Raw genomic sequence first — 71168 nt, forward strand, 5'->3', positions numbered from 1 at the left:
AATACGGCCCAATGATCTAGAGGAGGGCCCAATGTTAATTATTATTCCTAAAATTATTAGGATTAATTATAACTTTCTAGAAGTTTCTTTTTTTTTTGACACAAACTTTCTAGAAGTTTCTAGAAGATTCCTTTTAATTCTAATATTATTAGATTTAATAATTATTTATTTTAAGGTGGACTTTTATTTGGAATAAAATATTATTATTTTTTAAATATTATTATCATTATTATTATTATTATTATTATTATTATTATTATTATTATTATTATTATCTTCAGAAAACACGTTTTATCTTCTGTACGGATTCCGTAGATCAAGTTGATTAAATATCGGATTCCGCGTGGAAAAGCGCGTCTAAGTCAGACTGTCGCCAAACGACAAGTCTGTCGCCTCGCGACAGACCCAATTCCTGGCGACAGCGTGTAGTTTTATTCCTTATCAAATTCCATACTTTTCCGAACTATTTTCTTATAAATAGGGTCCTCAACCTCCGTTTTTAAGCATCAACTCTCATCAAGGATTACTTGATTTTTCTCTCTCTTTTTCTAAACCAACCTTTTTACAAACAATATTCCGCATTCACAAGACTTAGAATCATCTAGCCAAGTTCGAAGTTGTCTTCGCCCTAGACGTGCAAGGTTGATATTTTCTGAGGGTTTGGTCCAAATCTAGTCAAAACTTTATTTTGATTTCAATTTAATTATTTAATTGTTCCTTATTAATTCCCTTGAAGTTTACTAACTTGTGTATTTTGTTATTAGAAAGAGGTACGAGGCTTCAAAGTAAGTAGAATAGCTTACTCCCTATTTCTTTCACAATGTAGAAAGCATGTTTATTATTGTTTAATGCTTCCTAGTATCATGTTAGGATGTATATAATTTCTAGTATCATGTTAGGATGTTTTTTTTATGCTTTCTAGTGTCATGTTTAGGGTGCTTTTTATTATTTCAAATATCATGTTATCATGTTAGTACCATGTTAGGTTTAGAGCTTTGATCTTTAATGCTTAGTGACATGCTAGGATTTGTTATTAATCTTGTTAGTATTATGCCTAGGATCTTGCTATTATATTTAAGCTTTATTATGCCTTAACATGGTTATAATTATAATTATATTTATGATTATTATTATGTTGCTTGATATATTTTATTGTTATTGCTTGATCACACCTTTTATGCGTGTTTAAAGGGAATTTGTACTTGAAATCACGCTTAATAAGATAATTAATAATTTGGTTTAGGCTAATGTGATTTTAATTCAAGTGACCGCCAATAATAGCTTTATTTGTGCATTAATATTCAACCAACATAGATTAAACAGGTTAGGTTTAATATAATGTTTGCATGTTAGTCGAAAAGCGCACATGAATACGAGCAGAACAAAGTAGAGGCCTATTTTATAGGGCGGGTCCTTTCTTTTGTAGATTGGATTCGTACCCTCATCCCCGAACCCTCATCCCCGAACCCTATTTGGTTCAAGACCTTATGGAGTTGATGGTCCTTTGGATCGTCTTTTGGGTTTACAAGTTCCTAAAACTTGTTGGCGACTCTTTTGCTCTCTTTTCTTTCCCTTTGGAACGCCACCATACTTTAGTGTATGATCACAGTGGGGTTCAAGCTTGGGATTATAGTGCTTGAAATATTCCCTACAATTTGACAAAAAATATTATATAAGTATTGAAAGATATATATAATTAACCGAGTATAAACTTATATTTTATTTGAAAAAATATATTCTATAAATGAGTATTGTAGTTTTAAAATATTATATCAGTATTGAAAGATATTATTAGCTGATTATAAAACTTATTTTTAGTTTTATTTGACAAAAATATTCTTTAATTGAGTGTTGCAATATCACGGGTTTTAGAGTTCTATATAGGATCAATAAATTATCTATATTTTATATGATAATATAAGATCAATTATTAATTTTCTAGTTTAAACTTTCCAATTTATGCATTATATTTATAAGATCAAAATATAATACACAAATTTTGGTATTCTCTGATATTATGCGTAGTATGTATAGGAAAGTAAAGATTTTAATAAATTTAGTGAATAATTGCTTTAATTAGAATGACGGAAATGAGCGGGAAAACTTTTAATGTCAAGGTGACACGTGTAGCTTCTGTGTTGAGTGCCCTCTATTTTAGTATAGTTATAAATTTAAAAACAAGAAGATAGAATTAGGAAACTAAATATATCATATTGTTTCCTAATGGGATTCGTATAAGCTAAGGTCAAGGAAACTAACATTATATTGTTTATATAATTATATAGGTTACGGCTAAATGAGTAGGCAAAGGTTGAGTTCTAATTTCTTATAACATCAGATTGAATTAAAGATCTTCCCCAATTTCATAAACAGGTAATTCAGATTAAATTAAAACTTTTTTTTGTTGTAATGGTTTCTGAAGCCGATTATAATAGAATTACTAGTAATTGTTAATTCTAAAAAATTATTTGCAGGTTGTTACTTTATAACAATTTGCAGCTTGATAAATTTATAAATAAAATGGATTAACTGTTAATTATTGAATTACATTACTTAGTAGTAATAGTTTTTGAGTAATTCTACATAAATTAAAGACGGTTATAGTGAGAAATAAAACTAAAACTAGGTTAATTCCCATGCCATGCACTGTAATGTTTAATAACTAACTATTACTAAAATATAATTATAATTGTTTGTTTATGATAAAAAAAATCGAAAAATTTAATTAACAAATTTTGATCAAACGAAAGATATGTTAGATATAAAATGATGTAGAAAATTATCAGAGATGACATGTGTCATTGTTGGTGTGTCTTTTAGTATATAGTTACTAGCTTAGGCCCTGTGCCACACTGCCATGCACAATAATTCTAATTTTGGTCATAAAAAAAAGTGTATCTAACAAATAAAAGTGATATTTAAAAGTAATTTCTTTAATATATATTTTTTTTTTGAATGATGAAAAAAAAACATTACAGCGTATTACTCTTTGTTTATTACAGCGTATATATGGAAAGGAGTTGGAATAATATTTTAGGAAATATATATATATGGAAGAATTATGAATACCAAATAAAAAAAAATATTTGTCATAATGATAATATAAAAGAATTTGAATGATATTGTTATAGTTGTATCAAATATTAAAAAAAAAAAAAGGTTAAAAAAGGGAATTAGAAGGGGAGTTTTGGAGGTAAAAAACAGCACCAGGATGTGACACATGTCACTACCGGTGTCTGTTTTAGTATTAAGTTATTGATTGATTGACTAATTTTGTATTCGTGCGATGCCTCGGGTTGTTTATTGTAAATTTTTAATCTATATATCAAATTTTAAAATATATACAAAATTAGTTATGAATTGATGTGCTTTTGTGACGATTTGCTAGCTAGTAGGCATGTAATGACTAATGACTAATAATAATATTAATGGAAATGTTCGTTTTAATACAATAGCAAAAAATAAATTAAATAAACTACATGTTTAAAGCCCATTGGGTTGACTCGAACCCAAAACTTTGGGCAATGATTGAACATTTATTGACTCGTAACCTGAAATGACCCAATCCGAGATGACTCATGACCCGACCCTAATTGACCGAATGACAGGTCTACTTAGTAATAAAATTCAATTAGATTGTGAAGTATATTATTTTAACCGATTAGTATATATTACTTCGCTCCAAAAAATATTATGATATAAAAAATAATTTATCCTAAAATTCTATTCAAATAGAATTCTAAACTAACTTTTTTTTATCTTATGAAGTCTATTTAATTCTATCTAACGTGGCACAACACTTGGCGAAAAGTTAGAACGCCAAGTGTGCGGCCTCATGACCTGGCTAAAAGTTTAGTTTTATATATTAGTTATATGATTAAGACAATTATAGTTAGTGGTGGATCTTGGCCGAAAATATTGAGGGGTTGAGATTTGAATATTTTACCTCACTCAAAACTAATCAATATGCCCCTTAAGAAAAATAATACATGGGGCATAGGCCCCTAATGGCCCCGGTGGAAGGTCCTCCTCCGATATAGTGAGAAAAAGAGCTAAAAAAATGTTTTGATTTTTACAAATAGAATTACTAGTAATTGTTAATTTTTTTTAAAAAAAAATTCAGGGTTGTTAATTCTATAAATAAAAAGGATCATTTGTTTTTTTAAATTACCTTGTAACACCGATTGACTAACCCCTATAATATTGATGAGGTAAGCCTATAACAATAGCTAAGTAACCCTGACGTGACCCCTATATCACTAACAAACACATATAAGAATTTGTGATAGTTTATGGGTACTTATGCATGAATTCAAAATGATTTTTAAAAATAAAAAAAAAGAGTCCATCAATTAATGATGATTAAAAAAAAAGTTCATGAATTAAGGAGATGTGATTTGATTGTAAAAGTATAGTAATATTGAATTGATGAATCAAGAAGATGTTAATTTGATATTAAAGGCTATTTTCAATATATAGGAACTTAGATCTAGTAATTTGCAAGAGCCTGTTAGATCTATGTTGATTAATAAATTGCGAAAGCCTGTTAATAATCATGTTATATGTGCAATGTTAATTGTTGATTGTTGTGTTTTATTAATTATTGGTGAACATGTGACCCTAGGCCTTTTATTCATTGTTTCTCCCTAATTATTCTCCTTAATTAGTCTATTAATTTCCTTCACAACAATATTTTGGTTACTTAATAGTTTAGATTACCATTAATTAATTAGGAATAGAAAGATTTGTTTCATTGTGGATTCGACCCTACTTCCCTATCTACGTTAGTTAAAGGACATTGGTAATACTTTTGATTAGGTGATACGACTTTAGCCTATCAGTTATATTGACAAGGGAGAAAGAATTGATTAAGATAATTTCCACCCAATACTCCTCAATGGAAGAAATTAAGTATACTATGGTGGGCATAAAAGCGTTATTTGTAGGGCTAACAAAAGATGACCCGACCTGACAACCTGACCCGAATCCAACCCGCAATAAATGGGTTTTGAGAGAGATTTTCAACCCGTTTATGTAATTGGCGCAACCCGAACCCGACCTGAAATTAAACGAGTCGGGTTTTGGTTGAAAATCGCAACTCGAAACCAACACGCCTAAACCCGTTTAATAAATTTGGTCGGTGATTGAAGCTCTTGAATCTTCATCACAACATTCTTAAAGGTAATTTACTTGTTAATTCATTCTCTTTACTTAATTTTGTTTTGTTTTTATGCGTTTTAATTCTTCAATTTCATCTCGATTTCGTTTTGTTTTTATGCGTTATTGTGTTTACTTATTTGCGATTTCTACTTCTTTTAATCTGATTTAAGTTCGTTTATATGAGTGCATTTTGTTTTCATGCATGAGTTATGAGTTCATAGTCTAATTAATATGATTTTATTTGATATTTTCATGCGAATTTAAGTCTGCTTATGACTGAGATTATGCGGTTCTAAGTCTGATTATGAGTGAGATGATTACTTGGCTTTTGCTAGTTTCTTTCAAAATGTTGATCTATTATATATTTAATCATTTTTATAAGTTTGTATCTACATGTTTTTGAATTTATTGTCGTATTTATATGAAAATTTCGTACTTATTCTCTTGTATAAAATGTTGATACTTCATCTGTTATTTTCATAAGTTTCTTTCTACATTTTTATGGATTTATATCTAGATTGTGAAGCTCTTATGATTATTATGCATATGCTTATTAATGAGTTATTCTCATGCATTTTTTTTTTTTTCAGTTATTCATGTACTGCTGATGAAGTCGAGACACCAGAAAGTGCCCCTCAAAGTTTAGCAGTCATAGCCATTGCCAAACTTAATTATCTTGTTAATGAAGTTTAGAATATTATTCTATTCAACTGTAAATGTAGCCACTTACTTAGACTTATAGGGCTTGTTCTCATAAGTTTATTTTCAGTTCAGTTCAATTCAGCTCCTAATTTCCTTCTCTTATAAAATATTCATTTCAGTTCAGTTCAGTTCAATTCAGCTCTAATAAGTTCTGTTCTGTTTAGTTTAGTTCAGTCAATGAGAACAAGCCCTTAATCTTTCTAATATATTTTTTAATTTTAAGTAATAATGTGATGTGTGTAACTTGTGACCGCAACCATATAATTTATGTGACATGTCATATTTGATTTTTATATTATTATGCTTGAATATTGATAGATTATTCCTAAAAAAACAAAAAATCGCACCTCATCAAAAATAAAACACATTTTTGTTAAAACAAAAAAAAAAAAAAAAACAAAAAAATAAAAAAACAAAAAAAAAAACAAAAAATGCTTAGAGTATGGCCAGCAGGTGACCAATACTTTGGTCATGAGGAGAGAGAATAATATATTAGCATTATAATATTGAAAATAAACAAAAAAAATGGGGTTTTTAGGTGATGACCAAGGCTTCCCCATGACCAAAACTAAATTGTTGGGCAAAGCATGAAAGAGTGCCACGTGGTATTTATTAGGGTGAGATTGAAGAGAGAGAATGTATAGTGGGGTATGATAAAAGTAGGAGAGAGAAAGTTCATGACCAAACTTTCTTGAGCAATCATTGAGGTATTAAAATATGGGTGGTTATGAATTTTGGTCATTGGTAAAATATAATAGAGAATAAAAATAAATAATTTCATGACCAAAAGTTTTTGGTCATCCATTGGCCTTGCTCTTAAAGAGACGTCAAAATCTCATTTCATTCCGCTCCAATCCTTCATCTTTAAAAGCGAACCTCTCTAATAACAATTACAACTTCTCTCTGAAATCCTCAATTTTTTATGTTACTTATGTTAAAAGTGTTACTTTAAAATGATACCAATTTAAAAAGTGTTACTTTGAAATGTTACTTATGTTAAAAGTGTTACTTATAAATATAATATTTTGCATTTCAAGAAGTGTTACCTATTACGTGTTACATAAACTCAATTATGTACTAGTGAAGACATGAGGATAAGATAAGGTTGTTTGGAAATTATAAATTCATAATTAATAGTCGTCAAATCTAATATTTTATATAAATTAGTTCAAATTAAATCAAATTTAAATAAATTAAATTTTAATTATTTTAAAATTAACAAATTACATGAAATATATATATATATATATATATATATATATATATATATATATATATATATATATATATATATATTATATTGCTCATTATTAACCCATATAATAATTTCTTTATCATTGGCATAAATACTCAAAGAGATTTCAAAATCCCATTTCATTCCGCTCCAATCTTTTATCTATAAAAGCGATCCTCACTAATAACAATTATAGTACTTCTCTCTCTAAAATACTCAATTTCTTATGTTACTTATGTTAAAAGTGTTACTTTGAAATGATACCAATTTAAAAAGTGTTACTTATGTTAAAAGTGTTACTTATAAATCTAATATTTTGTTATTGTTTTATTCTTGGTATCTTTGTATTCTGTTTCCCTATAATCTCATAAATATATTATTCTTTTTTTATAAACAGGGGAGTGCTTAAAAACACAAAAGAGATTTGATAAGTATGTAAAAACAGTAAAGCAATATTTTGATTGGAAGTCCTATATGGAAGACAGAGAGATGATTTTTGAAGAGATGAAAGAAGATTGGAGGAAGAACTATCTTTATGGGTGAAATTTCCAAACAAAGACACAATGGATAACAACAGTCTTTTACAAGATATCAACAAAGAAAGAGCTTTGACTAAATCGTGTTTGAATATTCTTAAGGAGAATATGAGGTGGAAATGGAGTTGGTTAATCATGATGATTATGACTTTGTTGTACAATGAGGAGGGTATTATTGCTGCCAAACTGTTACAAGACAAGGAGAAATGGAATGGGAACATGTTGAAGATTGCCCATGGCACAGCCTCCTCCTTTAAGGAAAAAATGAAGCTATTCGCAGATGAAAAGAAACTGAAGCTGACACATTGGGTGTGCATTTGAGCAAATTATGGAGCAATTCTGATAAACTACAGTCCTTGCCTTAATTCTGCTGGCTTTTTGTATGGTTTAACTGTTTTTCTTATATGTCCTTGTTCATCCTGGGGGCAACTTGTCCTCTGACTAAAACTTCTTTCATGTCATTTAAATAATACCGATTTTCCTACCTGAAAAACTCGTGCATTGAAAGACATTCTCTATCATAAGAAATCCTTGGTCAAAGAAAGTCCTGATGTCTATAAGACTACAGCCACCATCACTCTAGTTGATCTTACAATTTAATGAATACTGGCATGGGCTACTGGTAGAGGAACCAAAAGACATCTTTACTAGACAAGGTGGACACATCAAACTAGGTCATTGTAGATCTTTTAAATAGGAAAGTGTAGTCTCTTCTCTCAATTTGTGATTTTGTTTGTATAGTATAGGAAAGCGTTTCTTAATGTGATATTGTTTCTTAATGTGATTCGTATAAGGTTAAGGGAACTAAAATAATTTATATAGGTTACGCCTCAATGAGGGCCTATCCTCATACGTTGAAATTCAGTTCAGTTCAGTTCAGCTCCTAATTTCCTTCTCTTATAAAATATTCATTTCAATTCAGTTCAGTTCAGCTGAGTTTAGTCAATGAGAACAGGCCCTGAGAAGGTTGAGTTCTAATTTGTTATAACATCAGAGTGAATTGAAGAGCATCCCCCAATTTCATTAACAGGTATATCAGATTTTGTATGGTTTTTTTAATTTTGTCTGTGTTTTCATGAAGTCATTCATTTAAACATATATTAAAAGTTTTTTTTTTTTTGTTGTTGTAATGGTTTCTGAAGAAGATTATAATAGAATTACTAGTAATTGTTAATTCTAAAAAAATATTTGCAGATTGTTAATTCTATAAAACAATTTGCAGCTTGATAAATATATAAATTAAATGGATTAATTGTTAATTATTAAATTACATTACTTAGTAAGTTGTTAGTAATAGTTAATGAGTAATTCTACTTAAAATAAAGATGATTATAGTGAGAAACAGAACTAAAATTCCAATCAAACGACAATTATAGACTATAGTGAGAAAAAGAGCTGAAATTTTTTTTTTTGATTTTTACTAATAGAATTATTAGTCATTGTTAATTTTTTACAAAAAAAAATCAAGGATGTTAATTCTAAAAATAAAAATTCAAGGTTGATGATTTAAAAAAAAAAAAAAAAAGAGTGCATAAATTAAAGATGATTAAAATAGAGTTTTATAGTTTAGGTCATTTTTGTAAGTTAATATTGAGCAAGACTATCAATATAATTTAAGAAATAAATGTTGTTCGAAATACTCCGCCCCTTGCTTCATCTGCCCAAAATAATCACACATTTTGAATTATTTTTTATTATCAAACCCTTAATGTCAATTGGTTTAAAATAGTTCACTTAATTTTTTTTTTAAATAAAATTGATTCATAAATAAGTCATACGACATCTACAAAGATATTTAAATCTAACAAATACATAATAATTGAATCAAATAAAAATATTCCGTAAGCAAAGCTACGATCGTTGTTTCAAATTGTACATTCTTCATACCCTCTCTCATATCGCTGTGATCTACAGCCTTTTTCGGTGGGGGTCTATCAATCTGTTGTAGCCGTGCAGAAAATTTTCGTCTTTTTTATTCGATTGTTGTCGAAATATTAATCTCTTTTTCAATTCAATCCCGCACAAAGTTTTACCCATGAAACAACTCTATAGCAATCCATGAAATAAAAAAGCAAATCCTCCCTCAAAAGAGAGAAGAAAAACCCGGTCTTTCAAAGGAGCCAAATTCTCCTAAAGAGGAAGAAAAACCCTGTCTTTCGAGGGAGAAATGTTCCTCCTAGAAGAGGAAGAATTATCATAAACCTAAAGCAAGAGAAAAAGCACAAAAGAAACAACTATTGGGGCTTTCCAACGGTAAATTCGATGGAAGCCCCTTTAAAATTCAACAATGGAGGCTAGGGTTTTAGAGAGAGAAGAAATAGTTCACTTAATTTATTATACTCCCCCCGTGTTTTTTAAGTGTTACACTTTTCATTTCCGGCCTTATTTTTTTTAAGTTATACACTTTTTTTTTTTGGCAAAAACCTACATTAAAATATTATATCTCTCTCCTCTTATGGTCCCCACCCAAACCCAATACTACTTTTTTATTATATCTTTTCTCTCACATTCTAAATAAATAAATAAAAACAAAACTTAAATATGTAAAAAAATTTAAGGTTAGGTTAGTACCGACTACCGAGACATATCACTTCGTTTTGCAATCGGATTATTACTCACTTTTTTGGCTATCAATTTAAGGAATTTAATTTCTTATTTTGCAAATTGCTTCATTCTTAAAATTTGGGGTTTGAACAAGCCAAGTTTTTGAAGTCAAATTACTCGCTATTTTGTCCAGATTAAATCATAATGGTTAGTCTTCTGCAAATTTTCTCTCATTCTTTGCAATTTTTGAATTTTTGTGTTAAGATTGTGATTTTCTTTTGTTATCTGCTTCGTTGAACTATATACAACATTGTAATTAAATCATCTCATAATCATGTTTAATTATTATTGAGAAACCTAATTCCACTTATTGTAGTTATTTTTGATCAATTATTTGAGTGTAGCTTGTTACTCATTACTCATTAGTGTTTGGTTGGTTGATTAAATAATTATGTTAATATTGTATATTTGGAAAGTTTATCTTGTTTAGGAGTTTTAGACAAGTTAGGTATTCTATTGTATTGACTATATATATATGTATATGTATATACTACGTATATGTGATTAATATCAAATACAAAGGCTAAGCTGTTTTCCGTTTTCTCCGTATTTCCTTAGTTTAACATGTATCACAGTCTTTCTAATTTCTAGAGATTTTCGATCGTTGTTTGTTTTAATTAATTCCGCAAATTAATTTATTTGTGAGATTAGGCTTTGATTTTTTTATAATTTAATTTCCACAGATTTCAAATTTTTTTAGACGAAATTAGGGTTTCTTAATCCCTAATCTTTGTTAGATTTTTGGTGCATTCCTACAAGTGTGCTGCTTGCGTGGTTGTGTGTGGTGCGCAGTTGCGTTCTAGAAACATTACCTATTGTCAATCTATTTACTAGTATAAATCTTTGTTACTCCGTAATAGTTATACCTTTTACGCAATTTTTCTCGAAAACGAGGTATTATTTACCATTAATCATGTATCGAGTTAGAGGGAAGTTGTATGGATGAAACCCTGTATCGAATTTGAGGTTATAATGTATTATAATGGAGCAACTAATTTAAATACTACCTTGTGCTGCAAAAAATATGAAACGGAAGGTAGTATTTGATAATATATATTGAGCAGTTATCTGAAGTTTGGTCGCTCTTATCATAAACCGTGTTAACTGCAGCTATATTGCCTCTTTTGCTTACTGGCTGAGTTTTCTTCTTTTTGTTCCAGGCAACTCCTGCCGATTCGTTCTTGGCCAATCTCAATGAGTTATCAGAGAATGAAGCTGATGTTGTGGTAAGTTTATGAATTTTGGTTTTATTGTTTTTCTACTCTATGTTACTTGTACTTGTGTTGGGCATGTTCCAAGTGTCGACTTGATTATTTTGTGAAAAAATTTCATGATCTTGGCTCAATATGAACTTTCTAATTGTCTACCATGTCCATGTTGGAGTGTTAAGGATTTGATGAGGGTACTTGAGGTTGAATGAAGAGTCGAATTGACATAGTCTACAAATATTCTTGTTTGAGCTTAGTGTTTGTGTGTGAATAATATGCAGTTAATTGGTTTTTGCAAGTACAATATGATTTGTTTTTATGATTTGTTAAATTACAATGCAAAGATAGTAGGAAGAATGGTTACAAGTCAGTTTAGCTTAGGATCCGATGAGGGTATTTGAGGTGAAATGAGGAGTCCAATTAACATAGTCTACAATTATCGTTGTTTGAGCTCAGTGTGTGTGAATAGTACGTAGTTACTTGGTTTTGCAAGTAGAGGTAGTAGGGAGATTGATTACAAGCTAAGTCATTTTTACAGTTTGCAATTTTAATTTTTTTTTTTTTTTTTTCTGGAAGTTGGAAGAAGGTGCTGATGCAGAAAATATGGAGGATATTGATGGAGAATTGGCTGATACAGAGTCCTTAAATTATGATGATCTTGATACTGTTTTGAAACTGGAGAAGTCTCAACGTTACGCTGACATCGTGCAGGTTAGCTCATAAACATTACGCACTTTACCTTTGAGTCTTGTCGTCTTGACAGACTGTATGAATTCCCAAGACTGTTATGTTGATTTGTATCTGATTCTTTGTTCCAAGCCTTTTTAACTATGTGCTGTCTGAAGTCATGTGTTCTTTTTGTAACTTTTTCTAGGTGTAACACATGATTTATTAGTTAAACAGTTACCAAAATATGTTCTTGAACTTGCAGAAAGTTGAAGATGCATTGCAAAAAGGTTCTGAGATTCCCGAGCATGGAATATTTTCAGAAGATGATCCAGAGTATCAATTGATTGTTGACTGTAATGCATTGTCAGTGGATATTGAGAATGAAATCATAATTATCCACAATTTTATTCGTGACAAGTACCGTCTAAAACTTCCTGAGCTTGAATCTCTTGTTCATCACCCAATTGATTATGCCCGGGTTGTGAAGAAGATAAGAAATGAAATTGACTTGACTCTAGTTGATCTGGAAGGGCTTCTGCCTTCTGCGATCATTACAGTAGTTTCAGTCACTGCTTCAACCACCAGTAGTAAGCCACTTCCAGAAAAAGTTTTACAGAAGACTGTTGAGGCTTGTGATCGTGCAATTGACCTTGATTCAGCAAGGAAAAAGGTCCTTGATTTTGTTGAAAGCAGAATGGTATATATTGCACCAAATCTTTCAGCTATTGTTGGAAATGCTGTTGCAGCAAAACTTATGGGGACTGCTGGAAGTTTGGCCGCATTAGCTAAGATGCCGGCGTGCAATGTTCAGCTTCTTGGAGCCAAAAGGAAGAACTTGGCAGGTTTTTCAACTCAATACCGCGTTGGGTATATTGAGCAGACAGAGATATTTCAGAGTACGCCCGCTCCTTTGAGGATGCGTTCATGTCGTCTTTTGGCTGCAAAGTTAACCCTTGCAGCTCGAGTAGATTACACTAGAAGAGATTTAACTGGAAAGACTGGAAGGACATTACGTGAAGAGATTTGCAACAAGATTGAGAAGTGGCAAGAGTCTTGTTAATTAGACTCAATTTTTTTAAAAAAGGTCAAATAGGACAGTTAATATTGTTTTCATGGCAGATCAATTTTCTTCTAATCATAATATAATTGAACCAGTCGAATCAAAGTTTAAAAATTTTGATCATAAATTCTTATTATTTAAGAGGTAATATAGTTATGTGGAATCTTGTTTGATTTGTCTTATTTTATATTTTATTAATAGCAACTATTTATAATTTTTACGCATATGGAAATGGAGATATAAAAAATTTAACACGTGCGAAGACTTGTGAAAAGTCAATTGGGGCAAAAAATTAAGGACATGGGAGTATAAGTTTAGAAATGTTCATAAGGAAGTAAACTTAATTGATCACAAATAATTTGCATTATTGTTGTAACAAAGTAAGATTGGGGTGATTTTCTCTTTTGTTTTTAGGATCTCATACTTAATTCGCCTCCTATATATGAGAGCTTTATGAGTCACATGGTGCAAAAAAAAAGGGACAGATTGAGTACTAAATTTGAAAAACTTCCTCCAAAATGTATTTCATACAGACAATGGAGACAAATTGAGTACGGAGTATCATTTATCCAAACAATTTCCAATATTAATTAATACAGAACTCCCATGATATATACCTCTTCAATTTTTTTAGTTGATTCTATTATCACGCTTGTCAATGCATATTTTTAATGATTAATATCTCTAATTATGTCATTATAAATTATAAAAAGTGAATATTAATTAAAATATACATCGAGACAATTCAAACAAAATCCCACATAATTATACCTTATCGTATTTATAAATCGCAAAAGCCTTAAAAGAGTGAAAACATTTTAGCAAGTCTTCCAGAGGTAGACTGGACTTGTAGTCAAAAATAGCATCTGACTGTATACTAAATTTCTAACCCACTTGATAATGCAAGAGCCAATAGTTAATTACAAGTAGGTAGCAAGTCAACTAGTCAAGTCTCCTCACTCTACAAATTTTTTTATATCTTTGAAAATGAAAACATGAGTTTTATCAAAAAAAAAACTGCAAAAATGGGGGAAATTAACCATTCCATTGATAACCAATTAGAAAAACTCTTCACCCTACTGAAACAAACTCTGAAAATTTCCATGAAAAACACCCTTATCACTAGCTATATCATTCTTAGCTCTCTCCCTTTTCTCTTCCTTATGATTTACTTCGAAATACTTTTTGAAAAATCATTAACAAAATCTTTCAACTTCAAAACTCCTCTCCCATATTCCCAAAAGTTTAGGAAAATTTCTCAGGAGTTGATAGATAATCCATTTGCAGCTTTAATCTACCTCTTCTTCCTGCGCGTACTAGATTTTCTTGCTGCTATCCTGACCATTGTTCTGTCATCGAAAATGTACGAAGACGGTCCAATGTATGAAACCATCAGGCTCAAAGAATTGATCTTAAGACAATCCATCATGAGCAGCAGAGAAAGGTTGAAAGGCTCATTTGTTACATGTTTGTATGCTTTGTTTCTTTCCACTTGTCTTTCACTTGGATTCATTCTGCTAGTATTGAGCTACTACAGCTTTGATTCAAAGTGTTATTACCTGATTTTATCACTAGTCTATGTGCCTGCTTTTCTTGGAATGTTGCCTAAGTACTTGGCATTGAATGCTGTTTGGAATACGAGTGTGGTGGTTTCGGTCTTGGAAGAGGTTCATGGGATTGATGCGTTAAACCTTTCGTTTTACCTTTGCAAAGGGAATGAGAAGCTCGGAGGAAAATTGATGCTGGTTTTCCTTGTATGGGGTTTTGGTCTAAGGATTTCTTGCATGTTTTTTGATGATGGGAAGATTGGAGTTATAGGGAGAAGTAGCTTGCTTTGGTTGGCGATTTTGATCAAGTGGATGGCGTGTGTTATGTATTATCATCACTGTAAGGGGAGTAAGGCTTTAGGAAGATTGGTCACTTCTACCAATCGCTTTGATGACAATCACCCTCATGAAGAAGCTAGATTAACCACAATCATGGTTTCAAACGGCGGATTACAGACAATAAGAGCAGACGCCAATATTGCTGATGACCAAGATGAGGAAATCCCTCCAATAAGTTGCTAATTTAGTGTATATTGTGTCCCTTAATTACCTGTCTAAAACTGAAATGAATTACATATTATCTGTGGTGTACATTATATCTTCTGGTATTATCTGTGGTATTAACAAGTGTCTTAGAGATTATGAAAAGCTATATGGAAAATATATATATATATATATATATATATATATAGAGAGAGAGAGAGAGAGAGAGAGAGAGAGAGAGACAAGGGGAGTATAAGTTTAAACATGTTCATAGGGAAGCAAACCTGATAACCAGGTGGTTTAGACAGATTTGATGTCGCCATTATAGACAGATATAGAGATTATTAAGAAAGATAACAATCAGGAAAAATGAGTTAAGTTGCTAGTTTGCTTCTAAAGAGAGGTCCAATTTGTGTAAAAATTTAGGGAAAAAAAGGTATAGACAAGATATGCGAAATTTTAGACATATAAATGTATCTTTTATTTAAAGGAAACTCTAATTTGGTCAATTCGATTTGAGACTGTTGTATGTAGTTACCACTAGCTTCCAAGAAAAAGTTCATGTAAGATGGACAGCAGAAGTTATGTTATGGCAACATGCACTCCAAACACCATTCTTGGCAGCCACTACTTTCGAACACGCATGCTGCAAAAGTTCAGAATCCATCACAACCAACCATAATCTCAAATCCAGTCTCTGAGATTTTAACTCAAATGATGGGCCGATGCCTAAAGCTGTCTAGGATCACCATTTTGCTATACTAGGTCACTAAGCAACAGGGATGCTGCAAGTCTACAACTCAAGAGAAAATGACAGAAACCCAAGGAGAAGCTCACCAACTATAAAGTATGGTATTATAACAAGTAAACATGAACACCAGAAAAAACATCCTTGTCCAGGTAGCAACCAAAAATGAGAACATATAATGAGAAAAATAAAGAAGATAACACTAGCAGTAATGACAGTCCTCAGCCTATACTCCAGCCTCTTTTCTGAGAACAGCTAACGTTACTCGTTTCGTTTCTTCTAAGCCTGCAAAGATAAGGACATTATTAGAAAAAATGAACCCAAATAACAAATTTACATACAAAAAGATAGCATATAGCAAAGCTTCAGTGATCAAAAGAGCATTTCACTCCAGGATACCAGAGTTCCAAAACAGTCGATAATATTGATTTAAGGTAAACAGCTTGAACAGCCACAAACACAGTTTCAACATGCTAGAAATGCATCAGGCCCTAGGCTAAAGACACTGGTGGAAGCAGGAGGGTGAAGCGACTACAAGTGAGACGTAAGATCAAACACATAATAAAGTGGTGGACACCTATGACCTATCCACCAAGTAAGAACACACGTGCGTGCGTAAAGCCATGTATAGTGAAAGTTGAAACCCACCTTGCTAGCGATGTTGTTTGAGAGCCAGTCCAGACCCTCGTAAAGTCCTTCTCCAGAGGTGGCACATGTGCTCTGTATGTACCTATAATCACAGGAACAGATGGAGATCAGTCAATACAGAGGTAGCAGGGCGTCTGTCAACATAGTGACAAGGTAACTAGAAAGAAGAAGCAGAGAAATGCATGCAAGTCAACTGAAGATAGAAGAAACCAAAGAGGCATAGCTTACCAGTGACGTTGACGTAGAGAATGGAGGCCAAGCTTATCAGTAATCTCAGCAGCATTCATTGCATTTGGAAGATCTTGCTTGTTAGCAAACACCAATAAAACTGCATCCCGCAATTCATCCTACAAATATTCAAATGTGTAAGAAAGACCAATGTAGTCAGGATTCACACTCATCAAAATTATTTCAGTGCGACTAACTTAATAAAAACTCCCATTTGTACAGCTACAGAAAAACCAAGAAAGCCAGAGAATGAAAATCCACCTCGTTTAACATCCTATGCAGCTCGTCCCTAGCCTCAACAACACGGTCACGATCATTACTGTCAACCACAAAGATGAGCCCTTGGGTGTTTTGGAAGTAATGTCTCCACAATGGACGAATCTGAAATCATCAATAAAAAATTAGATTGGGAACCAAAAAAGGGCATAATCCAATCATACAAGATACATAAACAAAAAGAAAACAATTTCAATCTTTTTCTTGTGCTGCATACAAGTAGACATGGACTAAAATGCAATTTTTTGGGTTTAGGGAAGTACACAAAACATCAACAGAGTGAATGTATACTGTAGGCCACATGGGATCAATAACCCACACAGAAATTGAGGATGCCACAGTCTAACAATCAACAAATCAGTAAGCACTAGTATTTTCCCGAGCTCCTTAATCCTGATGGTGGAGGCGAATGGGAAAGTAAGGGAAAGAGTGATAATTTGACCAGAAGATCCTTATGCTCTCATATTTTACACGACAGATTCAGGCTGTCCAATACGAAAACACCATCTTTGAACAATCAAGACTACATCCCCCCCCCCCCCCTATTCCCCTGCCTCATAACTCTAGCTAGCTTACTGGAAATTTGAGCCAATGTAATCCTACAACTTAACAAATAATCATTCACTGTAAACTTAGCATCCATTCTTCTGCATGGCTAAAATTGTGATGTAATACATGCGTCTCCACAAATGATCAGTTGATCACAGACAAAAAGATGCACGTAAGCAAAGATTACTAGGGGTGGAAGAAAGGGGGGGAAAGGGAAATGACAGAAGAGGGCCAGCAGTCATATTATCTCTAATATCTATTATTGGGCTTAACACCAGCTAGCATGTCAAAAGTGCATTTGGGTTCAAAAATAAGAATCAGCACATGAACAAGATAAAAAGGGAGAGAGAGATGAGTTAGGGTCAATAGTTTCAAATAAGGACCAATATTCAGATAGAGGCTACAGACAATAGTTTTCCAGGTGAAATTTAGCCGCTGTTGATCAATCAGATACTAACATGTGTTTGCTAAACAATGTATAAGGATGCTTTTTATGAAAATTTACACTCCCACTTCACCGAAGTCAAAGCGATCAGTTCAAAAAGCTTTTACATTTCTTCATAAGAGGCAGGAAGAGCAAAAACCATGAAATTGCTAATCTATCCCAGGCAACACTCATATCCTAGCCAATGTAAATTAGAAAATAACTAAAAAAGAAATGACAAGGTGGATAACCAGTCTTATTTGTATAATCACATATTTTATTTGGCAATAATGAGTAAAACACTAAATATGAGGTTGCCTTTTCTAACACAGAACAATGGTAATAAAGTTAATCCTGTTCAGTCTCTTCCCTCAACTAATGTAAATGATCGACAACATAAGCAAAAACATGCAGTCAAAATCATGTCATTGAGGAACAGCTGCTATACCATTTGAGCCTAACTTCAAAAGGTAATATTTAGGCCTAAAGGAAAATTAAATTATAGATATGTCTATGCCATGCAAGAATCAATATAAGACTTAAAAAATAGCAACACATGATAATATCAAATAAATAAAGTAGACAGGACTTGCCTTGTCTTGACCTCCGACATCCCACACGGTGAAGCTGATGTTCTTGTATTCCACAGTCTCCACATTAAATCCTGTCAACACATAAGAACAAGTTCCAAACACATTATACACAACCCAGTATATGCAAAAAGCATCAATCAGTCCAAGACATAGGATCAGACCAATACCAAGAAACTAAACAAGATATGCCAGGAAAGTTCTTTTTAGGGAATGTTACAAGGAGAACAAACAAAGGATAAATCGTCACTTCTCTTTGGTCACAAAAAATAAAGGGCATTATTTCCTTGCTCGAAATTTAGAAAAGTTATACATTTCAAATGTAAAAGATATGATCCTGAATCAAAATAAAATACAAAACTTGTACACAATAAGGGTCAACAAAAATGAGCAGTGTTTTGAAGGCAAATAGTTACACTAGTGTGGTGCTGGTAATTTAGCATTCCAGATGCCATTTACCAGGCAAAGTCATTCAAGCACAATAGATGACTCAAAAATCCAAAAAAGTGGAAAATCGTCAATAAATTGCACTGCTGCAGTGATTTGGATACAATTCAACGCGAGAAATACACTAGCCAATGAAAGGCAAACCAGGAAAATCTCTAGATCGGTTTACCTTGTCTAAACATACATATCGAATATAGGCCAATATAAAGGGGAGACAATGACTAAAAACAAACACACTAGTCTTCTCATGGCAGGTAAGTATTTTATGAGCATAGTACTACTGAATCATCATTATAATACCGAAGGAGAATGACTGAACGAACGACAAACAAATTCGATATGAACAGAATCCACGATATAATCATCGAAAGTTCGAAATTAAAGAAACTAGAGACATACCGATGGTGGGAATGGTGGTGACAATCTCTCCGAGCTTAAGCTTGTAAAGAATTGTAGTTTTACCAGCCGCATCGAGACCCACCATAAGGATTCGCATTTCCTTCTTGGCAAATAACCGGCTGAACAATTTCGTAAATGATAGCCCCATTTTTCACCTAACAGATCCAATCAAACACATTTTTTCATCAAATCGAAACTCCATTAATCAAATCAATCACAATTCTCTTCAAATTAAATCAATTACAAGTAAAAACAGATTCAATTCATGATTGCGATTACAACAATTGAAATCAACAAAGTCAGCGATTAACCTAAGCAACAAAATTCAATCAATCAAACCACAATTCAAATGCAAATTACACCGAGAAATCATGAATCTAAACCGAAATCTCCAATCACAAATCATTCAGAAATGAAAAATAGAAATCAAAAACAGACAACAAATCGCGATTCCATAAACAAAAATCACAAAAAAGCGATGAAAACATAGATCGACAAAAAGATGAAGAATCGAAAAAAGATGATGAGATCTGAAGAAAGGGAACTTACGAAGAGGAGAGAGAAAGGAGAAGGAAGAAGAGAGGAGGATCTGAGAAAGCTGAAGCGTCCACGATCACGAAGGTGAGGAGAGAGAGAGAGAAAAATAAAGGAGGGGAGATGAGAGGAGTATATAAATTATAAATGCTACTCTGTCGTAAAAGACGGACGTTTTTCATTTAGATCTGTCATTTCGTGTGTACGCTCTTCAGTCGCTATTACTTGGACGGAATGTTTGATTCTAACTTGCTACTTGCTTTTGCCGTTACCTTTTAATCCCGTGTGATGCATGATTTTTTATTTTTCCGTTTATTGTAGTGGATCTTTACATCAAAGGAGAATGAAATTAAGGATGTGATTATGTAGAGTGAAATCAAAAGAGGTAATGTAATAAATGAAAATTATTCGATTTAAAGGAGTTTGATCACTTAGGATTTCGAATCATAAATGAAAAACTTATGTAAAAAAAACATACTCCCTCCGTCCTCTTTTGATAGTTCCTTATGGGCAAATTTTAGTCCCAAAATGTTCATCCCTTTTGTTTTTTTCAACAACCATTAATATTAATTTTTTACCAAAATTCCCTCCAATTTGCAACAATGCTTGTGCAAATTTAAATTTTCTATGTATATTTTGTTTTCCCATGTACTTTTATTACTTTCTCTCTCTATTTTTTTGCATACCCAATGTCAATTTACTTTTTTAATGTACATTTATTATTCTTATTTGTGTGTATTAATTCCCGTGAAAAATGCCCATAAGGGACTATCAAAAGGGGACGGAGGGAGTAGTAAAAAAGATATAAATGTCAACAACATCTCATGCAACCCTTGATCACACCAAACGTTCATAAATAGACTTTGGTCATACTCATCACGAGTGTTCCTCTGTAATTCAAGGAGATTACACCTTAAAACCCTATGACAATGGTCCTTTAGCCTTATAAAGTAGACACAACTTTCTTATTTGTTCAATGTGAGATACACTCCTTAACATTTTTACACTCTTCCAATATGAGACAACACTTTCACTCACATGTGAGTTTGTTCATGGACTGAACACTCTCCATTACGTTAATCTCATGATTGGTGTCTTAAGGAGAATAATAGTCGAAATTTGAAAAAGATTAAATCAACTTATTTATTGTGATTTTTCATTGATGATAAAAGCAAGCCAATTTTATATCCTTTGAACTTGTGTTTTGTTGGAGGTTAACCTATGGGAGTTTGAATTGCTACAATGATGGAGATAGTAAGTGAAGGGTTAACTAGAGAAAATTCAAGTTTATCAAGCTTCAAAGCAAAACAAGTGGCAAGCTCGTACATTCATCACTTAATTAACTTAACATTATTTTGGGATAAAACTGTTAACTCCAAAGGGACTATTCGCTATTACCTGTAGTTTTTTGTATTTTAGTCACTCCGTTTTTATTTATATAAGTGTCCCAGTTTGACTCTGGCACTATTTACATGCACAGCTTTGACTAATGTTTAAGCTTTATGAATAAGATTAAATATAATCATGTACATACTTATTAAAATCGTCTTAATGCATAATTTTCAAATATCAATTTTGAATCTATCTATTAACTAATACTAAAAGAGAGAGTTTAAAAACATTTTTTGCTAGTATTTATAAAAAAAAAAAAAAAAAGAAAAAAAAACTAAAATCAAAAACCGAAAACAATCTTATTTACAACTTTCCAATATTAACATCTCTGCAACTTTCCAATATTATCCTTTGTCAAAAAAGGAAAAAAAAAATCCAATATTATCTTTATCAAAAAAGAAAAAAAAAAAAAAAAAAAAAAAAAATCCAATATTATCTTTGTCAAAAATAACAAAAGCCAATGCCTATATAAACCCACAAGTCTCAAACCCTTGTTTCCTTGAATCTCTTTCAAACGTCTTAAGATAGTTCTTCAAGACTTCAACGAACCCTAGACAGGGTGATAAAAGATGGGCGGCAAGAAGCACAAGAAGAAGACATTCACAACCCCAAAGAAAACCCACCATGAGAAGAAGAAAGACCCTCTTTCCATTCTCAAGCTCTACAAAATTGATGATGATTCTGGAAACCTCCAGAAGCTGCGAAAGGAGTGCCCTTCTCCTCAGTGTGGTGCTGGTTCTTTCATGGCGGCTCACTCGGACCGCCTTTCTTGTGGCAAGTGCGGCTTAACTTTTATTCCTAATGCAAATTCGGAGCAGCTTCTTGGAGTTTAAGATCAATTTCTTACAATAGATTTTTTAAGACTATAATTCAGGCTGTTAAGTCTTCGAGGAATGTAGGCAATGAATTACGAATTGAGTTGTATTTTAATGTTGATGACTATATACTTCAATTATATTTTTACAAAGATTGATACTGCGTTAAATGTTTATGTTAGTTTACATTATGCAAATCTTTAGATTAGTTCATCTGTTAAAAATTTCAATAGTTCAATATCACATTCATTGCATCGGATCGGATCTTAGAGGTTTGAAGTTCGAGAGTGTTTGGGGATGGGATTCCCTTACCATAAAGCAATTGCCATAGTAATAGAGTGCGTAATTAAATCAAACAACCTATCTTCAAAAGTGACGAAAGGGTATACAAATTCAAAACTATATATTGATCCTAGTTCATACACTGCTTATAATATATGCAACAGGTTGCATATGAGCTTATCCAAGCTTGGTAATCGAATCACTCAAGGGTACAGCACGCAAATAAAATAATGAAAAGAATCGATTGAAAAATATGGCTTGCAATAAAAGCTCTCCTCTACACATTTTGGCTCTAATTATGCACACAAGAGTAAGTTATATCAGTCAAATTAAATTACTGGCTGAACCCTGTGAATTCTGGAAACAAGCTTCGCAAGCTTGAAATAAGTTGTGGAGACAGAGCCTGATTTTGTACAAGAGTTTGATGGTATCTTTCCAGCAGAGATTGCAGAAATATCTGTGGATCAAGCTCTTCAAGTGAACCTGTATAAATCACAAAAAACAGAACTGATCAATAGGTTGATAGCATCAGGATGTCTGTTAGCTTGTTCAGGGCAGCATGAATGCTTGATCAGCTTAATGAATTTGTTCGAAAAAAGATAACATGTGTTATTGGACTCAGCCCTCAGGTATAGTTGTATATGGATACAAAGTCAAGTGTGGGACTTGCCATAACTCAATATTAGGACATGGGGGGAATGTGGGGATACTATCTTAAATTCAGACACAGGTGATAGGATTATACAGTCTTTGAGTAATTCTTTTATTAAGAATATCTAAATTGAGGACCATACATCTAATTTCATCAGCAAAATAGGGGCAAAATGCAATTATTACTCCGTAATATGGTTTGATGTCAACTAATTTTTAAAAAACTTTTGGATGCACCCATCTAAATACTAACTCAAGACTGTTTTCTCAAAAAAAAAAAAAAAAAAAATACTAACTCAAGACTGCAATTCCCAAAAACAGAGAGATTGACACTGTATTAACCTAATAGTAGATATGCATCTACACCATGTAGGTTAATTGCATCAAGATATAGTGATTTGATGTCCTACTGTAATTTCAAGAGTTAATCAGGATTTCGTAAATGATTTATTGTCCTAATGAAATCAAGAGTCAATTATGAATTCCACATCTATATCCTTCTCATTCAGCATGAGTGTGTCAACAAAAATGCCAAGTTGGAGCAACATCTTAAATTGATTATGCTGAAAAGGCATCAAACAACAAAATTTGATGTCAACTTTGTATACTCCAACTTGTGAGACATATAGGAAATTTCCTCCTACTGTCTTGCATTTGTAGCATGCATATGAATTGGGGTGCTAAGGTCTCATCTTTGCATAGTTGCATCTAAAAGACTTTGCCCTTCCATGAGCCACTGCACAGTGCACACTATATCTCCACGTCTGTATGCACCTGTTCGGCTGTTTTTATCTTTGTTTAGCCCATAAGTGTCATTCTAACTACTTGTCTGATGACCTTTTGCACTAATTTTGAGAATTGGTCAAGTTAGCATTGATTACACTATAGAATAAGTGGGGAAAGGCCGAAAGGGGAAAATGAATGTTAAACCCTAAAGTATGCATTATCTTAACAGTAAAATTCTTGTAAACATTTTAGTAAACATTTTGTCAATATTTTGTGCTCAAGTGGCTATGTTTCTCTAAATGGTAAAGTGATTTAATAGAATAAAGAGTAGATGCCTAACCCAATTCAAGTTCTTCATCAAAATCCTCCGAGTCCCCTTCTTCAGCAAGATCTCCATTTTCCAAAGCCGCAGCAGCCTCAGCATATCTTTCCAGAAACTCTTCTTCAGTTTCTTCTTGTACATCATCATCAGAGTCCTAATTTTACCAATTAGGGACAGTATTAAACAAAGAAGTTAAAAGCTGGATAACATATACTTGCAGTTGAACTCTTATCAAAATTCCAAATTAAGCACCCATTTGCCAGTATAGCTATTTCATTTTCAAAGATGCAAAATGCAATGCAATGTAATTTTACTCCTCTGAATCTTAAGTGAGCAACAAGGATGAGCTGGACAACTAAAGTTAGAAAGAAAAGAGAAGCAACATAAGTCAAACCTCATCATCATCATCATCATCTTCATCATCATCAGATTCCTCTTCCTCTTCATTTTCCATTTCATCTTCAATTTCTTCATCCAAGTGATTTGCTTCCTGAATTTCTTTCAATCGTGCAAACGCTGACAAGAGCGAACTAAAGCATTCCCATAACAAGCCACTAGTTGGGCTTCCCACAGTTAAAAGCTGTTCAACCACCTTGCCAAGAGTGATAACTGAAATGAAGCATGCAATAGATAAGCACGGGGTAGAATAAAAAGAAAACAAATTTGCAGATTGAGATATACTATGGACAGCTGGCATATTTCAAGTGTCCACCCTTGGGAGGTAAGAGAGGCGGAGGGGGAAGAGGTGGGGGGGGGGTGTAAGTATGACATTCCAAGCTCAAGCATGTAGCTTGTATTGTACAAAAGAGGATAAACCCAAAAACTATACAGGATATGAAGAAAACTATCCTAAAATTATTGGTACTCTAACCCATCTATTAGAAACTGTATTGCTCCTTACGAAGTTATGAATCTTATAAGATCTAATTGACTAAATCCATTGTTAACATTTGAGCTGGAATTGGAGATACATTGTTGCCTGCATGTTGATTGGTCCCAGCTGTATGAACAAAATAAATTTGTGTCTAGCAGGCTAGCAGCTATGTAACTCCTGACTCTTCAAACATCATTTCACCTCAAGTAGCTGTGTCGTGTACTCAGACATGAATATGACACTTGATGACTTGAAGACTTCATTTAAGATCAAAATCATGCAAAAAAATTTATAAGATGATCATGTATGAACCTGTGTGTGTCTGAAAATTTTGGCCAAGTTCGAGTAAAATAGTCCAGCATCAAGAAAAAACTTTGTGGTACTTCAACAAAAAGCTAAGATTGCATCCAAACTTCTAGCTAATGATGGAATCGTACAGGCCTAGGTTGGTTCATGTGTTGGTGGTGGTTTTACTGTTGTGTAGAATGATGATTCCCTTATTATTATGAGATTTTGAGACCAACCCATTATGTGCAACTTCAAGCCAATAACCAGTGTAGCTGGAATAAATCCCTTCCCCACTTAATCTATCCAAAACTGAACTATGGACAATGAGATAATAGTACTTCTCTGTTAGAATAATAGAAGAGAAGGAAAGGCTTGGTAATTTACAAGAATCAGAGCCGTCAAATTATCAATAGCACCAAGAAAATCCATGCACAAGACACACAGGTACTGTTGATGATCAGTTCAGTATTATAAATGACCATATTCCAGTGCTACTAAACACAATGGAAAATAACAAACAGAGAGCTGAAGTGAAAAGAAACCCACCAACTAATTTAATTTCCGACTCTGTTGTAGTGTTTGGTGTGAATGAGATGGAGGAGATGGAGTTCACAGAAGATACCCAGACCATGAAACCACCTTTTTCAACCTTTTCTAGAACTGACTGGACAGCATCTGGATAATACAAATAACATGATGATACCGCAAGCAACAATGGTATCCAAAGTGGACAGGGTTTACTTTGAATATCTTTGAATCTAGATGCTGCAGCCTGACTAAAAGCAATTACCAATGAACGCTTGACTTCCTCTGTATCAGAAGAATAACATGACAGATGAAGAAGGATATGTACACATGCACAAGCCCTTGATGCTGCAGAAGGATACTGTGAAATGGCTTCACAGACAAATGCTGCAATATTTTCAATGAGAGATTTTTCTGGTACAGGAGGAGCTGGTGGTGGAGGCATCTTAGCGATGAAAAAATTCGGCAGGCCAAGGTTCTTCTCTAGATTAACAACCTCCTTTATGCAGTCAAAGACAGCCAAGTCCTCTACTTCTTCCCAGGAATGCCAATCTGCCATAATTTCAGTCCAAGCTAACAAAAGTTCTGATACTTTGAGTTCCAGAAGAGCATCATTGTTGGTACTGGACCGGATGATGAACCAAAGGATTGTTGATGCATCATCAATGCATGAATGTGGTGAAGTATCATCATCGTCATCCTGACCATTGTCACCACTATCAAAATGTATAAACCTTTTCTACAATTAAATTAAGACACGCAAACTTTTAAGTCGAATGAACTCCCCTATCTTGTTGATAAAAAGTAAAAGGAAACAAAGAATAAAGGAAGATTTAAACTAAATGACTCATTAAGAAAAGCAACCAATTAAACACTTAATGGACTACTCAGACGCGCTATAGAGGTAAAACATGGGTATGTTTCTAACTGTCGTTCTCAGCCAGCTTTGATTTTACTCTAACTACCAAAGAATATTATGAAAAGACTGGTCAGACAAAATAGACAACAAAAAAGTACATTCTATACAAGTTGATACAACTAAGTCTACTCTTACTTGGTCTGTCCAAGTCAAGGAATTTGCTAACTGAACTTCTTAAACAAATTATTCTTCTGAATTACTCAGCATGTGGAGGAGCTTAAGGAAAAGACATGAAGCTAATAAAAAATAATCATGTTGTTCTAGTAATTAGAATTTTACTTGGGCAAATTGCAGAAAGTGGCCTATGCATGTTGATCATATACTTTGTACATTGTCTATAGAGTAGAGAAGAGACATTGTTGTTACCACATCGTATGATATCAACATTAGGAGATCATATTGAGAGAGGCATATACAACATTGACAAGGCAAAAAAAGGGTGGATAGAGCATTAGAACAGATAAGCACTTGCATGTAGATAATGCACAGAAGGCGAACATGAAAAGATTTGTACACGTCATATGAAGGCCATTAATGCAAATAGTTGACTGAATCGATGAGGTACACAAAACAAGTGCTTATATTGCAATTTGACCCTCACCGATATTTCCTTGTTTACAAGCCATGCCTGTTGCAAGAGGGCAGAAAAGGCTCTAGCCATAGTTCTCTGATCAGATTCCCACTTTGCACTTATGTGGTTCTGTTCCTCTTCTTCAGGTATCGCGTCTTGCCAAGATTTAGCCATTACAGATAGTGCTGCAAAGCCCTTTATAACTGCCTGCCATAGGTAAGAAAGGATTATTTCTAAGATCCCAAAGGATACTAACAGAAAAAAAAAAGAAAAAAAAAAAAAAGAAAAGAAAGAAATCAGCATTTTTAAATAGAGAAAAATGAGAGACCAAAAAAAAAAACAAGAGGCAAGCGGCAACCAATGTTATTAGGATTGGGATCCTAATTTGGATCAGAAGGGGTTACTGGGATCGGATCATAAGATTGGATAATTAGATTGTACAATCCTACAAATTTAATTGCTTACTCACAAAACTCTAAAACTTAGTATTAGCTTTTTGATTCCTGATTAGTAATTGATTTGCTTGTATGTGAGTGTTGATCTTCTTCTGCAATTTGCTTTTGTGAGCATTCTGTGAGTTCCGAGGAAGAAGCAACAGAGAGACTAAATAAATATCTTTAGGAGTAAATGACAGATCTCTTGTAAGTGCTTACAAAATTCTAACAGTTCGAAAATTGCATTTTCATTCCCATCAAGCAGTATTCTAAGGGAATGTTAAGTTCATTAGAAAATAGTGATGACCCTTATGAGCCAAAACAATCATATGGGCAATTCCAACGATCTAATTGGCAATCCTAAATGTGTGCAATTTTGAAAATTATGCAAGTCATTTTGCTGAAGGACCAAATGAGAATTCAATATCAATTCTACTTGGAAGGCACATTTAATGCTCATATGGCGAGTCGGTGACAACTACACTAAAAAATAGCCAAATATAGTAGTGATGATTCAGATGAATTGTCAACAAATTTGCCTAATCTTTTTTTAAAAAAAAAAAATCCCCCTGCTGTCGACAACAACCCTCCCCCAAAACCAACCAGTAATATAAAAAGCTTTCACAGAACCACTTAAGGAATGGCTTCCAAAAACTCTCCATTAAGACTATAATTTGGATTTTCTAAGCCTACAATAGAAACTGAATCAATAAATCCTGCTCAATTACATTATCTTGGTATAATTTTTGTAAACGTCTTAAACACTAATAGACCAAAAAAAATAATGCATTACTAGAGGAGGTCAGTACTTACTTGAGGCCATGGCTCTATATTGGAAGGCATATACTTGGCAATTGTATCAGCCAACTGTGATACAACTAAAGGTATATGAACTGCTACCTCTTTCTCTCCAGCCTCAACCACAGAGCTAAGTAGTTGAAATAGCATGGAAATCTCCTCTTCTTCATGACCAATTCTACCAACTACTACTTGGAGAATAGGTAGCCAGTCAGGTGGCAAGTATTCACTCTGCAAAGTGTTGTATATATATTTAAGAATGAAGGCTCAGAATAGAGGGAAAAGAAAAAAACAATAAGTCAAGTTTACTTCTTCAGAAAGGGAATTACTTCAAGAATCTTGACCACTGCCCCAGCAGCACTTGCTCGCACAGGGTAACAAGACACGTCTTCGCAATCGGATATCGTCAGTGCTTTAAGCAATGCAGAATATACATCAGCTGCCATATCCTGTAAACCATAGTCGTAGATTGGATATTTGAGAGTTGAGAAAGAACACATTCAGTTGAGCGCTGTGACCATGTAATGAAAATTTCATAAAATTATAACTAGAATACTAACTTCAGGTAGAGAGGATGCTAGCTCTCCAAGTATCCAGTTTGCAGCAGCAAGCAAATAAGGGCGGGTTATGGAGACCTTGTAAAGTGGTAGCACCCGATGTCTAATTAAGGTTGCTGTGCGTTCAGGTTTTTGCTCCCCTAAGAACTGTCGATAAAAATGATAAAACCACCATAAATAACTGTTTTACATCAGAACAGATTAGGAAAAGAAAGGAGATGTTCTTACATCCTGTAGAGCTCCATACCCCATGAGAACACCATAATAACTGTCATTATCATGGGAACACCATAAGAAAACAAATGTAGGGTGACTACGAAAGTTTTATACAATACAGACAATCTTTACAAATTATTAAGGAATTGCTGTCAGAAGTTTCATCAGAATAACACCAAGGAAACACCCTACCAAGTCATAATAGAACTCCAAATTAACAGAGCGTTGGAAAGTGATAGAAATATATAATTAGTAGGTAGACTGCCAACTTGCCAAACAACAATGGTACTCAGAAACTTACTTATTTGATATACTAACGTCAGATGCATTTGCATCACTAGGAATTGGAAACTTTGACAGAAAAGGAAGAACTAGCAATTCTCCAACTGAACAGAGTTGGTCTTTTCCCTTCTTCTTATCACCCTTTTTGCGTTTTAAAGATGACAAAGAACTCTGACTGTTAGCCACCACCGGAGGCCCCTGCAAAACTTAAAAGATAAGAAGCTGTTTCTGGTTTTTGATCTTGAACAAGCCATCACACTACATTTTTACTTTCAGAAAACGCAAAGCAAACTTATAGGACTCTTAACTGACCTTTGACATAGAAATGACACCAAGTAAATTCATAGCACTTTTTCTGGCAGTATATAAATCCTCTCTCCATCCAGAAATTTCTTCCTAAAAGGCAGTTAACGCCGTCAGCAGAGCATCTTGTTGGGCGAAGCAAAACTTTAAAAAATAAAAAGCATACCAGCTCAGATGGTAAATTCTTGCTTAAGAACTCATCTGCATCTTCTTCCCATTCCAAAATATCCTGATACAAGTACGAAACAGCAAGAGGAGAAGTCTCAGAAAAAACAAATATATGTAGTAAAAAAAAAGAGGATACGAAGGTGGAATGGTGAGCGCTATAAGAATCTGCGTGATAAGGGTGATTTTATTTGGTAAATGGATCCTCAAACAAACTCAAATTTCTAATTTCAGCACACAATTTTATCCTATTATCACTATCATATTTTAAAGTAATAAAAGATTTAGTATAATGCTATATTACTAATCACACAATATCTCTGCCTTGGACTTAAACTATCAAATGAGGTTGAAACTACCTGATTATTCACCTCTAAGACTACATATTTGAAATAACTGAAAGAAACGATAAATATGTAAATTTCAGAAATAAACCTTTGCATTCATCATGAGTGCTGGAAAAATAGCTAAGTCCAACAATGATGAAAAATGGGGTGAAACTAATCTCCATCCCTGCTTCCAAATGATGCTATCAGAATACTGTAAGGGAAATAATAACTAAAAGTACCAGATACAACCAAAAGAAAACATAACCCTGCACCAATTGAAAGCTATCATTATGTAATCCAGAAATTGAATATTGCAACATCCAAATAGTTCTTAAGTAACTATGAACTGTAGAAGCTCACCGGGCCAGTCTCCAGGATATGAGAAATGACGTCAAATGCCAATGAGATGACCCTCTCTGATAAGCAGTCCAGCTTCTGCATAAGAAGAATAAACAAAATTTTCACTTCAGAGTATATAATATGACAGATAACCACAACTGCAAGAAAAAAGTAACAAATTAAACATAGATATGTTTTAAAAAATAAACTAAAAAGAGAACTTATGAACAAAGACTATAAATAGCTTGCTACTAATGGAATACTTGGAGTAATTGGTAGGCTACCCAGTGAGAAACATTTGAGTTGCAGGAAAGCAACTGATATAAAGGCAATTAAGAGATGCAGACACCTCAGGATTGGCCTGCCCCATGAAGTATTCTACCGCAAGTTGGAAGTCTTTTCTTTATTACTTTGTTATTAGAATTTCTTACTTGAGCCAACTGTTTGCAGCCATATTCAATGCAAGAAAAAAAGAGGAAAAGTAGTGTTAAGTAGAAGCCTGGTGTTTAAAGCAAAGACATGACTGCATTCAGGGGAAAGCCTAAAGATTGTTGTGTTGATGATTGTCCCCTTCGTATATTTATTTATTTAAAATTGAGAGGAGGTTGTTAAATTATATGAGCATGGAAAGTTCCTGTCCTGTTCCATTAGTTTTTCTCCACAACATTAAACAGACAAGGGAAAGAGAAGGATTTTTAAGCCTGCCTATAACAAAGGATACCCTAGATAAGATGAGGCTATAGAGGTCTTCTGCTATTCGAAGAAAAAGGCAAAGTAACATAATATAGGATTTAAGAAAATAATGCAGATGCACCCTAGCTCCAAAGTACTTGAGCATCTAAATTTTGAACAGTGTAAAAAGCTTAAAAAGCCACGCCATAGGCACTTAGCCACTTCAAAAGATTACAGTGGCTAAGGGTGCCTCAAGGCTCATTTAGACAGCTATTTAAACCATAAAGTTTGAGTTCTTTATAAAACCAATCTGGTGTTCATTTTGTCATGTGATATTAGAAAAATTCAATAATTTTTGTAGCTTATGTTTACTATGTAGGATTCTGTAGACTACTAGACCATATTCTTTTATACAGTTTAGTTAAAGAATGAGCATTTTACATCACTTGCACAAGTCTTATGACCTCTCGCTTAATAGCTACACTTTTATCATCGAAATGCACCCCATAATACTTGTTCTTAAATGTGGGTCTTATTGAGACCCTAAGATGCAATTTAAATTCATCAAACATTATTTCATCTTTATTAAATTTTATAAAGATTTCCCAGAATTTTATGTTACTTGCATTCTTACCTATTGCTTCCCACCTCTCATTTCTACCTCTGCTTATAGAAGTATTATAATTTCAATATGGGAAAATTATCATTAGATCCCACATTTTTTAGTCTTCCATTGTTATGATCCTTGACATGACAGAAACATCTCTAATATATAATGAGCCTAACTAACAATTTATTCAATTAGCATGGACTAGAAAGAGTCATTCTATTTTAATTGCTTTATAAAAACCAAAGAGAGTGCTTGATCATCACATTTTACCGAACAAGAATTACAAGCATTAGAAAATGCTTACAATGATACAGCACAATAATCTTCTTAAAAATAAAATTGCAAACAAAGTCAATAAACAAACAAGTGAAAACATACACTGATATTGGAGCTACGTCTGGCAATATGCAGAACACATTTCATAATATCAGGCATCAACCTGAAATAGTGAAATCAATAGAAAAAAAAAAATGTTAATACGAGTTTGGAAAGTCTGCACACGAACCGCAATCACAATTAACTTACTTATCAGAATACTTCCTGTGTCGAGTAACAAGAGCACAAAACATAAGCAAGATCCTCTTTCCAGTTTTTAGTCTTACTTGTTGACTGCCTTCAGAAGATACTGATTCCTCTAGATTTAATGTTTGTAAAAGGCCACATAAGTCACCAGAGAAAGAAGGCAGCAGAGTTGCAACAGAAGTTGGCATATACGACCTGACCTAAATATCCAAATTGCAATCAGTGTTGATAAGTAAATCGACAAAAGTGTGTTTATGCATAAGTTATTGGACAATGGGTAGAGGAAAAAAAGGATAAGCAAACAAAAATGGCTACAGCAACTATGTTCATCTTCAGAACACTGTTATTATTATAAAAACTTTGGTTAGTTATTTGAAACTTAACAACAAAATTTTAAGAGATAGCATCAGGCAACGGAATTACCACAAATAGAGATATTAAGCTACTTACAGCGAAGTATGTGCATTTGCACACAATTAGAAGGACATTCTCCGTCTCTATGTCCAAGCTTCGTTTAGTAGCTAAAGCCTGTAGAAAAGTTACCACTATTAGATGTTATAAGGGCAAAGCTGCAAAGCAAAGACGAATTGAGAACAGCAGACAAAAGCAATGGACCTTCTCCGCAAAACCATGAAATATAGCGAACAAAGGCACCAAAATATCATTGGCAATCTGCTCCAGCTGTGGTGGGACAGGTTCTTTCGCAACTTTTGGATTCAAGAAGTACTGGAGAACATTACAATCATATTGTAAAGAGTGAATTCGAGACTAAACAAGTTCGCGTCATATGAGTTTATCCAACTATCTACAAGTAACAGCCAACAGTTGATTGTATCATAATTACCTGAAAGGGTCTAAGTAATGTTTGAAGAGCTTTGAGCGCGTTAAGTGTTTTCAACCCACTACTCACATTTCCACTAATAATGTCACTATTTTGGATAGCATAACGAACTTGTGGCACAAGCTCAGGCCATTCATTTTTCTTCACAAATTCAGCATCAACAACAAAACTAAACTGCAATACGAAAACAAAAATTCGACTAATCACAATTTCGTATCGTACAAAAACAAAACTCAATTAAAACTTTAAAAGGAAATCTTAAGATCAAGCTCAATTTGAAGTACCGCTTCAACCAAAACTCTAAGAACAGGAAATTCCGCTCGAAGCAACGATTCGAGTAGCTTCTCCTTAAAATCCTTACTAAAAGAACCAGATTTTCCTTCGCCAAAAACGTTTCGTCTAATCAAATTCTTAAGATAAGTAGCAGCAGCTATTTTTTGACCTTGATTTCCATCTCCTACACCATCAATCAAATCCAAACTTATCGAATTTCAAAACCACAAAATGAAATCCAAAGTATTACATACAGAAATCAAATTGAATTCCAGAAAGAGCAGAAATGAGTTACCATTGACAATGGAGAGGAGTGAGAAAGGAAAATCGGAGGCGGCGGAAAGGCAATCAAGTTGGTTTGTGGCGTTGTGAACTACTTGGCCGTCGGAATTGAAGGTTTCATTGAGAAGTTGAGCAATTTGAAGAGTGTCCGCCATTGATGAAGAGGGGAGAGAAAACCCTAGAAAATTTGGGGATTTTGGAGTAGTAAGTGAAAGAGGGTAAATGGCGGGAAAATGATGGGATTTTATAAAGCATTGATTTTAATGTAAAGCCGGGAAAAAGTGTTTCGTTGTTCAAAACTTCAAATGTCGTTATACCCGTTACCAGATTGAGGGATTAATGAGATGTCAAAAATTTACCCCAGGGACTCAATTTAATCTACCCAAAAACTAATCAATTACGAGTAATATTTTACTTGTATGAACCGAGTACTTTAAAAAACACACAACTTAATTGAATAGACCCAACCCGAATACCTTATCGAATTCGATCGAATACTTGAATGGACACCTCTACGGGTTCTACCGGATTACTCCCTCGCAAGTTCACCCAAGTATCCCATACAAAAAAAAATACAACTTAAAAGGTCTTTTTTTCACAACTTTTCACTTAAAAGGTCCTTTTTCAAAAAGTCGACCATTTAAAAAGTCTTTTTTTTTTACAATTTTCTCTTTGTTGATCTGTAATTAAAGATGTTGATAGTCAAAGAAAACCACATAAAATCAAACATACATTTAATTTTGGGATGGAAATAGTACTTAGTTTATTGATTACTGAATATAATTTAGTCAAATAAAATAGTACTTAGAGCCTGTGCTCTTCAGCTTAATTTTAGTTCGTTAAGTTCAATTCAGCTCTTAATTTCACTCTCTCAAAAGCAATTCATTTCAACTCGATTTAGTTCAATCCAGTTCACTTCAGCTCCAATCAGTTCAGTTCAGTCCAGTTGAGCTCAGTTCAGTAAATCAGAACATGCCCTTAGTTTATTGATTACTGAATAAATACAATCAAATAAACGTCAAACTTATCACATTTATTATTGAAAGATTCCGCTTTAAATATCTCTAATTATTAATAAGTACTCCCTTCATATATGTTTCTTTGCCTTATTTGACTTTTTACGGTCTCTAAGACATGTTTTAAAACATATATTATCCATTTCCATACACATAAAAAATAAACACTTGATATTAATAATATACAAGAATTCAAGAAAACCTCACATGACTATGTTATCTCTTGTAAATCATCAAGAATCTATGGTACAAAAAAATTAAAAAAAAAACATAAAAAAAAAAGAATGAAGTTTGACCCAAATTTAGCAGTAAAGGCAAAATTATATGGATGAATAGAGGAAGTAATAATAAGTATCTTAACTTGGTGGGTGTTTTATCAATACACTATGAGGGTTATAGCTAGGAAGAAATTAAATAGCCTACTAGTACGTGTTCAAAGACAATTAACTAGACGTTTCCTTTGTTTACATGTTTATCAAAGAAGGTTACCTAGATAAGTTGCTCTATTGTTCGGAGGTTGATAATTTAAGGCTCTAAGAACTATCATGCACTTAAATTAGTCAACAACTTGTAATACAATTAGACAAAACTTCAATTCTACACAACTAATTAATTTAACCGCTTTTCTCTCGTCAAACACCCCATCCCAATGAAATTGTAGGATTGCCAGAGTTCCAGTGCCTCTCTATAAGTTTATTTTAATCCATTTTGCTATTAAAAAATTACTTGGCATTTTAAATAAATTTTATAATGATTTCACTTTATAAATTACTTCATTAGTTTCAAAATAATTAGCCACTTTTACCAATTAGGTTAAAAAAAAATGGGTGAGGACCATAAAGTGTGTTGCTTAATTAATGTAAAATTGAGTTATATATATAGTAGATACATGTGATGGTGGGAGAAGTATTGGGCCTCAGTTTGTTGTAAGTTTGTAACTTGTAAATATATACATTTTCAATAATGACAATCCATTTTCAATTATAGTAGTGTATCAATTGTTCTAATTCGTTTGAAAGAGAATAAGTTTTCAATTATTGCGAAATAGAGTGAGTAATATTTGATAATCACACTTTTATTCATTGATTGAACAAAAAGTTAAAAGGACAATTAGATAAAAATTAACACATTAAAAAATGGAAATAAATGTGTTAATGCAAAGAAGTTGTGGGTTTTATGACAGATACTCTGAAAAATAGCCAAGTACTAATTAGGAGAAGCAAAGGCAAGAAAATCTGCATTGGACTCTAAATATTCCATCTCTTTCTCCTCCAACATCAACCATGCTTCAATTCCATCTCCAATAATAGGATGAGAATAATCAGTCATGCAACAAGCATTCTTTACCAAAGGAGGGGGTTGTTTTCCATCTGTAGGAACAATCCATATAGGCTTTCCGAACCCGAAATCTGCCTCATTCAACCCCATTTTGCACCAGCTGCTAACCATTAAGGCACCATCTACAGGCGCCATAGAACGTAGTAACTCAACTTTCCCATTTTCCCCTTGAAAAATTCTACTATTAATTTTCTTGTAAGTAGTTGATAAAATTGAATGGATTTCCTTAACAAGCTCTTGAAACTTGTTGTTGTTACTTTCTTCGGGCACTAATACATTTGATGGTATGATGATATTGCCCATGGATTCCCTAGGGAGTGGCGGGCTCATCCTCGGCCGCATGTTCACAATAATTGTTACCGGTGTATGATCAACTTGCAAACTCATATCAAGCTTCGCGGCCAATATATGCTCCCAAACAAATCCTAGCACGACTTCAAATCCAGTAGGTTTAGAAATTATCTTGCTAGATGCCTTGGTCTTAAGTTTATTTATGGAATTGACATTGAATATGAAACTCTTGATCGCAGTAGTTGACTTTGATTGTGTAGGTGGAGGAAGTAAATCTAGATTATTATTAAGTAGAGATATGTGTTCTTCTTTAGGGTAGGGTGGAAATGCACTGACAGTGGCTTCAAAGTGAGGCGGAGCTAGGTCATTTAATCGCTTACTATTGAGGGATGACCAATACCTAAAGAAAGTTCCAATGGAGCCTGCGTCGAGGAATTTATGGAGCATGTAGCATCCAATTACAACCCCTCCGCACAGGAAAACATTGATCTGAAAGGCTAAAGGGACAAGTTCTGAGATTGGTTGCAATCCAGAAGCCTGTAAATCTGGAGGAGGGAGAAATTTGGGAAGTAACTTCACCTTATGAGGTGAAGTCAACGCGACAGAGAGATGACAATTGACTTTAGTTTCAATCAATGGTATGCCTTCATTGTTACATAAAATGATCGACTCATTCATGAGTCGACCTGCAAGAGGGAGGAATTGATCAAGTGTTTGGCTTAGGGATGTTTTCAAACCACTTATATCAACTTCGCCTTGTTGTGTTGAGGAACTCGAAGTGTAGTAAAGGAGCAAGGGAATGTGAAAGGTAGGGAAAGTTTGATCGATGAGGGGAAGGGTGAACATTGTGGGATTCGAGGGTGGAGGAAATGATGGTTTAACCATTTCCTTTGATATTATCTTCACATCTACTTCAAGTTGATCCTCCATTGAAAGAAATAAAGGTTAGTAGTTGTTTCCAAAAAAAAAAATTGATCTACAAGAAGGATTACTTGTAATTAGAAATTAAAGGAAGAAATAATTGGATACGTTTTTATTTGTTGAGTTGCATGCTATTTCCATATTTTAGCTTCATTGGACCTTTAAGTAGACGTTTGATTGGCAGCATCTATTGTGTAGTTTCATTTTATTAATGCTGGTCAAGTTGATTACTTCTTAATAGATAAAATGGTTGATGCATCACATGAATGCATTATTGCATTTGTATGCATTTTTATTTTTTATTTTTATCAATCATACTAAGAGAGAGCTGGATTAATAATAAAGAAGATACTATATAACATCAAATCCATCAAATATTTGTTTAAGTGATCTTAACTCTACAATTACGTGTATCATGAATTAGTCAACGTTAGATTTTCAAAGATTCAATCACATACAAAGGGAGAACAACTCATCGTGACTTATACGAAATATATACTTTTATGCAGAAAATATGTACTTTAATCTTATGCAGAAATATATACCAAGGGAACAACTCTTTAATCACGAGGCTTTTATGCGTATTTTTATGCTTAGTATCGGAGAAAATTATTTCTAACGTATTGATAGTAATAGCTACTCCGTAAATATAATTGAAAATAATTTTACATATGCGGGTGTATGCTTGTATATGGCACATCTAAGGGGGTTTTTTTTTGGCTCAATTGATGAGCAATAATCATCAAAATGAGCGTACAATATCCTTAGATGCCAACTGTATATAATAATCTGTCAATTCTTCTAAGTTAAGATGAAGGACCTTACCGAACCGGCACCTGTTACAGGTTTAACCAACCCAGCTCCGCAAGTCAGCGCTTAAAGGGAGAGGTAAAGGAATCCCTCTGTAAAGGAATCCCCCTACACCTAAGCACGCATTTTGTAGTTAGTGGGGCTCGAACTTGTGACCTCAAAGTGGCTTTGCTTGGTAATATCTCATTAATTATTACTAAGAGGATTTTATGCATACTTTTATAAAAACTAGTGGCTTGGCCGCGCACGGTACACTTAGAACTTACGTACTTGGCAGGTGGCACTAGACTTGACACTTATCCTTACTCAACCTGAATGACCCGGAAACAACTACTCAAAATCTACCCAACCAGACCTAAAAGTACGTGAAGTTGACCTCATATCTGAAGTGACTCAATCCGAAGTTAATCCGATACCCGAAATGATCCGACTCGAAGTTGACTCGTTCTTAAGTTGACCTAATATGATTTTTACTCGAATTGATTGACTACTCAATTAAATAGACCCTAACTAAAATTACCTTATACTCGAACAAAAAATGTCTGGTGCCACGATGACACTATTTTTTCTCCAACCTAGCTAACCGAACTCACAAACTGAATTAACAGTGCTAATTATAACAATAACGTAACAAAATATAAAATTATCGATTTGAGCCAGGTCCACATATCGACACAAAATAGAATGATCCGAACATGATTCGACCCGATTGTGACTTGACCCAAACATAACCCGAATAAACTCGACTTGAAATTATCCTGACCATAACCCGAACAATATCATTAATAATTAACCATATCGTACAATATCTATAATGATTATATATATACATCTGCAAACCACATATTTAAAGGAAAGAACATAACTGTTGATCCTTGATATACCAATTTTATCCTTCCATTTTTTTTATTAATTTTTTTAAAAAATGATTTTACCTATTTCTTTTAATCCAATATTTCTTTTATTTTTTATAGGATAAAATTTGCTAATTGCCATTTAAATTTTGTATTTTGTAAATTACAACCATTTTAAAAAAAATTGCAAATAGCATGCCAAAAGTTCTTATAAATTGTAAATTGCAACCCAATTTAACTATTTCATCGGTTTGCGTGTCGAAGTATTCGGTTAAAGTTTTAGGGGCTATTTTATTCCGTAAGGCTCCGAATTGAGCTCGAAATTAGCAAAAAATAACATAAGTGCCTCATTTTGTGTAACAAAAATGTATCGATTTGTGGGAAACTATTTTTGTTGTAAAAACGAGGCACTTACGTTAACTATTTTCCAATTTCGAGCTCAATTTGGCCCCATAGATCCTAAAATTGCCTCTAAAACCTTAACTGAACATTTTTCGACACGCAAACCGATGAAAAAAATTGAACTAGGTTGCAATTTACAATTAATAACAACTTTTGGGCTTCAATTTGCAATTTTTTTTAAATGACTACAATTTGCAAAATACTAACTTTAAATGACTGCAATTTGCAAATTTTTTTTTTTTTTTTTATAATTTGACACTTAAACCACCAATAGACATTTTCTACAAATTATACAGTTTGATATAATAATGATAATAATGATAATAATAGCTAAAGGTTGGGTGTTCCTTTGTTCTCCATTTCAACATCGTGATCTGCTTGCTCAAGGGTTTTTGATGGAGATATTTATGGGTATCATACAGTGTCTTGTGCTGGGATGGTGGGTATTAAGCATCGGCACAACGTTGTTCGTGATACCCTTGTTGATATTTGTTTTCGGTCAAGGATTTCTACTCGAAAGGAGGTTAACGTTTTTATCTGGAGGGAATGACGGGGCTCTTCGACCAGCAGCTGTGTTGCTTTAATCCTGGGATAGAGGCCTTGATGTATGTGTTGACTTGACAGGATCTTCACCTTTGACACTATCGGGGTTGTTTGACTTCCTGGTCGTGTTGTGTCTGCGGCGGCTCAGCGGAAGCTGGACAAGTATGGGGTGCGTTGCAGGGCTATTGGCTACGGTTTTCTTCCTTTCTCTTTTTCTTCGTTGGGGGAATTAGAGAAGGATGCTATTGCGTTGCTAAAGCGGGTTCAGGTATTCGCTAAGACTTAGGATATTGGTGCTCGTGTAGCTGCTCACATCTTCAGCAGGATCGGGTTTGCTATAGATAGAGGGATGGGGGCCCAGATTGTATCTCGTCTCCCCACTAGTTTCTTGTAAATTGATTGATTTTGTAGATTTTTTGATATTTTTATAATAATAATAATAATAATAATAATAAAATAATAAAAATAATAATAATTAGTAAAAGTTATAATATATGGTTGCAACTGATTTGAAATTATTTAGGGAGTAGAATCATACAATTCAACCTACTTCCACCGTTTTTATTTATTTTATTTTATTTTTAATATAATCGCAGCATATTCAACCTACTATGGTTTATATGATAAACTCTCTCCTCTTAAAAAAATAAAAACCCTAACCTCTCTCCAATATCCTCAACACTAGCCTCCATTGTTAATTTTTGAAGGGCTTTCATCGGATCTGCCGGTGGAAAGGCCCAATCTAAGTTTATTCTGCTTTTTATTTGTCTTTATTTTATAATAATGGTTCCTCTGTTTGAGAGGAACTGGCCTCCCTCGAAAGAAAGAGTTTCTCTCCTTCGAAAAACAAGGTTTTTTCAATATCCTTTGAGAGACAAGGTTTTTCAAACTCTTTCAAAAGACAAGGTGTTCTTTGCGCTTGGAACAATATCAGGTTGTGCGGAGCTACGGTTGATATTGGTTACTCTTATTAGGATACAAAATTTTTCTTATGTGAGAACACTCTTTATGTTCTAAATTTTTACTCGTATGTTCTAAATTTTAAACCTGATGTTCTAAACTTTTCTTTAGGTGTTTTAAATTAAACCAAATGTTCTAATTTAGTACTCACATGTTCTAAACCATAAATTAGTTAAGTTTGATGTCATAAATTTTAAAAAACTTGTTCTAAAATTTTAACTTATTAGTTCTAAATTTTAAAACGTGTGTTCTAAGATTTTTAATTATATGTTCCAGATTTTGAAGCGTATGTTCTATTTTTTTACTCGTATGTTCTAAATTCTTTACTCACACTTTCTATATTCTATATCAATTTGTTCTAATTTTTTATTCACATGTTCATAATCTTAAATCAGATGTTATAAATTTTATTCATTTGTTTAAAATTTCATTAAGCAAATTTTATGAATTTTTAATGACTTGTTCTAATTTTTAAATTAGATGTTCAAAACGTATGACTCACACAAATGTTCTAAATTATTACTCATATGTTCAAAATTTTAATTTGAGACACATATTCTAAATTTTTACTCAGTTCTAATATAAGTATGAATTCTCACATATGGACCTATTCTCACTAGATCCCTTCCATACATATATATATATATAATAATAATAATAATAAGAATAATAATAATAATAATACCAATTTTAAAAAGTGTTACTTTGAAATGTTACTTATGCAAAAAATATTGTATTAATGAGTGTTACATTACAATAAAGTGTTACTTATAAATCTTAGATCTTGCATTTCAAGAAATCTTACTAATTATGTGTTACATAAATTCAATTATGTACTAGTGAATATATGATGATAATATAAAGCTATTTAGAAATTATGAATTCATATTTGATAGTCAGTAACGAATCTAGCATTTTACATAAATTGGTTCAAATTAAATCATATAAGCTAAGATATGCACGCCATGCGTACACAAAATAAGAAATACATATATAATACTTATTATTTGGATATCAAGAGTCGAAATTGTTTACACATATTAATTGTACATACTTGGAGATAATGCAATAACAAAAGTACAAAATCAAAACCATGAATACAAACATCCTCAAGAATATCATGAGATATATTTCCTTCTATATATACAGTTTTGATGCTCAGTCGCTGTCTTTCATTACGCTTAGCTTGGTCCCTGATAAGATTAATCATATTAAATAAATTTAATTTTAATTATTTCATAATTAACAAATTACATGAGCTACGTATATATATTACATTGCTCATTATTGACCCATATAATTATTTTTTCATCATTTAAATATTTGCAATAAAAATTTTTATTTACAAAATAAAAAATAAAATAGGGAAAATGTTTGGTATACCACCGAGCTACGCACTCACATTATGTTTAATATTACACATAAATTTTTTTTTAATCTTGTTAAATTAAAAAAATTTATAACCACCACTATTCACACGTCATTAAATACAAAACATGTTTTTATTAAAACAAAACAAAAAATGCTACAAAGACTTCAAAATCTGTATTTGATTATCTTTTGAATTTTGAATTTTTGCCTAGTGCTGAAGAATAGAAGATGGAGTTTCCCGTTGAATGAAAAGAAATTGAAAATGATCAGGAACTTTTCATTGCTTTTGGTAAAAGTATGACTCTCTCTCTAATTTTTTAGCATTTTATTTGTGTTTGACTTAAGATAAAGACCGTAGCAATATTGAAGTAATGATGAGGCTAGCTCAAGAAACAATAAAGCCAATTAAAACTCAACTACAAGTCGGAATCAATATGACCCACAAAAACCAATTATTAAACACCTAAGAGCTTGTTTGACATTTTTTTTTTTTTTTTCAGTTTTCAGCTTTTTTGAAAATAATAAACCAAAACAGGAAACAAGAAAAAAGGTGTTTCCTTAAAAAATAAAAACCAAAAAACAAAAAATCACAGTGATGCCAAACAAACCCAAGTAACTAAATAACGTTTCAAATAAACAATAATTCAAAAATAAATACAAGTCTATGGATACAATAACATATAGCTCTCAACACTCTTCCCATCACGCTAGTCATGTTTCAAATGCTTATCGATTTCACTTTATTTCGTCACACTACTCGTCAAAATATGGGTCATTGTCAGAGGCGAAGCCAAGAATTAAGATTCAAGTGTGCCGAGGCTTATTAAACAAAATAATACGGTATCCATATTGTATTTCCTACATTTTTTTCACAATAAAAAATTTACTTTGAGACTATTATAAATTAGCTTTGACCAAAATTTTTAACTAATATATATAAAATTAAATATATATACCGTACTATTTTGTTTAATAAGCCTCGGCACCCTTGAATCTGAATTCCTGGCTTCGCCTCTGACGATGACCCATATTTTGACGAGTAGTGAGACAAAATAAAGTGAAATCGATAAGTATTTGAAACATGACTAGCATGATGGGAAGAGTGTTGAGAGCTATATGAGTATATGTTATTGTTTCCATAGCCTTATATTTTTTTTTGAATTATTGTTTGTTTGAAACGTTATTTTAGTTATTTGGGTTTGTTTGGCATCACTATGGTTTTTTGTTTTTTTTTTTAAGGAAACATGTTTTTTCTTGTTTTTTGTATTTGGTTTTTTATTTTCAAATAAACTGGAAACTAAAAACAAAAAACAATGCCAAACAAGCCCTAAGGTGTTTAATAATTGGATTTTATGGGTCATATTGGTTCCTAACTTCCTATCTTAACCATTTACTAGAATATGTGGTGTGGTAAAAGACAGTTTTTTCCATTGCTTGGTTTTGATGTATTTTAACTATTTATTTATATTTATTGTTGGTTTGGTCTTAAGACTTCCGATGTGTTATTTTAATTTGAAAAATTTTAGCCATTATCACGGTGACAATAATATTTTGATTATTTCCTATGTTTATATTTTGATAAGGATAAAAAGGATATTTAAAAAGGGTGAAATAATTTCAAGGATATTAACAAAATTTAAGGAAAAGAAGGTGGGACCATTGATGAGTCTATTTTATATATATTTTATTCCTCGTCCCACGGTCATATTTGTGCTTATTTGAGCTCCACGGAGCTATTTTTATTACTAATATACGTTTTCTAGTGTTTTTGTAGAGTTGGTATCATTTTGTAGGAATCTGCAGATTTATTACGATTCTCGGGCTTATTGAGCCACTACGAAGATATTAAAGTCTTATCGTATTTTATGGTCGTATATTTAAAGCTCAAGGCCGAGTTAAAGAAATTTGGTTCGGTGAATAAGGGCTCAATTTATGAAGTGATCCAATTTAATATTTCGGATCAAGTAATGAACAAGCTAGCTAAGGATTTTGGGTTCAAAGGAAAAGAAGCCCAATCACAAAGAAAATTAGAGCTGCTGGGCCAATTAATTGACCGGGCCCGATCGGGCGAATTTATGCTGCAAGCTGCAGTTTCGCTTCATTATAATGGGCTCGTTGTTAGGCCCACTTAGTTTTGTTTTGGCGGTGAAGTATTTATAAATAGGAGTAGTAGTATGTTATTAGGAGGTGAGCTTAGATATTATTTTTCATAATTTTTAGCTTATTGTTTCTTTTCCGTGATTTCATTCAGTGAGGAATTTCCTTTGTTTTGTTCGTTCGTTCGTCAATTTCGTTTTTATACAAGTCTTAGTTGACTTCTTTTAATTTAATTTTATTATAGTTTTCTTTAAGTTTTAGTATCAATATTTTCTTAATCTCATCATATCTTTTCAATTATGCTTTGCTTTTATTTTGTTAGTTAAGTTTACATACGTAATTCTTGTTTATATTATTATTATTATTATTATTATTATTATTATTACTATTATTATTATTGTTATGTTTATTTATTGTTATGTTTTCTTTAATTGCTCTGATTAGTTTATATTTAATTATGTCCGAATAGTTTAATTCTAGGGTTTATGGGGATCCATAATTAATATGAAGGGGTAATTTATTATTATTGATTATTGACTATGCATGATAATTTCTTATTGAATTGTTCTAATTCTTTGCAATTGGATTATGAATCGAGCAGATGTAATTTGATTGTGAATGTTTAGCAATATTGAATTGATGAATCGAGCAGATGTTAATTCGATATTAAAGGCTATTTTCAATAGGAACTTAGATCTAGTAAATTGCGAGAGCCTGTTAGATCTATGCTGGTTAATAAATTGCGAGAGCCTGTTAATCATGTTATTTGTGCAATGTTGATTGATTAATTGTTATGTTTTATCCCGGAATAGTAATTATTGGTGAACCTGTGACCCTAGGCCTTCTTATATCTGTTTTTCTCCTTAAACTTAATCTTCGTAGTATAGTTTCATATTATAACAACAATTTGGTTACCTTGATAATTTAGACTATATTAATTAATTAGGAGTAGAAAGACCAGTTTCCCTGTGGATTCGACCCTACTTCCCTATCTACTTTAGTTAGAGGATTTAGGTATTTCTTTTGATTAGGTGATACGACTTTACCCTGTCAAAATTTGGCGCCGTTGCCGGGGAAACGGTTTTATTTTTATTTCTGATTATTTTTGTAGTCTAGATTATTATTTTATTTTATTTTATTTTTATTTTATTTTATTTTTTTTATTTTTATTTTTTTTCTCGTCTCAGAGAACGCAAGTTCTTTGAGATAGTTTCTCATATTTGTTTGTTTAGTACTGATCAGGAATCAAGCATGAATCCACCGCCACCACCTCCACCTCGCAAGCTTAGCGATTATTCGCAGCCGTCCCTGACAGATTTTCCACATCTTTCTCCTACACCAAGTCTCGAGGGAGTACAATTCGAGATCAAACCCCAGTTTATTACTATGATTGAAAGAAAGCAATTTAGCGGAGCTAAGGGTGAAGACCCAAATCTCCATATTGCAGATTTTTGTCAATATTGCAACACCATTAGGCAAGCTGGCGTCACACAAGACCAAATCAGGGAGATTCTTTTCCCTTTTTCTTTGTGTGGTAAAGCTAAATTATGGTATAATGGATTGAATAGAACTGCACTTGGTATTACTGACTGGGATACTCTTGTTTTGAATTTCTATAATAAATATTACCCTGCAGAGAGGACAGCTTTGTTAAGGAGTTCAATCCTAAATTTTTCCCAAGAAGCGGATGAATCTTTATATGAAGCTTGGGAAAGATTTAAGGATTTGCAGAGAGAATGTCCCCATCATAAACTAGAACAGTGGCAGATAATCCAAGCTTTCTACAATGGGCTTGGATATAATTCAAGAATGATTTTGGACTCTGCGGCTAACGGAAGATTTATGAATTTGGATGTGAATATATCGAGCAATGTTGTCGAAGAGATGGCTATTCATAATTCCCAATATGGGAATCCCAGAGGATTTGCAAATAAGGGAAAACATCAAGTCGATTCTATATCCTTTTTGCAAGCACAATTGACTTCTATTAGCCAGAAATTAGACAATATTAATAATTCTAATTCATCTTCCGTTGCTAATGTTTCTGCTATTGGTACTAACCCTGTAATATTTTGTGAAAATTGTGGTCTTGTAGGTCATTGGGCGCAGAATTGTAGGAGCTCACTTGAGAAGGTTAATGCTTTTCAGGCATATAAGCAAATTAGTCCATACTCCAACACCTACAATGCAGGGTTGAAAAATAACCAAAATATGTCGTACAATAGTACGAATGTGCCTAACCCCCCACCACAGGTACAACAACCACAGCAGAGGTACTACCAACTTCCACATCAGAGACCACAACAGGTTGTTACTTCTCCATTTGATTCTGACCTATCAGAAATCAAAACGATGTTAGGTACTATGCAGAAGCAGATGCAGAGTAGAGATGCGCAAATTGACTCATTGATAGCACATAATAAAATGATAGATACTCAGATTGCGCAACTTTCCGCTACTCTGCAAACTCGCCAGCAGGGAGCCCTACCATCACAGCCACTACAACCTACAGAATATGCGAATGCAATTACCCTGAGGAGTGGTTCACACTATGATGGGCCTCCTATGCCCAAAGATGATGAACCTGTTATAACAAAAATTGCTAATCCTGATTCCATTATACCAAATGATGTTGTTACTAGCCCTGCAAGGCTCCAGGGTAGCACTAATATTTTTGATAATTCTTTGCAGGGTAAACTCCAGGACAAGAGTGGAGATGTACAGAAACCAGTTATCAAACTTCCATTCCCCAATAGACATTTAAAGAGTAAGTTGGATAAGCAATTTAGTAAGTTTCTGGAGATTGTGAAGAATTTGCAGGTAACGGTTCCTTTTACAGAATTAATTACTCAAGTTCCTGCATATTCTAAATTTATGAAAGAAATTTTAACTAGGAAAAGATCTATTAGTGAGGTAGAGACAGTTGCTTTTACTGCAGAATGTAGTGCTATATTACAGAATAAATCTCCACCTAAACTAAAAGATCCGGGTAGTTTTTCTATTCCATGTCATATTGGTAATCTGATGATTGATAAAGCTTTATGTGATTTGGGTGCTAGTGTAAGTGTTATGCCACTATCTGTGAGCTCTAAATTAAATATGGGTAAATTAAAATCTACCAATATTACTCTGCAAATGGCCGACCGTTCTGTTAAATATCCTTTAGGTATTTTAGAGGATGTTCCTGTTAGAGTAGGTAAATTTTATATACCTGTTGATTTTGTTGTTCTTGATATGAAGGAAGATTTGCAAATTCCGATTATTTTGGGTAGACCATTCCTTCATACTGCAGGGGCAATAATTGATGTGAAAAGTGGTAAACTTACATTATGTGTAGGGGATGATAATATTACTTTTAATTTAATTAATGTTCCTAAAAGCCCCATGTTAGAGGAGAAGTGTTATAGTGTTGGTGTGGTTGATGTAAATAATTTTTCTAATAAGCCCCAAGCTCTCGTTAGAGATCCCTTGGAGGCGGTATCTTGTGTTGCATCTTCCGCAGGAAAAGCTAGTACTTGGAAAGATGATGTGGATGCTATAGAAAGAGCTCTAAATTGTGTAGGGTTCGGGTTTAAGGATAAACAAGTAGAGAAAGAGGAACAAATTGCAGAAATTGAGCGCGTGGTGAAAGTCTCACCCGATCGGGTGATAGATACTCAATCTTGTGGAAAAACGAAGAAAATCGAGGCCAAAGGCAAATTTCGTGCAGCAAGTAATGAAAAGACGCCAGTTCGGACTTGGGAGGCGGGCCCGGTCGGGCCACGCTCGCCCGGTCGGGCGCGAGACCGCGGCAGCAAAACTGGCCAACGTCAAACAGCCATAACTTTTGCGTTTCTTAACGAAATTTTGCGTGTGACCTATCATTGGAAAGCTCTTCAAGTCTACTTTCTAATGCAATTGGAATCACGCCATTATCATTTGTATAAAAAAAGTTATGAGCAAAATAGTGAACCTGACTCGTTTTTGCCACTTCTCTTACTAACACTTTGTTTCTTTTTTGTCCAAAATTGTACCAAGGTGATGCATTGCAATGTTTGGGATGGTGGCGGATACGAGTTTGATGATGAGGGGTAGTCACTTGGATTACTAGCTTCCCTTTGAGCCAATGAGGACATTGTCCGATTTAGCTTGGGGGGGATTTCTTGTATATTTAGGTACTCTTTCTTTCCCTTTTCGTTTTATTTTTCTTTGGTGTGCTTAGTTTAGATTTTATTGCTTTCTTAGTACAGTTTTATTGCTTTCTAGTATAGTTTTATTGCTTTCCTATATGAGAAAAATACAAAAAAATTAAAAAATTAAAAAATCCAAAAATACGTTCCAATGAATAATGAATCATGCTTCTCTGTGCCCCTTGATGAAATTTTCGAAATTATTTTGATTCTTGGTTATTGATGATAAATATTGAGGATTAGTTGATCATGATTTGATATTTGATTGCTTGGATTCCTAAACATGCGTCAATTTTGTCCAACTACTTGTGAATATAGTGCTTGACTAGTTAATTTGGTTAGGAATGTGTGTTAGTTCCTGGTATGTCAATGAATTTGAGTATTGATTTGCAACGATGAGTAGTGTTTCATGACTCACTATTATGCACATGTGGAGGACGAAGGCATTTGTTCTTTTAGGTAGCCTTCAGATTTATTTAGATACATTTGTTCCCTTCTTGCTACCCATGTTGTTGCTTGTGCCCTTTTATTGTTTTTAGCCACATTACAAGCCATGTTTGCCCCATTGGTTACTAGTCCCAAGCTTGGCTTGGGGGAGCTATTAGTGAGTGAGGTAAGGGAGTTCGTAGTGTGCACATTATTTGCACAATTTGGGTGGGTTATGAGAAGTTATTTTGTTCTTGATCATGGTTTATTTTTGAAGATGTTTGAAACTTAAATTATCTTGAGAAAAAATAAAGTATGATGATGTGAAAAAAAAAAGAAAGTGAACTTCTATTAAAAAAAGAGAAAAAAAATGAAAAAAAAAGAGCAAAAAGGAAAAAATTATTATATGTTCAAATGTTATATATGAAGGTTGCTCAAGAAAAAAAAAAAATGAAAAAAAAATTCAAAGAAAAAATTCAAGTTTGAGAAAAAAAAAAAGAATGAGTTAAAGTTTGTTTGTTCACTCAAGTTCTACATTGTTATATTTTTATGAGTGAATTTTGTAAGTATTAGGTTTGGTTTTATGATTGGAGTATATTTGGTGGATTTGTGTTGGAGTTAGTTATGTTGTTGGAGATGTATGATCATCATTTATTTTTGATCATGGGTTTTATTAGGATATGACTCCCTTAATGCATAGCTTTTCTCTCACATATTCCCAAATTTATCCTACCCTTTCACCCTAGCCTTACATTACAAGCTTTAAAGACCTTCCGACCTTGTGCATAGAGTTGTGTAAATGTGAAAGTGTTGTTTATCAATGCAAGTTATGACTTGACATATTCCGAGTCGACTAATAGGTTGAGTGTATGTCTTTTTAAACACACGAGTGTTGTGAGTTTGGGAGGGCATTGTTCACATAAAAGGGGTTGGTTGGAGAGCGATCGAGTACATCATTTACTCGCCACATAAATGAGTGTTGAGTGTGTGAGCACTAGTCTTGAATTCTATATGCTCTTGTGGTTTGCTCTATTTAACAATTGTTAAGGAAGATTGGTAATTGGATAGATTTGATTGGTTGACTTTGATACATGTTTGTCAGATTTACCTTGAATTATATTTATTGATTTTAATAGTATTTGGGGTGAAGTATTGATTTATTTATTCATTGCTTTGCTTAGGGACAAGCAAAGGTTTGGCTTGGGGGAGTTTGATGAGTCTATTTTATATATATTTTATTCCTCGTCCCACGGTCATATTTGTGCTTATTTGAGCTCCACGGAGCTATTTTTATTACTAATATACGTTTTCTAGTGTTTTTGTAGAGTTGGTATCATTTTGTAGGAATCTGCAGATTTATTACGATTCTCGGGCTTATTGAGCCACTACGAAGATATTAAAGTCTTATCGTATTTTATGGCCGTATATTTAAAGCTCAAGGCCGAGTTAAAGAAATTTGGTTCGGTGAATAAGGACTCAATTTATGAAGTGATCCAATTTAATATTTCGGATCAAGTAATGAACAAGCTAGCTAAGGATTTTGGGTTCAAAGGAAAAGAAGCCCAATCACAAAGAAAATTAGAGCTGCTGGGCCAATTAATTGACCGGGCCCGATCGGGCGAATTTATGCTGCAAGCTGCAGTTTCGCTTCATTATAATGGGCTCGTTGTTAGGCCCACTTAGTTTTGTTTTGGCGGTGAAGTATTTATAAATAGGAGTAGTAGTATGTTATTAGGAGGTGAGCTTAGATATTATTTTTCATAATTTTTAGCTTATTGTTTCTTTTCCGTGATTTCATTCAGTGAGGAATTTCCTTTGTTTTGTTCGTTCGTTCGTCAATTTCGTTTTTATACAAGTCTTAGTTGACTTCTTTTAATTTAATTTTATTATAGTTTTCTTTAAGTTTTAGTATCAATATTTTCTTAATCTCATCATATCTTTTCAATTATGCTTTGCTTTTATTTTGTTAGTTAAGTTTACATACGTAATTCTTGTTTATATTATTATTATTATTATTATTATTATTATTATTATTATTACTATTATTATTATTGTTATGTTTATTTATTGTTATGTTTTCTTTAATTGCTCTGATTAGTTTATATTTAATTATGTCCGAATAGTTTAATTCTAGGGTTTATGGGGATCCATAATTAATATGAAGGGGTAATTTATTATTATTGATTATTGACTATGCATGATAATTTCTTATTGAATTGTTCTAATTCTTTGCAATTGGATTATGAATCGAGCAGATGTAATTTGATTGTGAATGTTTAGCAATATTGAATTGATGAATCGAGCAGATGTTAATTCGATATTAAAGGCTATTTTCAATAGGAACTTAGATCTAGTAAATTGCGAGAGCCTGTTAGATCTATGCTGGTTAATAAATTGCGAGAGCCTGTTAATCATGTTATTTGTGCAATGTTGATTGATTAATTGTTATGTTTTATCCCGGAATAGTAATTATTGGTGAACCTGTGACCCTAGGCCTTCTTATATCTGTTTTTCTCCTTAAACTTAATCTTCGTAGTATAGTTTCATATTATAACAACAATTTGGTTACCTTGATAATTTAGACTATATTAATTAATTAGGAGTAGAAAGACCAGTTTCCCTGTGGATTCGACCTTACTTCCCTATCTACTTTAGTTAGAGGATTTAGGTATTTCTTTTGATTAGGTGATACGACTTTACCCTGTCAACCATTAGGTGAGTTAATGTAAAATAAGTTAGGGGATCTTGTTTTTACTTTTTTAGAAAATGGGTTATGTTATATATGGTGAACTAGTTATTGGTCCGGGCGATGTCCTGGGTCATTATAAATTTATTATTTTAAAGCTTAAGAGTTTGTTTGTTTTTTTTTTTAATTTTTTTTTAAGCTTAAGTAGTTTGTTCTTTGTATGAGCTGGTTTGACCTTCCATATAGGATTATAGGGTAAATGATAAATCAATCCCATGTGAAAAAAATATATTTGATTAATCAAATCTGTATAAATGACAATATATATACTACTCCATAATGCACCCAAAAAAAGTACTCTATAATTACAATTGTAATATATAAAAATCAAATCGTTTACTCTATAATTACAATCTTATGAATTAATGCTTTAAAAAATGGAGTAATGTTTAGTTTCTTACAAATTTTATTATTATGCAATAATTAAGGAGTTTCATTCCAATCTAAGGGAAATTTAAATAGAGCGTTATGCATATGAAGTGTTTTTCAATTAAACAAAATATTAATACATAGAGGTTAATGCATGGAGTTTTTCAATCATTAATGGATTCGTATGATATGGCGTCACAATATATGCCAAATGGCAAAATGGGTGACACATGGCAAAATAGCATGTGTTGTCATGGGTTTTAATAATACTAGTGTACCCGTGCAAAATGCACGGGATATAAATTATATTAGAAAGATATAAAATATATACTATAAGAAAAAAAATATGCTTAAAATATGGGAAGTTGATTTTGATGTTGTAACTTAGGCCCTGTTCTTTTGAGCTGTTGTGGACTTGTGTTCTGGTCTGCTCTGCTGAACTCTGCTCTACTGAATATTATTAATTTGTTGACACTTGGTTTTCCCTGCTAATTGCTATGCTGAAATCTTATGTTCTTTGCCCTGCTCAAAAGCTTAAAAGAACAGGGTCTACTCTTATATGTCGATGACCACGCAATGTGGCAAGTAATTATGGGGTTTACTTTGTGAAAGCTATATAGTTTACCGGTTTAGTGTTATACGGGTAACTTGGCTCAATGATGTAGGAGTTACTCTGTTCTTTTGCAAACAGTTTTTCGATAAGACCAGTTTCGCAAAAAACGTGTTGTGTATATATATATATATATATATATATATATATATATATATATATATATATAGATTTTGTTTTATGGTAGTTCCTAAAAAAATACATATAATCGAAGGATTGGGGATTTTGAGTGTTATGGTGAATTGTTGATAAATGAACTATATACTCGTGGTACTGCATGTCATCTATTATACTACGTAAAAAAAATAATTCAAAGTGAAATGTTATTAGTATACTTAAAAAAAGGTGTAATGTTAGTCATAGTCCCTTGTAAAAAATACAAAAAAAAAAAAAAAAATTAGAAAAAAAAAATAGTGGGATGGTAGTTATTGATTTTTTGTGTGTAATGGGTAGTTGTTGTGTTTTTTTTTTAATTTAAAAAAATAATAATATAAAAAAAAAATGCATGAGAACTCAGGGAGTTTGGAGCATTTATGTATATTTAAAAGAAAAAAAAAAATAAATTGGTAGTTGTAGATTTTTTTTTTTTTTTTTTGTTTGAAAAAATGGAGAAATGGAAGTTAAAGAGTTAGTTATTAAAAAAATTTTTTTAAAAAAAAAAGAATGCATAGAATTACTCTATTCAAGGATTGGAGTATTGTGAGTAAAAGTTGAAAAAAAAAAACTGTACAATTATATATTAGAGGTTACCCGTTTAGTGTTATAGGGGTTACTCGGGTTAGTCGGTTAGTGTCATATTGGTTAGTGCATGTCTTGCTCGAAGAGTTATATAATTTAATCTGTTGCAAATAGTTATTCGGTGAGGCCAGTTGCGCAAAAACGTGTTGCACTTTTTTTTTTTTTTTTTTTTTTTGATGATAAGAGAAGTGGAAATTGTTTAGAAGGTAGTGCCTAAAAAAATGCATATAATTGAAGGGTTTGGGATTTAGAGTACTATAGTGAATTGTTGATAAAGGAACTGTATACTCGTGCTTATGCATGACATATATTATACTATCTACCAAAAAATACTCGTAGAACAAAGTGAAATGTTAGTACATATTGTTTTAAAAAAAGTGAAATGTTGGGGATTTTGAGTGTTATAGTGAATTGTTGATAAAGAAACTGTATACTTGTGCTAATGCATGTCATATATTATACTACGTACAAAAATAAAAAAAAAATAAAAAACATCATAAAAATTAAAAAAAAAAAAAAAATTTAAAAAACACAAAGTTAAATGTTAGCAGTACTTTCTTGAAAAAAAACAAAAAGGAAATATTAGATGGGTAGTTATTGTTTTTTTTTTTTAAAAAAAATGATTAAAAATAAATAAAAATAAAGTTGTTGGATAGGTAGTTATTTTTATTTTAAAAAAAATATTAAAAAAAAAACCCTTAAATGCATGAGAGTTGAGCATTTGGGTTTTGGAGGATTTTGGTGAAAAGTGTCTCCACAATTATAATATAGATATACATTTATTGATTGGTGAGAGAATTCTTTGTCAAAAAAAAAAAAAAAAAATGGTGAGAGAATTCATTGGGTCATGGTGGGTGTGGTAAATACAATACATTTTGTTGAGTTATGGTAATTTATTCTCATTTCTAGTATTGTGTCAAACTGTCCGTTATTCAAAAAAAAAAAAAAAAAGAAACTGTTAATTATTCAAAAACCACTAAAAAGATTAATATAAAAAGAAAACACTTCTATTAATTAAATCAACAAAAATGTAAAAAAGATGAATTGGATATAGCTAGATTAAGACATTTTAGCATACAAAATAAATATTTGATGCTAAATAGTACTGAAGGTAAAATGATAGATATATATATATATATTTTTTTTTTTTTTTTTTTTGACAGATAGATATTTTGAAGAGCAATGGAATATGTACTAATTAGGAGAAGCAAACGCTTGAAAATTTGGGTTGGATTCTATATTTTCCATCTCTTTCTCCTCCAACGTTAACCATGCTTCAATTCCATCTCTAGTAATCGGATGGCAATAATCAGTGAGGCATAAAATACTCTGTGTTGCAAGAGGGCCTTGTTTTCCATCTGTAGGAACAATCCATATCGGCTTTCCGAACCCGAAATCAGCCTCATTTAAACCCATTTTGCACCAGCTGGTAACCGGAAAGGCGGCATCATTTGTAGGTGCCATGGAACGTAGAATCTCATCTTTCGCATTTTCCCCTTGAAAAATTCCATTATTAAGTTTTTGGTACGTTGTAGACAAAGTTGAATGAATTTCCTTAACAAGCTCTTGAAACTTTATGTTGTTACTTTCTTTAGGCACTAATACATGTGCCATTATGATGATGTTACCCATGGATTCTCTAGGGAGTGGCGGGTTCATCCTCGGTCGCATGTTCACAGCGATTGATAGCGTTGTATGTTCAACTTGCCACCCTAAATTATGCTTCGTGGCCAAGGTTTGCTCCCAAATAAATCCAGCCACGGCCTCGAATGCTGTAGGTTTAGGTACTAGCTCACTAGTTGCCTTGGCCCTAAGTTTGTTTATTGCAATAGAATCGAATATGAAACTTTTGATCGAAGTAATTGACTTTGATTGTGTAGATGAGAGGTTGTCTGAGTTTAGATTAAGTGAAGATATGTGTTCTCCTTTATTAGGGAGGGGAGGAAACGCATTGACAGCGGCTTCAAAGTTAGGCAAGGTTAAGTCGTTTGATCGCTTATTAGTGAGAGCTGACCAATACCTAAAGAAAGTTCCAATGGAGGTTGCGTCGAGGAGTTTATGGAGCATGTAGCATCCAATTACCACCCCTCCACATAGGAAGACATTGATCTGAAAGGCTAAAGGTACGAGTTCTGAGATTGGTTGCAACCCAGAAGCTTGTAACTCCTGAGGAGGGAGAAACTTGGTAAGCAAATTCAACTTATGGGGAGAAGTCAATGCAACACATAGATCACAATCGACTTTAGCTTCAACAAACGGTATGCCTTCGTTGTTACAAGAAATGGTTGACTCATCTATAAGTCGACCTGCAAGAGGTAAGAATTGATCAAGTGTTTGGCTTAGGGAGGTTTTAAGGGCACTTATATCAACTCCGCCTTGTGATGCTGGGGATTTGGCAGTGTAGTAAAAGAGCAAAGGTGCGTGAAAGGTATAAAAAACTTGGTCGACGAAGGAAAGGGTGAACGTTGTGGGATTCAAAGGTGGAGGAAGTGATGGTTTAACCATTTCATATGATATTATTTTCACTTCTACATCTCGTTCATGCTCCATTGAAATAGTGATAGTTGTATACTAAAAATTTGATCTACAACTTTACAAGAAGAATTACTTAATAAGATTTGAAAGGAAGTAATTAAATAATTGGATTTTTTTTTTTTAGTTGAATGCCTTTTTTATTTCTTAGTTTTGTTTGCCCTTTAAGTAGACGTTTGGCAACGCCTACCTACCATGTATCAATGTATGTAGTTTCATAAAAATTAATGACAAGTTGTTTGTGAGTCTATCTACTTCGTGTTAAAAATAATAGTTGATGAATCACATGTACGCATTATTGTTTGCATGAGTATTTTCATTGATTACAGAAGATAATAATGTATAACTTATCAGATCTCTGAACTCTTCAATCACGTGAATCACGCATTAATCAACGTAAGATTTTCTATGATTCGTATAGCAGAACAACTAACGGATATTACCTTATTTTTGCTAAACTGAAATTATTTTTGATGACGTGAAATTACTTTTACTGATTTTATATTATATTTATTTTTTAAAGTTATAGATTTTACTTAACTAAAATATTTTTTACTGTATATTATTTTTATTTATAAGATGAAGTGAATAGAGCCTTAAAATTATAAAAACACTTTAATCTCAAGAGTTTTATAATTTTATGCGTTTTTTACTCAAGTAAAAAATTTTAATTAGTCGGTCTAAGTTTTTTTTTTATAAAGTTATAAAGTTGTTATTGATTGTTGCTATTATTATTGCTACTGCTGCTAGTAGCTTGCTACTGCTACTGAAAGTTGAAGCATTAGCCAAACATACAGATTAAAAGTATGAAAATTTGTCAAAAATAAGTCAACAGCTGTTAGGTGAAAATAAGTCAATCTTTAGATTAACTAAGAATCAGTCGACTTTTTAAGGGTATTACGCCACGACTGCCCACCCTCAACCATCTCACAAATCATCCTTACATTGGCCAACCACCGCCTTCAGTCCTTCACCCCACCCAGGCCAGCTCTTCCTTCTTCCCTGACTTTTAATTCCCCACTATAACCGTCCACCATAGCCACCTCCATCATTACTCACATAAAAGTCCAACTATGTTTAACTTTCAAGCATTATTGGTGTATATTAGCACCTAAAAAATCATCACAATCACTGCACTATCTTGTTGCTTTTGCTTATATATATCTTCTAACATTCATTTCTTTCAAATGAGGTCGGTAGACGACAACTATACAACCACTCTATAAATAATCTCAGAGTTCGAGCTATATTGATTGATGAATGATGATACACAAACTTTTAAATAAAACGGATGTTCAATAAAACGGATGACGATTTACCTCTCAAATCATTAGTTTGGGTGAAAAATCAACACTAGGAAAACTTATGAGGAAACAACGTGTAGTGAAAAACAGGGTAAAGTGAGTGTGGTGAGGGAATTATAATGATCATGATGTAGGAGAGCATACTGCCTTTTGGTGGATGAAATATCCCTGAATAAAGTAAAGATGGTCCGTTTGTCGTACCAAGTTCATCTTCCTTATTGGGCCCAGCCCAAATCTAATCCCGCTAGCTACGTGTTGTTCCTATAATTTCAATAGAGCACCTGTTCATAGCCTAAGCCCATATGTCACATGTCACATTTGTATACCTATTTTAAGTAAGGAAAATTTATTAAAAAGATCATTTTTAAATAGGTTTTTTTTGTTGTAAAGGTCCTTTTACAATAATAATAATAATAATAATAATAAATAAATAAAAATAAATAGTACAAAAGGTTCTTCTATTGCATTTAGGTTGTGGCGAGAGTCTTTTGATCGGATCCTGATAATCAACTTTTCTTTTCAGACAAAAAAAAAAGGTCACGTGCCTTGCACTAAATCCATTTTTCCACCCTTTTACTTTTATTAAATCCTAATTTCTTCATCATCAACCTCAACACGAACCCTATTTGGTGAAAAAATCATCAAACTTCGATTATAGTCCCCTCACATTAAAATTAAATAATTGAAGACAAATCGTACTAGGTCAGGGAAAACAATGAGGAAAAGGGGAAAAAAGGATTCTAAGTTGTCATGTGCAACACAAGTTTTTCGGCCGGAAAAAAAAAAAAGTCGATGGTCGAAATCTGGTCAAAGGACCTTCGCCACAACCTAAATGCTATAAAAGGACTTTTTGTACCATCTTTTTTTTTATAAAAGGACCTTTACAACAAAAAGACCTATTTAAAAGGACCTTTCTGACAACTTTTCCTTTAAGTAAAAGATAATTTCTTTTTTATTTGATTTGTCATGTCGTATCAAGTTGTGTTGTCCACTCATCCTGTGTCTTTTTGTGCCTTACCCAAAAAAAAAAGTGGCCTAGGACTCGTCCAAAACCTTGCAGGCATTGTATAGTGTTGAATCATGCTTAGCTCAAGCAAAGTCTAATGCTCAATTCGTGTCATTTTTTTTATGTTGAGGCTAGGAGTGAACATGGTTTGGTTTAATTTGGTACTGTTTGACCAAATCAAACTGCAAAATACGGTTTGATTAATTTTTCAAACCAAATCAAACCATATTAGTATTGAAACCAAACCAAACCAAAAAACTGTGATAATACAGTTGGTGCGGTTTGGTTTGCGGTTTATGATGAGACGTTATTTTTTCCTAAAAATTGTCAAATAATACTTCATTAATTTATAATAAAGTTTAAATAATTAGCCCAAAGGGATTAAATTGTACAAAATATGACCTATTGAAGTATTGAGTACTGACCGTATAGTTTTTTTTTCATAGATTTATTTTTATTTATTTTTTTATAAATTTTATATAATATATACAAGTTGTAGTCTATTTTTTTATTTAAAAATTATATAAATATTAAAATACGGTTTACTAGTTTACAGTTTGGTTTATACTTATTGAAAAACCAAACCAAACCGTAAATTGTGTTTACAAAAAATTCAAAACCAAACCGTAATTTTATAAACTGTAAACCAAACCAAACCGCTAAAATATGATTTGCTCTGGTTTGGTTACGGTTCAGACAAAATTGTGTACAACCCTAGTTGGGGCCATGACGGGGCGCAAGTTGGCTAAGCCCAAACGCTTTATTTGAAATTGCTATATTTTTTGGACTTTTTGTGAAAAGCTACCTTAATTAAACACATCAAATTTTGTGAAAAACTACGTACCTTATAAAAATATTGTTGCATTTAAGAACTAAATGTTGTAAGTTGCTATCATGTGCTTGCTTTAACAATGAAAGAAAAGGGGAATTAGGGGTTATAAGGGGGCTTATGGAGAAATTGGGTGAAAAAAGGAGACAAAATGATTGAAAATGGGTCATTAAACATCACTTATTCAATGCAATAATTCGGCGAAAGGTAGTTTTATTTACAACATTAATTGTTTTATAAGGTAGTTTATCACAACATTTATTGTTTAAAAGGTAATTTCTTACAACTTTTTTTTATACGGTAGTTTTTCACAAAAATTGACTTGTATAAGCCTATAAGGTAGTTATTCACAAAAAGTCCTTTTTTTTTTTTTTCTAACTTTAATTTCAATTATTTTTCTTTATTTACATATACATTTCATAAAACACCTTTGATGTATTTTCCTCCTTTTTTTATTAAAATATATTGCTTGGAATGTTAAACTATTTTCAATAATTTCACCTTTCATTATATATTTAATCAATCACACATTTATTAATTTAGTTGAATTGCACATGACAAATTAGATAAAAAAAAAAAAAAAAAAGCACTACATACATTCAAACAAACAAAGTAAATGTGGCAATGGGAGCTTGTGGCCTGGTTTTTATATATGACAGGCACTTTGAAGAGCAATGAAGTTTTAATTAGGACAAGCAAAAGCAAGAAAGTCAGGGTTTGACTCTAAATGTTGCATCTCTTTCTCTTCCAACATCAACCAAGCTTCAATTCCATCACCACTAATTGGATGACAATAATCAGTTAAGAAAACAATATTCTTAACCGAAGGAGGGGGTTGTTTTCCATCTGTAGGAACAATCCATATAGGCTTTCCGAACCCGAAGTCTGCCTCATTCAAACCCATTTTGCACCAACTAGTAACAAGTAAGGCTCCATCTATAGGCATCAAAGAACGTTGTAACTCAACTTTTGCATTTTCCCCTTGAAAAATCCTACTAGAAATTTTCTCATAAGTAGTGAGCAATGTTGAACGAATTTCTTTAACAAGCCCTTGAAGATTTGAGTTGCTGCTTTTATCGGACACTAATACATGTACCATTGTTATGATATTGCCCATGGATTCTTTTGGGAGTGGCGGGTTCATCCTTGACCGCATATTGACAGAAATTAATAGTTGTTTTTGTTCATCTTGCAATTCCGAATTATGCCTTGTGGCTAAGGTATGCTCCCAAAGAAATCCTGTCACAACCTCGAATGCTGTAGGTTTAGGAATTAGGTCAGTTGTTGCCTTGGACCTAAGTTTGTCTATGGCAATAGTATCAAATTTGAAACTCTTGATTGCAATGATGGAATTTGTTTGTGTAGGCGACGAGTCCATATTTAGATCAAATGGAGGTATATGTTCCACTATAGGGTGAGGAGGAAACGCATTCACGGTGGCTTCAAAGTTGGGTTGGACTAGGTCATTCAACCGCTTACTAGTGAGGGCTGACCAATACTTAAAGAAAGTTCCAAGGGAAGATGTGTCAAGGAGTTTATGGAGCATGTAGCATCCGATTACCAACCCTCCACTTAGGAAAACATTGATTTGAAAGGCTAATGGGACAAGTTCTGAGATTGGTTGCATCCCAGAAGCCTGCAACTCTGATGGAGGGAGAAACTTGGTAAGCAAGTTAAGCTTATTAGGCGATGTCAATGCAACAGAGAGATTACAATTGACATTAGTTTCAATAAATGGTATGCCTTCATGGTTGCAAGAAATGGTCGACTCATCCAAGAGGCGACCTGCAAAAGGGAGAAATTGGTCAAGTGTTTGGCTTAGGGATGTTTTCAAGCCATCTACATCAACTCCGCCTTGTGATGTAGGGGAGTTGGCCGTGTAGAAAAGGAGCAAAGGTATGTGACAAGGATAGAAAATTTGATCGACAAGGGAAAGGGTGAACGTAGTTGGACTAGAGGGTGGAGGAAGTGATGGTTTTACCATTTCTTGTGATATTATCTTCACTTCTACTTCAAGTTCTTGCTCCATTGAAATGGTTTAGATGTATCTTAGGAATTTGATCTACAAGAAGAATTCCTTTATGATTTGGAAAGGAAGAAATAATTGGATTTGATTTCTTGAATTGCAATTTGTTATGCATTTTTTTTTTTAGTTTTGCAACTTTAAGTAGACTTCTTCGGTTCTTCCAGCTAATGTCAAGTTGTTAATGGATGTATTAAACGTAATTTGATTATTGATGCACGCATTATTGTTGTTCAATTAATATAGTAGAGCTGACTAAATATATATTAATTAAAGAAGTCATATAATCAACATCAAATCTTTGATTATGTGATCTCAACTCTTAATCAATCGCCGGCATAACGCATTATTATTCAACGCTTATCTTTTTTTTACCTTTTTACTCTAATGTTACATTCTTTCCTCAAATTAGGCCCCGGCCCATAGAAATAAGTAATTACAATTTAAGAGATTCAATAATTTCAATATTAGCTTGTATGCAAAGTATAAAATCAATATATACTTCTATTCGAGTTGGTGGGGAACTTACCTTGAGATTTTGAGGTTATGATTTCGAGCCCCACCAACTACATAATGCTTGGGAGTATAGAGATTTCGTTACCTCTCCCCTATACTCTCAAGCGATGACCCGCAGAGTATATATGCAAGAAGGTTTTTATTGGCTACAAAAAAAAAAAAAAAAAAAAAAAAAAAAAAAAAAAAGGCCCTACATTCAATTCGAAACTTCAATTAGTGATGTGTATTTTTTTTTTTTAAAAAAAAAAAACATTTATGTAAAATCTTCATTTCAAGATCAATCTAACAATATTTCATGAATGATATAATCTTGATATTCTAATCACAAAATAAAGTCAAAATGTGACAAATGAACGTTATTACTTACTTCGTATTCGCTATTAAAAACACAAAATTTACACATTTAAAAAAATTCAATTAAATAGTTATTAGCTATTAAAAGTACTACCTCCGTTCCTCAAAGTTCGACTCACTTACTATTCATGTGGTCAAATTAAAATAAATTTGACCCATTTTATGATTTATACAAACAAAACAAATTAACAAGTTTGATCTTATTAGGTTTCCCTGATGATAAATTTTCAAATATAACCTTTTTAAAATTTTTACTTGTACAAAGCCGAATTTATTAATGGTCAAAGATATTAATTGGAGATCGTGCAAATGCAAAGTGATTCGAACTTTCAGGAACGGATGGAGTAAATTAAATGCTTATATACCGCCCTAAGGATTGCATATAATAATACCCTGTTGAAACTCATTGTAGCCCACTTGTGAGTGTCCCACATTGGAGAAAGAAGAGAGAAGGTTCCACTTTAAAAGGTGGAGGAGTACCCCCTACTATTGCCAATTGATTTTAGTATGGAAGTTTCAAAGCTTTGTTTATGGACCAAACTCTCCTCCTTATTCGGATTGCCCAGGATTATTTCTATTATTTCGAAATTTAACATGGTATCAGAGCCAAGTTCACGATCTTACGTTTGGGGTCTTAATAGCTAAAGTATACTGGGCCAAAAAATTATGCTCACAACCTTCTTAATCTTGACGAATGCAGCCCAGACTCGTATTTAACACAAAGTTTGCCTCATTTAGTCCAAGGTTGCACCAGCTGCTAAGCCGGAATATGCCACCATCCTTATGATCTGATACACCTTGCAACTAATGTAACTTAAGAAGTTTAAATAATGAAAGTGTTACATTCACTTTATGATTGTTTGTGTTTCATAACACATTTTGATTATTTTAATAGCTAAACTAACAATAGCCCAAGCATTGACTGGTCCAAACAACACATAAAAAGCATGACATTTTAACAAAGAAATAAAAGTGAGAAACTTGTGAGTCTATTTATGACTAATTAGGAGAAGCAAAGGCAAGAAAATATGGGTTGGACTCTAAATTTTGCATCTCTTTTTCCTCCAATACCAACCATGCTTCAATTCCATCTCCACTATTAGAATGACAATAATCAGTTAGCACGAAAAAATTTCTGAATTGAGGGGGTTGTATTCCATCTGTAGGAACAATCCATGTGGGCTTTCCGAACCCGAAATCTACCTCATTCAAACCCATTTTGCACCAGCTGCTAACCCTTAAGATGCCATCCTCAAGTTCAATAGAATGTTGTAACTCATCTTTAGCATTTTTCCCTTGAAAATTTGTACTAGAAAGTTTTTGGTAGAAATTGTACAAAGTTGAATGGATTTCCTTAACAAGTTCTTGAAGCTCAGATTGTACATGTTCATGTACTTGTGTTTGTGAGATTGTGATGGGGTTACCTATGGATTCTCTAGGGAGTGGCGGGTTCATCCTCGGCCGCATGTTCACTACAATTGATAACGCGGTATGTTCAACTTGTATTCCCAAATTAAGCCTTGTGGCCAAGGTTTGCTCCCATACAAACCCTGCCACGGCCTCGAATGTTGTAGGTTTAGGGACTAGCTCACTTGTTGCCTTGGCCTTAAGTTTGTTTATGGCAATAGGATCGAATATGAAACTTTTGATCACATTATTTGATATAGGTGGAGGTTCCAAAGATGAAATAGGTGAAGATTTGTTTTCCGGCTTAGGAAGGGGAGGAAATGCATTGATAGTGGCTTCAAAGTTGGGTTGGACTATGTCATTTAACCGCTTACTAGCGAGGTTCGACCAATACTTGAGGAAGGTTCCTAGGGAAGCTATGTCGAGGATTTTATGGAGCATGTAGCATCCAATGACCACCCCTCCACATAGGAAAACATTGATCTGAAAGGCTAAAGGGACAAGCTCTGAGATTGGTTGCGACCCAGAAGCCTGTAACTCTGGGGGAGGGAGAAACTTGGTAATGAAATTCAACTTATGAGGTGACGTCAATGCAAAAGAGAGATTACAATTGACATTAGTTTCAATAAATGGTATGCCTTCATGGTTGCAAGAAATGGTCGACTCATCTAAGAGTCGACCTGCAAGAGGGAGGAATTGGTCAAGTGTTTGGCTTAGGGATGTTTTTAGGCCATTTATATCAACTCCGCCTTGTGGTGTTGGGGACTCGGCGGTGTAGAAAAGGAGTACCGGAACGTGTAAGGTAGGGAAAGTTTGATCGATGAGGGAAAGGGTGAACGTTGTGGGATGAGAGGAGGGTAGAAATGATGGTTTTACCATTTCCTTTGATAATATATTAACTTGTACTTCAAATTCTTGTTCCATTATTGAATTTTGGATCGTTTCCTAAAACCTTAATCTACAAAAAAGAAAGAGATGATATGATTGGATTAATTTACTTGCTTAGATTGTTTCAATTCTTATAAGAGGAATAAACAGGCAACTTCCACCTTATAAATGCCAATTTGCTTGGGCCCTGCAGCAGTTAATGTGAAATTGATTTTTTTGCTCAAGTTAATCAGGATAATATTGGTGGTACACGTTGAAGTAACTTTTTTTCATTTATTCCAATTTGGCGTGCTGGCTAAATGTCCGTAGAACACAGCATTCAATCGTTGATTATTAGTAATTGGTAAGTTGACAAGTACTTGGTAAAATTGGCCTGGTATTGCTTCTTCTTATCAAAAAAGAAAAAAGTTGGTATTGCTTTTTCTTGAGTGACAATAATTCGGGTTAACAGTTCGGTTTTGGAATGGATTTATCAGTTTAGGTAATAACGTGTTAAGTTAATACTATTTTAATTGACTTGTGGGTTAGTTTGAAAATTAAAGGGTTAGTTCAGTTTGGTTTTATATTGCAGTTCTAATCGGTTAAGGTCTTAATCAAATCAGACTGTAATCGGTTCGGGTCATCTTCAAAAATTTGGCTTGAACTGAATTGGATTAAAAACGGATATAGCCAAATTTAAGCGGGTTTGGATTCAATACAAATAGTTAATTCAAGTCGGATCATTATTAACGATTTAAATAATAATCGATTTGGGTTGAGCTGAGTAGATTTAAAAACGGATTTAACTAATTTGAAGCGGATATAGGTTCATATCATAATTGGTTAAATCGGGTCGATTGGGTCACTATCGAATTTGGTTAATTAAAAACGGGTGGGAATTGAACGCGTTGGGTCATAATCGAGTTAAATCCTATATAAGTAGTAAGGTTTATCAAATAGTGGGTTGAAATGGGTTGGGTTAAAATCGAGATGGGTTCCAAACAAGTTGGGTAATTCGAGTAGCATGTAAGAACAAGTCGGGTCAAAACTAAGAGTCAGGACCTAAATATAGATTTTGTCAATTGAGTTGTAGACAGAAATAGATAGGGTTTAAACTAGTTGCAGGTTGTGAACGGTTCAGACACAACAAATTACGTGTTGTAAATGGTTCAGACACAACTAAAACCGTTATCTCAAGTAGCTATTTTGTCTTTACCCATCAAGCTTGTGGACAACACTTTTGTAAATAAGTTTTATTCGGACGCAAAATTTGTAAATAAGTTTCAAATGCACCATATTTTTGTAAATCAACCACAATTACATACCAACACGTAATACTAACTGCTTCTTCGCGACTAATTCTCTAATTATTTATCTTCTTACTCCGTGTTAGGCTTGGACACACTGTACCAATTAAATAATGTGTTTGGTGGATAATGTTGTTGATCGATAAACATCGAAGTTTATTTTCAACACTTAACTAACACACATAAGCTCAATTAAACCAATGCTAGGAACCTCGTAGGTGGCAGAGCAATGGAGACATTAATTACAAGTAGTTGGGAGAAGCGAAAACAAGGAAATGTGGATTAGACTCTAAGACTTGCATCTCTTTCTCTTCTAAGAAGAACCATGCTTCAATTCCTTCACCACTAATGGGGTGGTTGTAATCAGTGAGGTAGATAAAATGAGCAACTGTAGGAGGAATTATTCTCCCATCAGTAGGAACAATCCATACGGGCTTCCCGAACCCAAAGTCTGCCTCATTCAGTCCAAGGTTGTACCAGCTACTAAGCCGGAATGTGCCACCATCCTTATGATCTGATATACCTTGCAACTCAGCTTTTCGCGCTGACCAGATTACCTCTGGTGGATTATTCCCTTGATAAGTAGTAGTGATTTTTTGGTTGGTCCTAGACAAGGCTAAATGGATTTCCTTGACAAGCTCTTGAAGTTGATGCCTGCTGCTTGTATCAACCTGTGCTCGTGCGTTTGTGAGGAGGTTACCCATTGATTCCCGTGGAAGTGGTGGCCTCATTCTAGGCCGCATGTTTACAGTCATTGAGAACGTTGTATGCTCAACTTGTGCACCTGAACCACATGCTACGGCCAATGCTTGTTCCCAAACAAACCCTGCCACAGCCTCAAATTTGGTAGGTCTAGGAACTACCTCACTTGCAGCCCTGCCTCTAAGCTTGCTTAAAGCTGCTGAGTTGAACAAGAAACTCTTGATCACTGTAGTTGTTGGACTTGATTGATTAGGTGGAATTTCAGGCAGGAGTTGTTCTCCCCTACTGGGTAGTGGAGGAAACGCCTCGATCCTGGCTTCAAAATCAGGTTGGACTAAGTCCTTAAACCGCTTACCAGCTAAGGCAGACCAATATTTAAGAAAGATTCCTATAGAGGCTCCATCAAAGAGTTTGTGGAGCAAGTAACACCCAATAACCACCCCACCACAGAGGAAAACATTGACTTGAATGGTCAAAGGGATCAATTCTCGAGTAGGGAGGAATTTGTTAACCAGCTTTAGCTTATGAGGTGAGGTCATGAAGACCGAGAGATGGCAATTGACTTTAGTTTCAATAAAGGGTATGCCATGGTCATTGCAAGAAATGGTCGAGTCATCTACAAATCGGCCTGCAAGAGGATAGAATTGGTCAAGAGTTTGGCTAAGTGACGTTTTCAGGTCACTTACAACATCTCCGACTTGTGGTGTTGGAGAGTAGAAAAGCAGGACAGATACGTGCATAGCAGGGAAGACCTGATCAAGGAGAGAGAGATTTAAAGTTTTGAGATGAGAGGATGGTGGAAGTGATGGTTTTATAGATTCCACTGATATTATTTTCACTTCTAAATCCTGCTCCATATTTGTTCCTGTAACTGTGATACTTTACAGAAAAATTGGTTTTTTCCTGCATTTCTAATTTCTCCACCTAAGCTTTTATACTCCTCTGGCTGCAAGACTTGCAACTATCAAAAGTCAAGCTACTAATTTTAATTTCAGCAGGTTAACTAATAATTTTTTCTATTGTTAAGCCACATCATAAACTAAGAATTGGACGGTTAGTTGTCCTTTTCAGTCACACGAGGATAGATAGAGGATGAAATAAAATTATACTGCACTATTATCTTTTATAAAACACTACTTGTACACCCTCCGTTTACTTTGTAAAGAATTTTGTATACTCCAGTCATACTGCTTTTGGTGTTTGTACAGAAAAGAGGAAGGGGCTGGGGCGGGGGTGGTCGCAGTAGGAATCAAGCAACAATCCAACGGAAAAACAAGAAGCATATGATCTCATAAAAAGTTTAAATTAGGGACGAGGGGTACTGGGGTGAGAAGTGAAGAAACCTGTCAATTACCTTCAAAAAATTGGATTTATGAAATTATCATGTTCTGTATGAGAGCTTTTCCATATCACACTTGATTATAAAAATGGTAAAAGAACGAATTTCATCCGTCTGTATTACACTGCACAAACTTTTGGATCACAGATTCACAGGTTAAGGAGAATTATATGTAGTCTGTACAGCAATGAGTATTTTCAAAGGATTTTCTTTCAATATAATTAGCATTTATCTCATTCAAACACCTGATAGCAGCAAGCATCAGAATATCCAGCATCTGCAACCCTTTGAGTCTTGGGGTCCCTCAAACCAGCGATCCCACGATGGATTTACAGGTCCAATGGTTCTATTAGATAAGGAAGAAAACATTTATAAAGAGATAAGCTTTCCTTTGATATTAATGCAGGATTTTGAAAACAATCAAGAGATAGATATAGTGACCAATGTGAGGAAGCATACTCTGGGAGAAGGGGATCCGGTTTTGCTTCTACATTACCCAGCAATCTGAAAAGCAGAAAACAATTACGAGCAATGTCAAGAAAAAATTTATCAAAGATAGGCCAATATATCTAGCAAGGTATAACTTGAGCTTTCCCATTATATTTTGAGTGATTAGACCTATCAAAGGAACTGTCGAGTCTGAATTCGGATCAAACAATGCTTGTTCAAGATCCAAAGTATTTGATCTTGGGCTGATCAAACAGATTAAGAGATTTTTTTTTTAAATTTCGGAATCATATATATAACGAAATATACACAATACGTGTAGGAGATAGCAAGTGTTAAAAAAAATATACTATAAAATGTTGTCAAAAATTCAACTCACAAATAAGTATATCCAATTAATAAAAAATTTGTCAAAAAAAAAAAAAAAAAAAAAAAAAAATAATAATAATAATAATAATAATAAAAAATATATATATATATATATATAAAAAATTAAAAAAAAGAGGAAAATATATCAAGACAAGAACTAACGACTACTTAAAAAATTACACCCTCCATCTCTAAATGTTGTTCCTAACCTTTTTTTATATGAGAAAATCACCCTCAAATTTTTGGGTTGGTAAGGAGATATCAGGTCTTTAGGGTTCTTGTCACAAAATTTTGTTCGGGTCAAATTGAATTTTGACAGGTCTATGAAGGATGCATAACTACCTTCGAAAAAGAAAATTTTATAACGTTGAGGTATTAGGCATCCCGCCTTTTGTTTTTGGTTACTTACTCTTTGCATGCAGATGTCGCATTCTCAGTCTTTTCTAGCTGCTCCAGTTCTTCCTGCTTACAAAGATCGCGAACTGAAATTGAGATTAATCATGGCATAAACCGTCATTCCATCACTCGTAATTCCACTATGTGCCAAAACATAGAATGCAACAACAGGATTAAAAAAAACCAGGACGGAATCCTCTTCCCAAACCCCAATAGAAAAAATGTGTTCTAGTCTACTTATTCAACACAATCAGATGTTAAGGCATGAAAGCAGAGAAATCTCAGCTTATAAGCAGTTGCTGAGAAAATATGCAAATCTGAGCCAGAGAAAAGCTACAGCAAAGACGTCGCCTTTCTATATAAATTTTCCGAGCATGGGATGACAGAAATTGGGTAACTGTGTTGTATTTAACTATTTATTTACCAAGGGCATGGTATTCATTTGTTTCCACCTATGCTGCATCCAAACACTTCAAAAACAAAGCTGATTATCTGAATATTGTCCACAGAGGCACAAAAGGCAGCAGTTAAATAAAGAATAGTAGTGGGAATAAAATACAAGTATGAATTGGAATTAGTCAAGGATATGTAAATTTGTAGAGCAAAGATAAGATTTACAAATTCTTCATTCCAATTCTTTCCTAAAATAAACTTGCGACAAAGGTATTGATCTTCAATTATTATGAGATGGTTGCAGAACACTCAGCCCAATATCCAGAAAAATCTAAGATGTATTCATCAGCTTCCTTGTTGCCGAGAGAGACAATACCCGACCAATTCAATAAGTTAGCTAACAATTTACTACCTTCGTCTCAAAATAGACTCCCTTTCCAATTAATTTGCTCCTTAGACAAAACAACTATTCTTAAAACTCATGCCAACAAACTTTAAATAACTAGTTTTAAAACCCATGTCAAAGCCAACAAAGAAATTCTTCTAATAACCATTCTTAAAACCCATGCCAAAGCCAGCAAAGAAGCGCTTCCAATAATTATTCTTAAAATCATACCTATATGAAAAAAATATTTTAGAAACAGAGGGACTACCATTATGAAGCAGTATATTTCCCTGTTGAAGCTGGTTTATCTGCAGGGACTGAATCATCTCCATTAACCACTCAAAAACTTGCAAATCTTTGCAAATAAAACAAACGATGGTCAAAGTAGGATTTCCGAATAGTGTCAAAATTCAAAGTGTAACCTATATATTGAAACCGAGAAAGTATGAAAAATCTATAGTGTCCCTGACCTTGTGTGTCCTATTGATGACCAATTCTTATTGAAATTTATATGATACTTTGCTATAAACAACACAAACATGTAACGCTCCATCCCATTACCTATTAAAGTTTGCAATTTCTATCTTACTCCTGGAGTACCATTCACATGGTACTCCAGATTTTATAAATTCATGTTATTTTGATATTAACTTCTTATTATTTCAGTTTATATATGTGTTATTTTTAAATAAATGTATGTTATTTTGCCTTTTTTCTCAGTCATCTTCCTCCCATACTCTCTCTTCCTCTCTCAACTACTCCAACTCAAAATCACACACTTTCTCTTCCCTTCTTCATCCAATTTTCTGGTTTCCCAGGAATCAACCTCTCACTCTCTCTCTTCCCCTCACTACTCCAATTCTAAATCAAAGACACTTTCTATCTCCTCTTTTCTTCTTCCAATTTTCTGGGTTTCTTAGAAATTAATTGATTTGAAGCCATTTAAGGGTTCAAATGTATTCATGTCAAGAAATTTAGTACCTCCTGAAGTGTTCAATTCTCTTTAAACTCAAAGCTGCTAATGTTATTTTGATGTAAAACTTATTATTATTTCAATTTATACACATGTTATTTTTAAATAAGTACTTGTTATTTTGTAAATTAAAAATAGCATGAATGGAGGTTGAAATAAATAAGTAAATAACATATTGTTGTAACAAAATAACACAACATTTAAGCAAAATAACACAAAGTGGTACGCAAAATAACTCAAACATATTTGTAAGGAGTATCATGATCTATTGTACTCCAGGTGTATATAATACTAATTGATTAGAGTTACTGTTGCGACTTGGGC

General features: G+C 33.3%; 10 protein-coding genes and 1 non-coding gene across 11 annotated transcripts in view; 2 read left to right on the forward strand and 9 right to left on the reverse strand.

Annotated features, from left to right (window-relative positions):
• Positions 1–11224: 11224 nt before the first annotated feature.
• Positions 11225–13278, forward strand: LOC145609264 (U4/U6 small nuclear ribonucleoprotein Prp31 homolog). Its single transcript, XM_081664792.1, has 3 exons — positions 11225–11462; positions 12021–12155; positions 12376–13278. The coding sequence occupies exons 2-3, from the start codon at positions 12048–12050 to the stop codon at positions 13171–13173; spliced, it is 906 nt and encodes a 301-aa protein (XP_081520918.1). The 5' UTR covers positions 11225–11462; positions 12021–12047; the 3' UTR covers positions 13174–13278.
• Positions 13279–14198: 920 nt separating this feature from the next.
• On the forward strand, positions 14199–15242 carry LOC145607261 (uncharacterized). The gene has a single exon (XM_081662977.1). The coding sequence runs from the start codon at positions 14199–14201 to the stop codon at positions 15240–15242; it is 1044 nt and encodes a 347-aa protein (XP_081519103.1).
• A 791-nt stretch (positions 15243–16033) lies between these two features.
• LOC145609068 (ADP-ribosylation factor) lies at positions 16034–20183 on the reverse strand. Its single transcript, XM_081664637.1, has 7 exons — positions 20062–20183; positions 19513–19667; positions 18670–18740; positions 17089–17208; positions 16828–16946; positions 16600–16681; positions 16034–16236 (listed from the first exon to the last, which is right to left on the reverse strand). Exons 2-7 carry the CDS (start codon positions 19658–19660, stop codon positions 16231–16233), a joined length of 546 nt encoding a protein of 181 aa, XP_081520763.1. The 5' UTR covers positions 19661–19667; positions 20062–20183; the 3' UTR covers positions 16034–16230.
• Positions 20184–22683: 2500 nt separating this feature from the next.
• LOC145608918 (uncharacterized) lies at positions 22684–34224 on the reverse strand. The gene is made up of 21 exons (XM_081664501.1): positions 34048–34224; positions 33764–33936; positions 33483–33653; positions 33234–33364; positions 33089–33146; positions 32642–32838; positions 32495–32555; positions 30856–30930; positions 30602–30679; positions 30168–30230; positions 30011–30094; positions 29718–29896; positions 29429–29468; positions 29204–29347; positions 28973–29092; positions 28659–28874; positions 27442–27618; positions 25943–26621; positions 24629–24843; positions 24253–24388; positions 22684–23018 (listed from the first exon to the last, which is right to left on the reverse strand). The coding sequence occupies exons 1-21, from the start codon at positions 34187–34189 to the stop codon at positions 22870–22872; spliced, it is 3288 nt and encodes a 1095-aa protein (XP_081520627.1). The 5' UTR covers positions 34190–34224; the 3' UTR covers positions 22684–22869.
• A 2032-nt stretch (positions 34225–36256) lies between these two features.
• On the reverse strand, positions 36257–37609 carry LOC145607262 (BAHD acyltransferase 1-like). The gene has a single exon (XM_081662978.1). It carries the CDS (start codon positions 37607–37609, stop codon positions 36257–36259), a length of 1353 nt encoding a protein of 450 aa, XP_081519104.1.
• An 8675-nt stretch (positions 37610–46284) lies between these two features.
• On the reverse strand, positions 46285–46391 carry LOC145609792 (small nucleolar RNA R71). Its single transcript, XR_014106084.1, has one exon. It is a non-coding gene; the product is annotated as a small nucleolar RNA R71 (small nucleolar RNA).
• Positions 46392–54889: 8498 nt separating this feature from the next.
• On the reverse strand, positions 54890–57276 carry LOC145607263 (BAHD acyltransferase 1-like). The gene is made up of 2 exons (XM_081662979.1): positions 57202–57276; positions 54890–56266 (listed from the first exon to the last, which is right to left on the reverse strand). Exons 1-2 carry the CDS (start codon positions 57274–57276, stop codon positions 54890–54892), a joined length of 1452 nt encoding a protein of 483 aa, XP_081519105.1.
• A 2528-nt stretch (positions 57277–59804) lies between these two features.
• LOC145607265 (BAHD acyltransferase 1-like) lies at positions 59805–61404 on the reverse strand (the record flags this gene model as incomplete). The annotated part of the gene is made up of 1 exon (XM_081662980.1): positions 59805–61404. A coding segment is annotated over one exon (1356 nt), but the record flags the coding sequence as incomplete, so codon positions are not given.
• Positions 61405–63081: 1677 nt separating this feature from the next.
• LOC145608665 (BAHD acyltransferase 1-like) lies at positions 63082–64673 on the reverse strand. Its single transcript, XM_081664274.1, has one exon. The coding sequence runs from the start codon at positions 64588–64590 to the stop codon at positions 63259–63261; it is 1332 nt and encodes a 443-aa protein (XP_081520400.1). The 5' UTR covers positions 64591–64673; the 3' UTR covers positions 63082–63258.
• A 1393-nt stretch (positions 64674–66066) lies between these two features.
• LOC145609519 (BAHD acyltransferase 1-like) lies at positions 66067–67404 on the reverse strand. Its single transcript, XM_081664979.1, has one exon. The coding sequence runs from the start codon at positions 67397–67399 to the stop codon at positions 66083–66085; it is 1317 nt and encodes a 438-aa protein (XP_081521105.1). The 5' UTR covers positions 67400–67404; the 3' UTR covers positions 66067–66082.
• Positions 67405–67951: 547 nt separating this feature from the next.
• LOC145609239 (guanine nucleotide-binding protein subunit gamma 2-like) overlaps positions 67952–71168 on the reverse strand; it is a 9544-nt gene continuing 6327 nt past the window's right edge. Inside the window, exons 3-5 of the mRNA XM_081664774.1 lie at positions 69107–69159; positions 68341–68385; positions 67952–68227 (exon numbers count right to left, since the gene is read on the reverse strand). Of these exons, the coding sequence (XP_081520900.1) occupies positions 68143–68227; positions 68341–68385; positions 69107–69159 (183 nt within the window). The 3' untranslated portion in view covers positions 67952–68142. The remainder of the gene's footprint in view (positions 68228–68340; positions 68386–69106; positions 69160–71168) is intronic.

This window comes from Chenopodium album, chromosome 23, assembly GCF_948465745.1.
Source record: "Chenopodium album chromosome 23, dcCheAlbu1.1, whole genome shotgun sequence".
NCBI lineage: Eukaryota > Viridiplantae > Streptophyta > Magnoliopsida > Caryophyllales > Amaranthaceae > Chenopodium > Chenopodium album.

Bases quoted from the DNA above. Each gene is read 5' to 3' on its own strand.
- LOC145609264 (XM_081664792.1), top strand. From the start codon at position 12,048: ATGGAGGATATTGATGGAGAATTGGCTGATACAGAGTCCTTAAATTAT. The intron at 12,156-12,375 runs GTTAGCTCATAA...TTGAACTTGCAG, and splicing joins GTTACGCTGACATCGTGCAG to AAAGTTGAAGATGCATTGCA.
- LOC145607261 (XM_081662977.1), top strand. From the start codon at position 14,199: ATGGGGGAAATTAACCATTCCATTGATAACCAATTAGAAAAACTCTTC.
- LOC145609068 (XM_081664637.1), bottom strand. From the start codon at position 19,660: ATGGGGCTATCATTTACGAAATTGTTCAGCCGGTTATTTGCCAAGAAG. The intron at 16,947-17,088 runs GTGGATTTTCAT...GAATATTTGTAG, and splicing joins TGCATAGGATGTTAAACGAG to GATGAATTGCGGGATGCAGT. The intron at 16,682-16,827 runs GTAAGCTATGCC...CTGTGATTATAG, and splicing joins TCTCTACGTCAACGTCACTG to GTACATACAGAGCACATGTG.
- LOC145608918 (XM_081664501.1), bottom strand. From the start codon at position 34,189: ATGGCGGACACTCTTCAAATTGCTCAACTTCTCAATGAAACCTTCAAT. The intron at 30,095-30,167 runs GTATGCTTTTTA...ACTGCCTTTTAG, and splicing joins AGAATTTACCATCTGAGCTG to GAAGAAATTTCTGGATGGAG. The intron at 29,469-29,717 runs GTAAGTTTCTGA...TGATAATGACAG, and splicing joins GACGTTAGTATATCAAATAA to TTATTATGGTGTTCTCATGG.
- LOC145607262 (XM_081662978.1), bottom strand. From the start codon at position 37,609: ATGGAGGATCAACTTGAAGTAGATGTGAAGATAATATCAAAGGAAATG.
- LOC145607263 (XM_081662979.1), bottom strand. From the start codon at position 57,276: ATGGAGGTGGCTATGGTGGACGGTTATAGTGGGGAATTAAAAGTCAGG. The intron at 56,267-57,201 runs GTGAAGGACTGA...TCAAATTTTTAG, and splicing joins GAAGAGCTGGCCTGGGTGGG to TATACAACTATCACTATTTC.
- LOC145608665 (XM_081664274.1), bottom strand. From the start codon at position 64,590: ATGGAACAAGAATTTGAAGTACAAGTTAATATATTATCAAAGGAAATG.
- LOC145609519 (XM_081664979.1), bottom strand. From the start codon at position 67,399: ATGGAGCAGGATTTAGAAGTGAAAATAATATCAGTGGAATCTATAAAA.